The sequence below is a fragment of the Vicia villosa genome, linkage group LG4 (genome assembly GCF_029867415.1).
Source record: "Vicia villosa cultivar HV-30 ecotype Madison, WI linkage group LG4, Vvil1.0, whole genome shotgun sequence".
NCBI classification, from domain to species: Eukaryota; Viridiplantae; Streptophyta; class Magnoliopsida; order Fabales; family Fabaceae; genus Vicia; species Vicia villosa.
This window is the reverse complement of record NC_081183.1, coordinates 420,273-492,361: the sequence shown is the minus strand read 5'-3', so window position 1 is coordinate 492,361 and position 72,089 is coordinate 420,273. Positions and strand designations below refer to the sequence as shown.

Sequence of the window (72,089 nt, the reverse complement as noted above, 5' to 3'; positions counted from 1 at the left end):
GTTCTTGCCTCTTTCTCTTCTCTTGCTCTTTTCACGTGTTCTTCCTTTCTCCCCAAATAGTTCCTTTTTCTTATTTTATGAAAAATAAAATAAAATGAAATATCACAACTTAGTAAAAGGCCTAACCAATTAGCACCCCTCTTTTACTAACATCACACCATAAGCCCAATAGCTCTTACTCCATCATTTTCCAATTAAATCCAATTTAAATTCTAAAATTCCAATTATTTAATTTAAATCCAAATTAAATTAATAAATGAAATTATGGGTGTTACAGGCATAGTGTGAGATAGTAAGGACAAACGAGTCCTTTCAACAAAACCTGCAAGGAAACGAAGGTTAGTAGCAAACACAGGCAAGTCACGCAAGTCACGCAAGTCACACAAGTCACACAATTTTTGGTTTAAGGCTTGCGTGTGGTCTGATCAGGTGTCCTTCCCAAGGGTATTTCTATGGATAAGGAGATTTCACCAACGGGTTCTACAAGTTATCTAGAATTGTCAGCCCTTCTAAAGCACCCTCGGACATGATACATTCGCGTCATGCAATGATACTTTGAGAAAGGACCTACCTGAATTGTAGCATCGGGTAGCGACTAGTTCTCAACATTTGTCAAGAGTAGTCCCCCACTACGTTCCTAAAGACCGGGATGGGTTAAGGGTAACTAAAGGTCCTTGAGCTCCGGCGCACCCAGACCATTAGCATTGAATTTCATTACTTAAGCTTTGAGATATGATTATGTCAATAAGGCTCCATAACACTTGAATTCAAACATGAACATGAAAGTTGTAGATTTTGATCAATTAAACAACTTTGACACTGTTATCATTTCTTTAAAAATTGATTAATTAGAGAGATATTGGATTAAGAAGATTATTTTTTAAAAATTTAAAGAAATTTTATGTGTTTTCATATGGATTCCTTCTAAATTTGTGGCCATTTTTCACCAAGTTTCAAAATAGGAGACTGATCAATAGGAGACTAAGCAAATTAGGGTTTTGAGTCCCACAAAGAAGTTCAAAGGTTCTAATGTGTTCAAAGGATTCTCACGTCAAAATCAAAGCCCAAGGATGGCTGAATTCCAGATTGAGAACTTTCAAATTCATCTAGTGCCCAAATTAGGGTTTTGACCTAATTCACTTGGAGAGTTGACTTTTAATCAAGTCATTGCTCCATGGCTGAAACTATGATTCAAGGGTCTCCAAATCAGCATTCTAATCCATTCATATCATCCATTTGAATGAGAATAGCTTGATTCAATTGAAATCCACGAGATTGCAGTTCATTTGGAAACAGTCAACTATGTCGGTCAACCTTTGACTTTGTCAACTCTCCAAATGAATTAGGTCAAAACCCTAATTTGGGCACCAGATGAGTTTGAAAGTTCTCAATCTGGAATTCAGCCATCCTTGGGCTTTGATTTTGAGGGAGAATCCTTTGAAAACGTGAGAATGTTTGAAATTCTTTTTGGGCCTCAAAACCCTAATTTGCTCAGTCTCCTCTTGATCAATCTCCTATCTTGAAACATGGTGAAAAATCGTCACAAATTTGGAAAGAATCCATACGAAAACACTTCAAATTTCTTTAAGTTTTTTAAACATAAACTTCTTAATCCAATATCTCTCAAGTTAATCAATTTTAAAAGAAATGCTTACATTGTCAAAGTTGTTTATTTGATCAAAATCTACAACTTTCATGTTCATGTTTGAATTCCAGTGTTATGGAGCCATATTGACAAAGTCATATCTCAAAGTTCAAGTAATGAAATTCCATGCTATTGGTTTCTTTGGAAAGCCCTTGCTACATACCTCAATCCATTTGTTAAAAGTTTTCTCAAACTCCTTTTGGATCATGGTAAAAAATAACCATAAAGTTGGAAGAAATCCATGTGAAGACACTTAAAATATCTTTACGTTTTTTGAACATAAACTTCTTAATCCAATATCTCTCAAATTAATCACTTTTTGAAGAAATGCTAATAGTGACAAATTTGTTTATTTGATCCAAATCTACAACTTTCATGTTGGGAGATTTTGGAATTTGTAGTTCCAAAAAATGAGGCATAAATCACTTAAAACCTTAATTTTGACTTTTGTTGACTTTTTGATTTTTTCTTGATTTTCCTTGGTCAAATGACTTTAATAATCATAAGTTGATGATTTTGATCTTCAAAAGTTCATAGTTGATATTTTTCTCAAAAGTCAAAGGTTGACCGACATAGTTGACTGTTTCCAAATGAACTGCAATCTCGTGGATTTCAATTGAATCAAGCTATTCTCATTCAAATGGATGATATGAATGGATTAGAATGCTGATTTGGAGACCCTTGAATCATAGTTTGAGCCATGGAGCAATGACTTGGAGACCCTTGAGTCATAGTTTGAGATATGACTTTGTCAATATGGCTCCATAACACTGGAATTCAAACATGAACATGAAAGTTGTAGATTTTGATCAAATAAACAACTTTGACAATGTAAGCATTTCTTTTAAAATTGATTAACTTGAGAGATATTGGATTAAGAAGTTTATGTTTAAAAAACTTAAAGAAATTTGAAGTGTTTTCGTATGGATTCCTTCCAAATTTGTGACGATTTTTCACCATGTTTCAAGATAGGAGATTGATCAAGAGGAGACTGAGCAAATTAGGGTTTTGAGGCCCAAAAAGAATTTCAAACATTCTCACGTTTTCAAAGGATTCTCCCTCAAAATCAAAGCCCAAGGATGGCTGAATTCCAGATTGAGAACTTTCAAACTCATATGGTGCCCAAATTAGGGTTTTGACCTAATTCATTTGGAGAGTTGACTTTTTATCAAGACATTGCTACATGGCTCAAACTATGATTCAAGGGTCTCCAAATAAACATTCGAATCCATTCATATCATCCATTTGAAGGGAATAGCATGATTCAATTGAAATCTACAAGATTGCAATTCATTTGGAAAGAGTCAACTGTGTGGGTCAACCTATGACTTTTAAGAAAATTGTTCAACTATGAACTTTTAAAGATCAAAATCATCTACCTATTATTATTAAAGTCATTTAACCAAGGAAAATCAAGAAAATCAATCAAAAATAAAAAAGTCAAGAAAAGATAAAATTAAGGTTTTAAGTGATTTTGGCCACATTTTGGGAACTACAAATTCAAAAATCTCCCAACATAAAAGTTATAGATTTTGATCAAATAAACAACTTTGTCACTAATAGCATTTCTTCAAAAAATGATTAATTTGAGAGATATTGGATTAAGAAGTTTATGTTCAAAAAACGTAAAGAAATTTTAAGTGTTTTCACATGGATTTCTTCCAACTTTGTGGCCATTTTTTTCCATGATCCAAAAAGAGTTTGAGAAAACTTTTAACAAGTGGATTGAACTATGTAGCAAGGGACTTCCAAAGAGACCATTAGCATGGAATTTCATTAATTGAGCTTTGAGATATGACTTTGTCAACATGGCTCCATAACACTTGAATTCAAACATGAACATGAAAGTTGTAGATTTTGATCAATTAAACAACTTGTACACTGTAATCAATTCTTTTAAAATTGATTAATTTGAGAGATATTGGATTAATAAGTTTATGTTCAAAAAATTGTAAGTAATTTTAAGTGTTTTCGTATGGATTCCTTCAGAATGTGTGCCCATTTTTCACCATGTTTCAAGATATGAGACCTATCAATAGGAGACTGAGCAAACTAGGGTTTTGAGGCCCACAAAGAATTTTAAACATTCTAATGTTTTCAAAGGATTCTACCGTCAAAATCAAAGCCCAATGATGGCTGAATTCTAGATTGAGAACTATCAAATTCATCTACTGCCCAAATTGGGGTTTTAACCTAATTCATCTGGAGAGTTAACTTTTAATTAAGACATAGCTCCATGGCTGAACTATGATTCAAGGGTCTCTGAATCAGCATTCTAATCCATTCATATCATCCATTTGAAGAGAATAGCTTGATTCAATTGAAATCCACAAGATTGCAGTTCAATTGGAAATAGTCAACTGTGTGGGTCAACCTTTGACTTTTGATAAAATTGTTCAAATATGAATTTTTGAAGATCAAATTCATCTACCTATGATTATTAAATTCAATTGAACAAGGTAAATCATGAAAATAATTAAAAAATCAAAAAGTCAACAAAAGTCAAAGTTAAGGTTTTAAGTGATTTTGGCCTCATTTTTGGAACTACAAATTCATAAATTTCCCAACATGAAAGTTGTAGATTTTGATCAAATAAACAACTTTGTCACTAATAGCATTTCTTCAAAAAGTGATTAATTTGAGAGATATTGGATTAAGAAGTTTATGTTCAAAAAACGTAAAGAAATTTTAAGTGTTTTCATATTGATATCTTCCAACTTTGTGGCAATTTCTCACCATGATCCAAAAAGAGTTTGAGAAAACTTTTAACAAGTGGATTGAAGTATGTAGCAAGGGCTTTCCAAAGAGACCGTTAGCATGGAATTTCATTAATTGAGCTTAGAGATATGACTTTGTCAATATGGCTTCATAACACTTGAATTCAAACATGAACATGAAAGTTGTAGATTTTGATCAAATAAACAACTTTGACACTGTAAGCATTTCTGTAAGAATTAATTAATTTGAGAGATATTGGATTAAGAAGTGTATGTTCAAAAAAATTAAAGAAATTTTAAGCTTTTTCGTATGGATTTCTTCAAATTTGTGGCCATTTTTCACCATGTTTCAAGAAAGGAGATTTATCATGAGGAGACTGAGCAAATTATGGTTTTGAGGCCCACAAAGAAGTTCAAATATTCTTATGTGTTCAAAGGATTCTCCCGTCAAAATCAAAGCCCAAGGATGGCTCGGTTCCAGATTGAGAACTTTCAAATTCATCAGGTACCCAAATTAGGGTTTTTACCTAATTCGTTTGGAGAGTTGACTTTTTATCAAGACATTGCTTCATTTCCTAGACTATGATTCAAGGGTGTCCAAATAAACATTCAGATCCAGTGATATCATCCATTTGAAGAGAATAGCTTGATTCAATTGAAATCCACAAGATTGCAGTTCATTTGGAAAGAGTCGATTGTGTGGGTCAACCTTTGACTTTTTAGAAAATTGTTCAACTATGAACTTTTGAAGATCAAAGTCATCTACCTATGATTATTAAAGTCATTTGACCAACGAAATTCAAGAAAATAAATAAAAAATCAAAAAGTCAACAAAAGTCAAAATTAGGGTTTTAAGTGATTTTGGCCTCATTTTTGGAACTACAAATTCAAAAATCTCCTATCATGAAAGTTGTAGATTTTGATCAAATAAACAACTTTTTCACTAATAGCATTTTTTCGAAAAGTGATTAATTTGAGAGATATTGGATTAAGAAGTTTATGTTAAAAAGCATAAAGAAATTTTAAGTGTTTTCACATGGATTTCTTCCAACTTTGTGGTCATTTTTTACCATGATCCAAATAGAGTTTGAGAAAACGTTTAATAAGTGGATTGAAGTATGTAGCAAGGGCTTTCCAAAGAGACCATTAGCATGGAATTTCATTAATTGAACTTTGAGATATGACTTTGTCAATATGGCTCTATAACATTTGAATTCAAACATGAACATGAAAATTGTAGATTTTGATAAAGAAAAAAACAACTTTGACACTGTAAGCATTTCTTTAAATATTGATTAATTTGAGAGATATTGGATTAAGAAGTTTATGTTCAAAAAACGTAAAGAAATTTTAAGTGTTTTCACATTGAGTTCTTCCAACTTTGTGGCCATTTTTTACCATTATCCAAAAAGTGTTTGATAAAACTTTTAACTAGTGGATTGAAGTATGTAGCAAGGGCTTTCCAAAGAGACCATTAGCATGGAATTTCATTAATTGAGCTTAGAGATATGACTTTGTCAATATGGCTTCATAACACTTGAATTCAAACATGAAAATGAAAGTTGTAGATTTTGATCAAATAAGCAACTTTGATAATGTAAGCCTTTCTCTAAAAATTGATTAATTTGATTGGATTAAGAAGTTTATGTTCAAAAAACTTATAGAAATTTTAAGTGTTTTCATATGGATTCCTTCCAAATTTGTGGACATTTTTCACCATGTTCAAGATAGGAGACTGATCAAGAAGAAACTGAGCAAATTAGGATTTTGAGGCCCGCAAAGAAGTTCAAACATTATCGTGTGTTCAAAGGATTCTCCCGTCAAAATCAAAGCCCAAGGATAGCTGAATTCCAGATTAAGAACTTTCAAACTCATTTGGTGCCCAAATTAGGGTTCTGCCCAAATTCATTTGGAGAATTGACTTTTTTCAAGACATAGCTCCATGGCTCAAACTATGATTCAAGGGTGTCCAAATAAATATTCTATTCCATTCATATCATCCATTTGAAGAGAATAGCTTGATTCAATTGAAATCCACAAGATTGCAGTTCATTTGGAAATAGTCAACTGTGTGAGTCAACATTTGACTTTTGATAAAATTGTTCAACTATGAACTTTTGAAGATCAAAATCATCAACCTATGATTATTAAAGTCAATTGACCAAGGAAAATCAAGAAAATAAATAAAAAATCAAAAAGTCAACAAAAGTCAAAATTAGGGTTTTGAGTGATTTTGCCCTCATTTATTGGAACTACAAATTCAAAAATCTCCCGACATGAAAGTTGTAGATTTTGATCAAATAAACAATTTTGTGACTAATAGCATTTTTTCAAAAAGTGATTAATTTGAGAGATATTGGACCAAGAAGTTTATGTTCAAAAAACGTAAAGAATTTTTAAGTGTTTTCATATGGATTTCTTCCAACTTTGTGGCCATTTTTTACCATGATCCAAAAAGAGTTTGAGAAAACTTTTAACAAGTGGATTGAAGTATGTAGCAAGGGCTTTCCAAAGAGACCACTAGCATGGAATTTCATTAACTGAGCTTTGAGATATGACTTTGTCAATATGGCTCCATAACACTTGAATTCACACATGAACATGAAAGCTGTAGATTTTGATCAAATAAACAACTTTGACACTGTAAGCATTTCTGTAAGAATTGATTAATTTGAGAGATATTGGATTAAGAAGTTTATGTTCAAAAAACTTAAAGAAATTTTAAGCTTTTTCATATGGATTTCTTCCAAATTTCTGGCCATTTTTCACCATGTTTCAAGAAAGGAGACTGATCATGAGGAGACTGAGCAAATTATGGTTTTGAGGCCCGCAAAGAAGTTCAAATATTCTCATGTGTTCAAAGGATTCTCCCGTCAAAATGAAAGCCCAAGGATGGCTCGGTTCCAGATTGAGAACTTTCAAATTCATCAGGTTCCCAAATTAGGAATTTTTACCTAATTCATTTGGAGAGTTGACTTTTTATCAAGACATAGCTCCATGGCTCAAACTATGATTTAAGGGTCTACAAATCAACATTCTAATCCATTCATATCATCCATTTGAAGAGAATAGTTGATTCAATTTAAATCCACAATATTGCAGTTCATTTGGAAAGAGTCAACTGTGTGGGTCAACCTTTGACTTTTGAGAAAATTGTTCAACTATGAACTTTTGAAGATCAATATCATCTATTTATGATTATTAGAGTCATTTGACCAAGGAAAATCAAGAAAATCAATAAAAAGTCAAAAAGTCAAAAGGTCAACAAAAGTCAAAATTAGGGTTTTAAGTGATTTTGGCCTCATTTTTGGAACTACAAATTCAAAAATCTCCCAACATGAAAGTTCTAGATTTTGATCAAATAAACAACTTTGTCACTAATAGTATTTCTTCAAAAAGTGATTAATTTGAGAAATATTGGATTAAGAAGTTTATCTTCAAAAAACTTAAAGAAATTTTAAGTGTTTTCATATGGATTCAATCCAAATTTGTGGCCATTTTTCACCATGTTTCTAGATAGGAGACTTATCAAGAGGATACTGGACAAATTAAGGTTTTGAGGCCCACAAAGAAGTTCAAACATTCTCACATGTTCAAAGGATTCTCCCGTCAAAATCAAATCCCAAGGATGGCTCAGTTCTAGATTGAGAACTTTCAAATTCATCTGGTGCCCAAATTAGGGTTTTTACCTAATTCATTTGGAGAGTTGACTTTTTATCAAGACATAGCTCCATGGCTCAAACTATGATTCAAGGGTCTCCAAGTCAACATTCTAGTCCATTTATATCATCCATTTAAAGAGAATAGCTTGATTCAATTGAAATCCACAAGATTGCAATTCATTTGGAAAGAGTCAACTATGTGGGTCAACCTTTGACTTTTGAGAAAATTGTTCAACTATGAACTTTTGAAGATAAAAATCATCTACCTATGATTATTAAATTCATTTGACCAAGGAAAATCAAGAAAATCAATATAAAATCAAAAAGTCAAAAAAGTCAACATTAGGGTTTTAAGTGATTTTGGCCTCATTTTGGGAACTACAAAATCAAAAATCTCCCTACACAAAAGTTGTAGATTTTGATCCAATAAACAACTTTGTCACTAATAGCATTTCTTCAAAAATTGATTAATTTGAGAGATATTGGATTAAGAAGTTTATTTTCAAAAAACGTAAAATATTTTAAGTGTTTTCGCATGGATTTATTCCAAATTTGTGGCCATTTTTCACCATGATCCAAAACGAATTTGAGAAAAATTTAAACAAGTGGATTGAAGTATGTAGCAAGGGATTTCCAACGAGACCATTAGCATGGAATTTCATTACTTGAGCTTTGAGATATGACTTTGTCAATATGGCTCCATAACACTTGAATTCAAACATGAAAATAAAAGTTGTAGATTTTGATCAATTAAACAACTTTGACACTGTAATCATTTCTTTAAAAATTTATTAATTTTAGAGATATTGGATTAAGAAGTTTATGTTCAAAAAACTTTAAGTAATTTTAAGTGTTTTCGTATGGATTCCATCCAAATTTGTGGCCATTTTTCACCATGTTTCAAGATATGAGACCGATCAAGAGGAGACTGAGCAAATTAGGGTTTGGAGGCCCACAAAGAATTTCAAACATTCTAATGGGTTCAAAGGATTCTCCTGTCAAAATCAAAGCCCAAGGATGGCTGAATTCCAGATTGAGAACTTTCAAATTCATTTGGTGCCCAAATTAGGGTTTTGACCTATTTCATTTGGAGAATTGACATTTTATAAAGACATAGCTCCATGGCTCAATCTATGATTCAAGGGTCTCCAAATCAACATTATAATCCATTCATATCATCCATTTGAAGAGAATAGCTAGATTTAATTGAAATCCACAAGATTGCAGTTCATTTGGAAAGAGTCAACTGTGTGGGTCAACCTTTGACTTTTGAGAAAATTGTTTAACTATGAACTTTTGAAGATCAAAATCATCAACCTATGATTATTAAAGTCACTTGACCAAAGAAAATCAAGAAAATAAATAAAAAGTCAACAAAAGTCAAAATTAGGGTTTTAAGTGATTTTGGCCTCATTTTTGGAATTACAAATTCAAAAATCTCCTAACATGAAAGTTGTAGATTTTGATCAAATAGCATTTCTTCAAAAAGTGATTAGTTTGAGAGATATTGGATTAAGAAGTTTATGTTCAAAAAACGTAAAGAAATTGTAAGTGTTTTCACATGGATTTCTTCCAACTTTGTGGTCATTTTTTACCATGATCCAAAAAGAGTTTGAGAAAACTTTTAACAAGTGGATTGAAGTATGTAGCAAGGGCTTTTCAAAGATACCATTAGCATGGAATTTCATTACTTGAGCTATGAGATATGACTTTGTCAATATGGCTCCATGACACTTGAATTCAAACATGAACATGAAAGTTGTAGATTTTTATCAAATAAACAACTTTGACATTGTAAGCATTTCTGTAAAAATTGATTAATTTGAGAGATATTGGATTAAGAAATTTATGTTCAAAAAACTTTAAGAAATTTTAAGTTTTTTCATATGGATTTCTTCCAAATTTGTGGCCATTTTTCACCATGTTTCAAGAAAGGAGACTGATTAAGAAGAGACTGAGCAAATTATGGTTTTGAGGCCCACAAAGAAGTTTAAATATTCTCATGTGTTCAAAGGATTCTCCCGTCAAAATCAAAGCCCAAGGATGGCTCAGTTCCAGATTGAGAACTTTCAAATTCATCTGGTGCCCAAATAGGGTTTTTACCAATTCATTTGGAGAGTTGACTCTTTATCAAGACATAGCTCCATGACTCAAACTATGATTCAAGGGTCTCCAAATAAACATTCTAATCCATTCATATCATCCATTTGAAGAGAATATCCTGATTCAATTGAAATCCACAATATTGCAGTTCATTTGGAAAGAGTCAACTATGTGGGTCAACCTTTGACTTTTGAGAAAATTGTTTAATTATCAACTTTTGAAGATCAAAATCATCTACCTATGATTATTCGAGACATTTGACCAAGGAAAATCAAGAAAATCAATAAAAAATGAAAAAGTCAATAAAAAAGTAAAAATTAGGGTTATAAGTGATTCTGGCCTCATTTTTTGAACTACAAATTCAAAAATCTCCCTACATGAAAGTTGTAGATTTTAATCAAATAAACAACTTTATCACTAATAGCATTTCTTCAAAAAGTGATTAATTTGAGAGATATTGGATTAAGAAGTTTATGTTCAAAAAACTTAAAGAAATTTTAAGTGTTTTCATATGTATTCCAATCAAATTTGTGGCCTTTTTTCACCATGTTTCAAGATAGGAGACTTATCAAGAGGATACTGAAAAAATTTGGGTTTTAAGGCCCATAAAGAAGTTCAAACATTCTCATATGTTCAAAGTATTCTCCCATCAAAATCAAAGCCCAAGGATGGCTCAGTTCCAGATTGAGAACTTTCAAATTCATTTGGTGCCCAAATTAGGGTTTTTACCTAATTCATTTGGAGAGTTGACTTTTTATCAAGACATAGCTCCATGGCTCAAACTATGATTCAAGGGTCTCAAAATCAACTTTCTAATCCATTCATATCATTCATTTGAAGAGAATAGCTTGATTCAATTGAAATCCACAATATTGCATTTCATTTAGAAAGAGTCAATTGTGTGGGTCAACCTTTGACTTTTGAGAAAATTATTCAACTATGAACTTTTGAAGATCAAAATCATCTACCTATGATTATTAAAGTCATTGACCAAGGAAAATCAAGAAAATCAATAAAAAATCAAAAAGTCAATAAAAGTCAAAATTAGGGTTTTAAGTGATTTTGGCCTCATTTTTGGAACTACAAATTCAAAAATCTCCCAACATGAAAGTTGTAGATTTTTATCAAATAAAAAACTTTGTCAGTAATAGCATTTCTTTAAAAAGTGATTAATTTGAGAGATATTGGATTAAGAAAATTATTTTCAAAAAACTTAAAGAAATTTTAAGTGTTTTCATATGGATTCCATCCAAATTTATGGCCATTTTTCACCATGTTTCAAGATGGGAGACTGGTCAAGAGGATACTGAGCAAATTAGGGTTTTGAGGCCCACAAAGAAGTTCAAACATTCTCATATGTTCAAAGGATTCTCCCGTCAAAATCAAAGCCCAAGGATGGCTCTGTTCCTGATTGAGAACTTTCGAATTCATTTGGTGCCCAAATTTGGTTTTTTACCTAATTCATTTGGAGAGTTAACATTTTATCAAGACATAGCTCCATGGCTCTAACTATGATTCAAGGGTCTCCAAATCAACATTCTTATCCATTCACATCATCCATTTGAAGAGAATAGCTTGATTCAATTGAAATCCACAAGATTGTAGTTCATTTTGAAAGAGTCAACTGTGTGGGTCAACCTTTGACTTTTGAGAAAATTGTGCAATTGTGAAATTTTGAAGATCAAAATCATCCACCTATGATTATTAAAGTCATTTGACCAAGGTAAATCAAGAAAATCATTAAAAAATCAAAAAGTCAACAAAATGTCAAAATTAGGGTTTTAAGTGATTTTGGCCTCATTTTTAGAAGGGTTAATACCATTTTACCCCCCTGCCATATAGGTCATTTCTGGTTTACCCCCCTGTAAAATTTTTTTTTTGAAAAACAACCTTGCCATTTCAAAATACTAACTTTTTAGCCCCTAAAGTCAAAATCCGCAGGAAAATCCGAAAGAAAATCCGCAGGAAACCTGCAGATTTTCCTGCGGATTTTGACTTTAGGGGCTAAAAAGTTAGTATTTTGAACTGGCAAGGTTGTTTTTCAAAAAAAAAAATTTACAGGGGGGTAAACCAGAAATGACCTATATGGCAGGGGGGTAAAATGGTAATAACCCTTTTTAGAACTACAAATTCAAAAATCTCCCAACATGAAAGTTGTAGATTTTGATCAAATAAATAACTTTGTACCTAATAGAATTTCTTCAAAAAGTGATTAATTTGAGATATTTCGATTAAGAAGTTTATGTTCAAAAAACTTAAAGAAATTTGAAGTGTTTTAACATGGATTTCTTCCAACTTTGTGGCCATTTTTCACCATGATCCAAATAGAGTTTGAGAAAAATTTCAACAAGTGGATTGAAATATGTAACAAGGTCTTTCCAAAGATACCATTAGAATGGAATTTCATTACTTGAGCTTTGAGATATGACTTCGTCAATATGGCTCCATAACATTTGAAGTCAAACATGAACATGAAAGTTGTAGATTTTGATCAAATAAACAACTTTGACACTGTAAGAATTTCTTTAAAAATTGATTAATTTGATAGATATTGGATTAAGAATTTTATATTCGAAAAACTTAAAGAAATTTTAAGTATTTTCATATAGATTCCTTCCAAACTTGTGGCCATTTTTCACCATGTTTCAAGATAGGAGACTGATCAAGAGGAGACTGAGTAAATTAAGGTTTTGAGGCCCACAAAGAAGTTAAAACACTCTAATGTGTTCAAAGGATTCTCCCGTCAAAATCAAAGCCCAAGGTTGACTCAGTTCCAGATTGAGTACTTTCAAATTCATCTGGTGCCCAAATTAGGGTTTTGACCTAATTCATTTGGAGAGTTGACTTTTTATCAAGACATAGCTCCATGGCTCAAACTATGATTCAAGGATCTCCAAATCAATATTCTAATCCATTCATATCATCCATTTGAAGAGAATAGCTTGATTCAATTGAAATTCACAAGTTTGCAGTTCATTTGGAAAAAGTCAATTGTGTAGGTCAACCTTTGACTTTTGCGAAAATTGTAAAACTATGAAATTTTGAAGATCAAAATCATCAACCTATGATTATTAAAGACATTTTACCGAGGAATATCAAGAAATTCAATCAAAAATAAAAAAGTCAACAAAAGTCAAAATGTAGGGTTTTAAGTGATTTTTGCCTCATTTTTAGAACTACAAATTCAAAAATCTCTCAACATGAAAGTTGTAAATTTTGATCACATAAACAACTTTATCACTAATAGCATTTCTTCAAAAAGTGATTAAATTGAGAGATATTGGATTAAGAAGTTTATGTTCAAAAAACATACGGAAATTTTAAGTGTTTTCACATGGATTTCTTCCAACTTTGTGGCCATTTTTTTACCATGATCCAAAAGGAGTTTGAGAAATTTTTTAACAAATGGATTGAAGTATGTATCAAGGGCTTTTCAAAAAGACCATTAGCATGGAATTGCATTACTTGAGCTTTGAGATATGATTTTGTTAATATGGCTCCATAACACTTGAATTCAAACATGAACATGAAAGTCGTAGATTTTGATCAATTAAACAACTTTGACACTGTAATCATTTCTTCAAAAATTGATTAATTTAATAGATAATGGATTAAGAAGTTTATGCTCAAAAAACTTAAAGAAATTTTAAGTGTTTTCACATGGTTTTTTTCCAAATTTGTGGCCATTTTTCACCATGCTTCAAGATATTAGACTAATCAAGAGGAGACTGAGCAAATTAGGGTTTTGAGGCGCACAAAGAAGTTCAAACATTCTCATGTGTTTAAAGGAATCTCTCGTCAAAATCAAAGCCCAAGGATGGCTCAGTTCCAAATTGAGAATTTTCAAATTCATTTGGTGCCCAAATTAGCGTTTTGACCTAATTCATCTGGAGAGTTGACTTTTTATCAAGACATAGCTCCAAATCTCAAATTATGATTCAAGGGTCTCAAAATCAACATTCTTATCCATTCATATCATCCATTTGAAGAGAAGAGCTTGATTCAATTGAAATCCACAAGTTTGCAGTTCATCAGGAAAAAAGTCAATTGTGTGGGTCAACCTTTGACTTTTAAGAAAATTGGTCAACTATGAACTTTTGAAGTTCAAAATGATCAACCTATGATTATTAAATCATTTAACCAAGGAAAATCAATCAAAAATCAAAAAGTCAACAAAAGACAAAGTTAGGATTTTAAGTGATTGTGGCCTCGTTTTGGGAACTACAAATTCAAAAATCTCCCAACATGAAAGTTGTAGATTTTGATCAAATAAACAACTTTGTCACAAATATCATTTCTTAAAAAAGTGGTTAATTTGAGAGATACTGGATTAAAAAGTTTATGTTTAAAAAACGTAAAGAAATTTTAAGTGTTTTCACATGGATTTCTTCTAACTTTGTGGCCATTTTTCACCATGATCCAAAAGGAGTTTGAGAAAACTTTTAACAAGTGGATTGAAGTATGTAGCAAGGCTTTCCAAAGAGACCATTAGCAGGGAATTTCATTTCTTTAGCTTTGAGATATGATTTTGTCAATATGGCTCCATAACACTTGAATTCAAACATGAACATGAAAGTTTGAGATTTTGATCAAATAAAAAACTTTTTCACTAATAGCCTTTCTTCAAAAAGTGATTAATTTGAGAGATATTTGATTAAGAAATTTATGTTCAAAAAAAGTAAAGAAATTTTAAGTGTTTTTACATAGATTTCTTCCAACTTTGTGGTCATTTTTCTCCATGTTCCAAGATAGGAGACTGATCAAGAGAAAACTGAGAAAATTAGGGTTTTGATCCCCACAACGAAATTCAAACGTTTTCATGTGTTCAAAGGATTCTCCCATCAAAATCAAAGCCCAAGGATGGCTACGTTCCAGATTGACAACTTTCAAATTCATCTGGTGCCTAAATTTTGTACTATGTGGAGATTCGTGTATTTTTTGCCATGACAGTTTGGGCATTTCGCTATTGTACTTATACATTATCCATTCTGCTGCTTATAATTATGATTTTCGAGTACTATTTAATGTCATATACGTATATCCTAGGAAATGTATGTATGGGGTGTTACAATATTTTAATCCCCCTGATGTATATACATGTATAAAATCAAACATATCTTTCAAACTTTGAACTTATTTGATTAGATGTTTTTAAGAACCAAAGTGTTCATTCTTGACATTCCATTGATACTTTGTTTATCTTTTGTTGATTAATCATACTCTATTTGTTTACTTGTGTATATATTTAAATGATCCACATACTTGTATCATATGCTCTTATTATATACTTTTACCTTGATATTATTGTTGATTAACCACACATACATGAGATATTTGTATGTACTCATCCATTTGATCATTACATCATATGCTATTGAGGTATGTTCTCTTTCATTCTATAACCCTTGTACTCGAGTTGTTTACATAGATATATTTGTTCCCACTTAACTCACTTTGTCTGTATTCATGATACACATAACATGTCTCACCCACCACTTGAGATGCTTATTCTTAATGATTGATTGAGATGTATGATTCCTCATTGTTACTTAAAATCCAAATGAATGAGATAGGATTGACTAAATTTGTCAAGGTACTCACCCAATTTTCCTTCTCTTTTACTTTGTACTCTGTATTGTTAAAGCTTAGCATCTCCTCCTGTTTTAAACCTGGTTTTGTATTGTTAAAGCTTAACCATTTTTAAAATCAACCATGCTTTGTATTGTTAAATCTCAGCATGTCACCCTTGCCTTGTATAGTTAAATCTTGGCTCCTTTTAAAACTTCCTTTGTGTTGTTAAAGCTTAGCATTTTAAAAACTTGTTGAGTATTGTTAAAGCTCGACACCCAAAAATATTTTTGCCACTTTGGCTCTTTTATTTTCCTTTTAAGAGGAACTACAAATACTCTGACTTCCCTATTGCACAAAAAGGGTATATAGACACAAGATGTGATGTCTTGCCGAGCACTGCTGCACCCATAAATTTGCCCTCCTATTTTTTATATAAGTTATGGTAGATGTTTATTTCGTCGTTTGAAAAAGCAAGAGAAAAATAACAAAGATTTCCCACGGTTTCAAGACAGTTTGGTGAAAGTTTGCTTTTACGGTGCAAATGCAAAATTCATAACTTTCAACTGGAAGGTGGTATAGGCTTGGTTCCCGCGAAGCCGAGACTGTTTTGTATTTCTCTATATCTTTCGTGTTCAGGCCAGAAGTCAATTATTTGATGAAGATGTCTGAAAGCACAAATTACCTGAAATTTGGATTTACTATTCCGCTGTCTTTCGGATGTTCAAAAATTCATAACTTCTGACCATAATATTATTTTGAACCGACCCATATGCCAAAAGTTCTGTCACGACATCTACTACAAAATTGTTCCATCTTTGGGATTGAAAATTGTTTCTTTGAGGAAGTCCCCCGGATTCGCAATTTACCTGAGGTTTTATAGTGGTAAAATGTGTTGAACCGCTGTCTTCTGGATGATAAAAAATTCATAACTCTCGCACCGTTTATCCGATCTGGCTGAAAGTTTAACAAAAATTTCGTCTTGATGTCCCCGACATTTCATATGTTGGGGCCTAAGGACATTTCTGCACCAGAAATTCCAGAATATTGCAAAAGCACTGTTATTTTATCGTCGAAATGCGTTTTCGGGCAATGTTTGACAAGATTCAAAATTGTATAACTTCCTCAATTTTTTATCTGATTGAGCGCATTTTGGCGATAATCTTTCACAAATTTGTTAGCTTCAATTTACCTTCTAACCTCGGGCTCGGATTTTGATTAGAAGGTCGAGTCTCATCGAGTTCTTTGAGCGGTACGAACAAAAAATTCTGCACTATTAAGTTTTCCGCCTCATATAACCAGATGACTTTCTCGCTGTTCAAATGCGCATAGCTTCTTCACCATTTATCAAATTGATTTCGTTCCAGCGGCAACGGTTCACAAATTTTGTCATCTTCAATTTGCCTTGGTCCCGATTCCGAATTTCGCACTGAATCGTGTTTCCTAGAAAATTGAGCTTAAAAGGCGTTTGGGAGGGAAATTTGACTTTTGAAATTTGAATCCATTATAAATATCAGTTTCCCTCATTTTTTCCATTTAATCACAAATTCCCTCCAAACTCAAACACTTTCTCTCTCTTCTCTCTTTTCACTCTCTCAAATCAAACTCATCTATTTCCTCAAAAATTGTAACAACTTCATCAAGTTCATGTCAATTCTTCAAGAACACCTCAAGAACAATCTTGAACCAAAGATCAAGAATGCAAGCAATATCACATTTCCTTCCCGATCCATCATCACCGCACCAGTCCCGATCACCTACCTCCGCCGTGACCGAACTTTCTGATGAACATTCTCTGACCGCGCATGAAACCTCTGTTTGGTCGCTGCTTGCTCCATCGTGATCCGGCTTCGCCTCCGACCGCTACCTCACTGGCGGTCTTCTCTTTCTCTCTGTGCGATTCAACTGCGGGCTCTCCCCTCTCCTATTACGTCTCCTTTCAGTTCAAGCTTCACATCGTGTCGGTAAGTGCATTCACATCTTCGATTGCTTGATGTTATGTTAATTGTTGTTAATATATGGATTGATAATGATGTTGGAAATTAGCTTTAGTTGTTGTATGTTGTAAAATTGATTTAATTGTTGGAGATGTTGTTATTATGGATAATTGACAATTGATTTGTCGTTGAGTGCTGGAAATTATAATTGAATTGATAATGTTGTTGATATAGGTGATTGAGTTTGAGTGTGGATGATATAATTGAGTGATGATAATAATTTTGTTTGTTATTAATAATTGATGATGACATATTGTTGTTGATTGAGTTGTTGTGATAAATATTTGTTAAAATTGATGATGAAACTTGTTGCGTAATTGATAAAATTGTTGATATGATGATTGATGGAAGAAATTGTTGTTGAAAATTATGCACTTCGTGTGTTTGTAATAATGTGAGTTAAAGTGTTAATGACATAATTGTTGATTTTGGTTCATGATGCTTGAGTTTAATTGCTTGATTCTTGAGATTTAATTGTTGAGGTTTTGTTGATGATGAATTGAATTTGTTTCTTGATGAGCATTGAATATTTGTTCACGAGGTTTAAATTCAAATGTGTTATTACTAATCCTTAAGGTTGATGATAATTATGTTGTTGCTTGATAATGCACATTATTGTTCATAAAAGTGAATCAAATTATGTTGTGTTGCTTCTGGGAACTTGTTGAGATGTTATCAATCCTTGAATTAAATCATGATCATGCTTGGATATGTGTTTCATGTGGATTTTCTTTAAAAATGCAAAAATGAGCTAACTTCCTAACCGTATCAAGTTTTTAACTTTCTGAATAATATAACTCGAGTTTGTTGATGACTACGGAGTCATTGGTGAACTTTTTAGTCGATCTCGGATAACTTTTTTTCTATTACAAGCCGACGAAATTGGCTTGAAAGTCCCACTTTCGGGCGGAATTAATTCAAATCGAGTTTGTTTTCTAGTCCATTGGCACGTTTGCAATCAACCATGCGATTTTCGTTCAATTCCGAGTCGTTGAATTCTGACGCTTATTTTCCGATTTCGCGGTTTTTGCTTTTGATTGACATGAGTTTTGTGCTTTGACTTTTGTTTGACTTGTATTCTTGTTAGCTTGGTTAATTGTGTACTAATTCTCTTGAGTTTGCTTGATTCAGATCTATTTCATGCATATTTTGTGATTTGACATAACCATTTACCATTTTATGCGCATTTGACTTGATATTCTTTATGTGTTATCTTTTTGCATCATTGTTGCCCCGTACGCTATCTTGCGCTTCCGACGCGTGGTTTTCATTTTCTTTTCCGTTTTTCACTTCTATTTTGCTTCATGATGCAATTGTGCAACTTCGGTTGCGATTCCTTTTGTTTCTACTAATGTGTGCTGTAACGCCCGGAAAAATAATTATTTTCTTAATTTAGTCATTTGTGATGTTTATTGAAAATTTTGCATTTTGTGACGATTTAGTCGGTATTAGTTCGGGATAGCGGATCGATATTTAATCAAAAATTTTAATATTTTTAGTATTAGAAATATTAATGAGTTAATATTTAGCGTTTTGGGAATTTTTCGAGTAATTAAGATTAGACCGGAAATATGAGACATTGTGTTATTAGAGGATTTTATCAGTATTTATTTTATTATTTATTTAATTAATTTGGTGTGTTAATTATTTATTTAATTAATTGGTTGTTAAATGGTAATATAATTGTTTATTTTAATTAATTTGGTGTGTATATTTGTGTCTATTTTATTATTGGTGTTATTTAATTTAGTAACTAAATTAGAAATAATAAATAGACTATATTAGATTGGGCTTATTTATTTGATGTTAGGAGTAAATATGGGGTGTTATAATTAGGCCCATATGGTATAGTTAGTAGGGGTAGTAAGTGAGGTAACACATTTTCTTTCTCTCATTTTCCTTCATCCACGGATAGAGAGAGCAAGGGAAGAAAGAAAGAAAAGGAGAAAAGAGAAAGAGGAAGAACAAAGAAGAGGAACTAGGGTTTGGAGGAGAAATTGAAGAGGTAAGGGGGAGAATCCTTATTATTATGGGTTAGTATGATTGGGTCAATAGGTAGATTAACATGATTTAGGAATTTTGTTCTTCAATTTTTAGGTTTTGACATGTTTAGGGTGAAACCCCTAAATTTCTATGATTTGTGATTATTAAATTTTGATGATAATATTTAATATGTGATGATTAATTGTGTTTGGATGAGTAAAATTGAATGAGTAATTGCCTTGAATTTAATATATGCTACTTGATATTTTACAGAGCACTGTTGTTAAGGTTTTTGCTGTGTAGATGGAGTAATAATAGAGGTCTTTCTATGTGTGTTATAATCTATATAGAGTTATTTTACATACAGTGCATGAAAAAAATTTGCATACACACTGAAGCCTACAATCGAGATGCTTTTGGTTCATAGAATGCTTTTGTTCTAATTTTGGAGTATCTATATTCTCTTATTTGTGACTAGAAGAATTACAAGGAAATTTTCTTAGGTTTGAGCAATAGTTAAAAATAGAATGTGCTAGTTATTTATGTAATCTCTAGTAAGTTAGTAATTATAAAATCAATCAAAATTGGTGCAGACTCAATTTTTCTTTATAACGATGTCAAATATACTACTAAGACTATGTACAATGGAGGTGTTGAAAAACAAATTCAATAGTTGAATCCTTACAATGAGGGTGTTGAATAGGGTGTTTAAAGTGTGGTGTAATAATTGGTGTTGAAAGTTTTCAACATGTTGAATGTGGAAAGAATGGGGTCCACAAAATACTTTGTAAAATTTTATTGGTTGTTTTGAATTTTTAAATTTTTTAGTGTGTTGTGAATGGTGGTGGAATAAGATGTTGAATTTTATTAAACAAAATCATTGTAGTTAGTATAAATTGAATGTGTGTTGAATTATTAGGTGGAAGAAAGAGAAGATGATGTATAGTATAAAAAATGAAAAAGAAGAGTGTTGAATAATAAAACCATTGGACATAGCCTAAGTATAACTATTAACAATAATAATGATTTAATATATTAATATAATATTTTTATTTTAGAGTTTAAGTTAGAGATAAACATTGGGATTATCTAACTAAGTTAATTTTAATTCTGTTAAAGTGGTCAATAGAGTTGTTAGAGTTGTCAACAAAGTTATTAGAGTTGTTTTTAATTATTAAGAGTCCTACTTTTAATTGTTTTGTGTAACTCTGACATGTTTAGAGTTGTCAGTTTAGGATGTCAATGTTTACATTCTCGTTGAAACTTTACAAATTCATAACTTTCAAACCGTGGATCCGTTTTGAGTACCGTTTGAAGCGTTAGAAAGCAAGCGTTACATTCTTTTTAATAAAAATAGTTTTGTTGGTAGTAGGTGATATTAATTGATGATTAATAGTTGTATTAATTGCATTAAGACGATTTGTTTGGATTATGTTCGGACTTGGATCGATTATCCAGTTTATCCGTAAATTGCGGGATTTTGTGAAATGGACCGAATTTATATTTTGGCTTGAATATTTATATTGAGAATAAAATATTGCTATGCCAATTATGTCGTTTTGCGAATGTTCTCTGTGGGTAGTCGTATGACATGAATCCTAGTGATTAGTTGATTGATTGCGAAATGTGTGTATTCATATATGTTTGGCAAATGTGAATTAACATGAGATAGTATGGTTACTAGTGTTAATTGGATTTTGTGAATCATATTTCATTATTTGCCTTTATATATAAATGATATCTATGTGTTGTGAATGTTGTGTACAATTTGATATATAATTCATAGAGTTAAATTATTGTTGATATGCGTAAGTTAAGATTGATGAGATAATCTTAATTGCATAGTTGGTTGGTAATTGTACATTCATTCATGGCATAGTTGGCTTTATTGTGGAAGCGGTGAAACAGTGGGTTCACATGGTAATAGACGGTGATCCTTGAATGGAAATAGACGTAGAATACGTTGATCCTTAATTGGAAACATACGTGGTGGCTTTGATCTTGTCCGATCGGAAGCGTGGCTTGGGTTCTAGATCTTGAATCGGAAAGCGGTGAAACGTTGGGTTCACATTGCGGTACCACATGCATAATGTCACATATCTTGCATTGATTCACATTAGAGTTATGCGATAATTGAATATGTGAAATTGATGTAGTTGTGATATGTGTGTGAGTTTGATAATTGAAATGGGTGATGTTTGGATACATACTTGGTTAAATGTGTGAATATGTGATAATTATGGTTATGTGCATAATTGGAAACATAATATTGAAATTGGAATATTATACTCGTTATACTTGTTGAATGCTTAATATTTGTGAAAATATTGAATAGTATTATTTTACATGATTAGGCATGGTGTAATAAATTCCTATAATTGTTGATTTTAACCATTGTATCTTTTATAATTTCTTCATAATGATTCGTATTCTCACCCTTCTGTTTTAATGTTGCCCTCGTTTGGCGACATGCAGGTTCTGGAGCTTAGTAGCTCGTGCGCGATCTAGCAGGAGTTTCCTTCCGTGTTTATTGGAGATTAGGTAGTGAGTCGATGCTCTGGTCATGTAATACTGGGTAGACTAGTCGTGATGAACTCATGTTTCTATTTGGTTATGTATTATGTTATGACTTGAGAACCTGTTTATTTGGCTAACTTGTTGTTGAGAGGCTTTTAAGCCAAATATTCGGATTATGTTTTATTATTATGTGAAGATAATTATTGAGATATGATCATGGTATGGGACAAGAATCATTTTTATGAAATATAGGAGTATTTTAGTATTTTCCGCTGTGAATGCATATTCTGTGTGAATTGTAATTAAATGTTTAGGTGTTATTTGAAATGACCAGGTGTATTGTATATTGTAGATAAATGCTGTCGGATTTAAAAGCTTTTAGTTTTTGAAAACGTCGATGTGACGCCCTTTTGGAATTATATGCATGCTTATTCTCTAATTCTATGCTTATTTATTTTGGGGTATAAAAGGGATGTTACATGTGCTAGCTTGTGCAAGGAACTTTGAGGATGATTCCGACGGACGCGTGTTGCCCTGTGTTCCGCTTTATTTGCGAGATACGACGATACTTTCTCTATCACGATTTATTAATATTCCCATTGAGACACGATACATTTATGCTTGTTGTTGCTTGTCTGTTGTGATTTTCCTTGTAGGTATATAGTACGCGTGTGTCGACATACACTCCAATTATGACACGCGGTTTACTTTCGCATTGTCGATGCGCTTTTTGATTCTTATGTTGTCGACCAGTTACAACCACGACATCATAACAGATAAAACATTCATCAAAACACATGATAACCATATTTACCACGAATAACATCCATTTGCATAACGAGCAGAAGCAATCACATTATAACAACCCACATCATTACACATATTCAATTATGCAAACAACAAATCATTGCACCTCATCAACTATGCAAAACAATAATAAACCACATTTGGAGAAAACGATACTTTTCAAAATAAAATCAAGTTATTGTTGTTTTCTTTATTTCATATGGTAGAGCATTCAATTTAAGGAACAACGTCCAAAACAGCGTCTAAAACGGACTTACGGTTTGAAAGTTAGAAGCTTTTAAAGTTAAGTGAAAATTAAGAAAAATCTGTAGAACCCGGTTCCTCCCCATCTGGGAACCGGTTCCTGCTGAACAAAATCACCTCGTTTCGGGTTTTTACTATGGGAACCCGGCTCCTCCCACCTGGGAACCGGTTCCTGACACTGCTGAAGCAGAAAAACTCCAATTTTATGACTTTTCTTCATTCCTACTTTCACCACCAACACCAAATACGAACCCATACATTATAGTGACCAATTTTCATCAGTTTTCATAATTCTAACACAACAACAATACAATATAACTATCATCCATCAATTATAACAAACCAATTGCATCATATTCATCAAATTGGGCATGTCAGTGTCAGAATCTCATAAACCTTAACATCCTAAATAGAGGTTTAACTCTTAATCTATTCTACCATCATCAAAACTATAATACTATTTAATAAAGAATAGTCACCCCTTACCTTAATTCACGGTTGGATTCCTAAAGCTCTTGCCATGGCTTCCTGCACTCTCTTCCCTTAGATTTTCCTTCTTCTCTTGCCTCTTCCTCTTGTTTTCACGATCTCTCAAAATAAAACCTATTCTCTCTATTTTTCTTCTTTTATCCAACATACCCTTAAATCATAATACCAACAATGCCCTTATCTAATTAAAATAAATGAAATAATTATTATAATAATATTCATTCTATTATTTTGCTAATAATAATTATTATAAAATAATTATTCTCCAACTACACTTCATATTCTCAACACACCTCAAGTCCAACTAATCTTTCACAAGACCTTAATTATTATAAATCTTAGGGCACCATTCCACACCAAAGTATCTAAATTCATTCCTTAAAAATTCTAAGGCAACTACCCTTATTCCAGGTATCAAAATATCACGAAATCACAGATAACACAAACGCTAACACATAAGCATCACGCTAAAATAATTAAATAAATAATTAGTCTAAAATTTGGGGTGTTACATCTTACCTGTTTCTCTGGTTCGCTTCGACCTTGCTTTTCTTTCCCCCTGGTTTATTCTGTGTTCCCTTTCCCTTCTTGGGATCAATAGACACGGATGACGACTTTATTTCTTGCACCACTTTCGCGTTTGTACTTGGATGAAAATCTCGGGAGCGACAAACATATAGTAAAAATATTTTCTCACCATCCCACCCTATTTTCACAAACACCAATTATAACAATGAACAATAATATATATTTTTAAAGAGGCTCATGTAAAGTACTACAAATGTGAGGGGTGCTAATACCTTCCCCTTGCATAACTAACACCAGTACCTAAGATCTCTATTTATTTTATTAATTTTTAATTTGAAAACTTCTTTGGGTTTTATTTCGCTCGTTTTTCCATTTCCTTTGGAAACAATAAAGCGTGGTGGCGACTTTCACTAAAATACGAGTTGGGTCAATCCAATGCCTCGGTCTCAATTTTCACCGCTACAAGTTCAATGGAAGTTTTCATGGATGATTTTTCTATTTTTGGAGAATCATTCAAGAAATGTCGGGATAACCTGAATATGGTGCTGACCAAATGTGAAAAAAGTAATCTTGTGCTGAATTGATAAACCATGGACACTACTGGATAACTACAGACACTAACTTAACAAGTTACAAATAACATAAATTAACAACAACAAACCCTAGATATTACCAGATGACTATGGACATTTCAACATCTTGATTATGTCATTGACATATCTTGAAATTGTCGCATCAAAACTCAATCGATCCCTTAGTCAGGCTACAATAATTTTTTTCCACATAACCGTTAAATCTTTATTGGTGTTCTACTCCATAAGGTGGTATTTCATACTTTCATCAGCATCAATCCAATATGAACGAAACTCGATCTTAATCACATTTCTGTTATCGATGCTAGGCAGCAAACAATTAAACTTGGATGTTAAGACTGAGAGACATGAAGTGCCCTCCAGAGGCCGAAACTCTACGGGAGGTTTATTCCCATTGAAGTACACTTTATCCTTAAATAAAAATTGAGACATTGTAAGATGTTTTTCTTAACAACACATGACCCCTATTTATACAAGTTTAAATTCATTTTGGACCACTTAAAATAGTCAGTGTAATCACAACCGTACAAAATTGTCGGCAAAATCATAACCGTGGAAAATTTAACCTACCAAAAATTTCATTGTTCTTGAAATTTTTGGTAAGAAAAGAAGAATTTCGAATTACAGGTATGATTTTATAGATATCAGATATTCTATATTTTTTCATATTATTTAATATCGACAATATTAAATTGCACTACCAGAAATTTCAATTTTTACTGGATATTATAACTTAACTACAAAATTTCGTTCGCAATTTTTCACTAAAATTTGTCCATGACAATCAGGGGATTAAAAAAATATGGAGTGTGTCGGGTTTAATTTAAAGGGTGGAAAATTCTAGAGGGAGGGGTGTACCTGCTAAACGAAAATTTAACCTGCCACCCCCCAATTTATACCTCATACCCCCATATTGAATAATTTCATAAATGCCCTTGTATAAAGTAGACAATATTTCTAAACAAAATTTCCGATAATGTTTTTGAAATTTCCGGTATTTGTAAACTACCAAAAATTTCAAATTCACCATAGAATACCAAAAATTTATGTTATACTAAAATTTCCGGTAGTTTTCTCATTTGGAATTTTTCAACGATCAGGATTTTGCCGACATATTTGGATGGTTCTGATTGCATCGATAAATTTGTGTGGTCTAGAATCAATTTTCATTTGTATAAATAAGGGAGTATGTTATAAATAAAGACATCTAAAAAATGCCTCTTCCTGAATTTCTGATTAAGACGGAAATGTATTTCAACAAAAACAACCCTCCTATTGAATTCAAGTGTCTAGATGGTGCAACATCCCTCGCCACTTGACAGACAAGCTGAATGAGTTGGTGCCTGATATCGATAATAGAACGGTGAGAGAGATTGAGTTTCTTGAAGATTGGATTGATAATAATGGAAGGTTGAATTACAACCTGATTGAGTTGAAGACCGACGAAGATGTCAAGGCCATGTGGAAATCGATTCGCTGTAGGACAACTAAAGGTCTGATTGAGTTGGATGCGTAGATAACAAGATCCGTCGACGATATAATGAAGATGTTGAAACATCCAAAATCATCTGGTAGTACCTAGGTTTTCATGTTTAGTGTTTTTTAATTTATGTGTGTTGTACTGTTTTATGTTGTGTTCATCTTTGCATGATGTAATACCCAACACATTATGCAATAAATAAGTATGGTGATAACAAGTCTGTGTCACAAAATATACATATAATACAAACAAAATATGATATGTCTACATGGGCCCCCACGGGATATGTCTGCAAGAAACCTCGCCATTCGAGTTTACCAAACCCATGAGATTATTTGCAAGAAATTGTGCTAACTCTAATCTCATGGGCAGAGCCGATGATGTGGCTCTGAAATCATCTGGCAATCCCACCAGTTGGAGCCTTAAGTACTGGAAGAGGGACGCCCTAAACAAAACCAAACTGTCGCAGACACTTCTCAGGCAGGTGTCTAGCCACGTGGTTCTCCCACCTCATATGCCATGAATACAATGCCGCATCACCTGTCTGCCCTTCCATCCCCTCGCTAGTGGAGCACTCGTTGGGACACGCTGTAGTCTCTTATCACATATGCGGGGGAAATGCTCGTATATCCAGTACTGAACAAATAAAAAAAAGAATGATATGACATCCAACAAATAGGCTCAAGTAATAACGTGAAAATAAAAAAAAAGAAATGTTAGTATACTTGAAATAGGCTCAAGAAACCAATTATCCGTCTGATATCAAGCTGGGAAGCAACTCTAAGTGTCGTGTATAACGCCGCCACCCCAAGCCCATTTAGGAGTGTCTAGGCTACTAAACATACAAAGGTAGCAAACATCTATATAAACTCCAAACTTGTCTGAAAAGAGAGTACATGCCATCAAATGTAGCATGTACACCTTAGCGACAAACTCATACCTCTCTAGCGTCACAAGCTCCTCGTACATGTCACTCATCCAAGACCTCCTAAGGTGCAAGCCTCTGTTAGTGGCAAAATTCTCGAGCATCTTACCCTCATTAACCTCTAGATCCTCTACAACCCGTGCCAACACCGTCCCCTGGTTAATATGGGGAGCAGTGAAGAATGTACTAACAATGGGAATATGAAACAAAGATGAGACATCATCCAATATGATAGTCATCTCCTCAAATGGAAGATGAAAGGATGATGTCTCAGGGTGCTAATGCTCAACAAAAGCTGACAGGAGGAAGACGTCGAGCATGGTAAGTGAGCACTCAGCAAAATCCAGTAGGCTGAAGTTTGTAACGATACACCTGACCTGCTCAGGCATTTCACCCTCTGGGAAGTTCTTCAATTTCTAGCCATGGGATACAACCTTCAGCGTCAAACACTCTTGTAAGAAACAAAATAAAAAAATAATCAACAAACTTTCAGATAGTCAACCGAGACAAAATAATCAATAATGAATAATTCGCAATAAAAAATATGACATATATACCTCGCCCTGCCATATATGGAATCCGACATGGTCATCATATCCTGTGAGCACATACCTCTCAGGCACGTGTCTTGGCGTCTTTACAGTGGATACTGGCTCCTCCACATCGGGCACCACCACAACTGTCTCCTACACATTTGATACATCCACAATCGATACAACCATAATTGACTCCTCTACAGCTACCTGCTCAACCACAAAAGTATCGGATAATTTGAAATTTACGCTACAAAATACCGAAAAATTTATAAATTTTCCGTGAATTTTTACCGGAAATTTTGCAAAATTATCGGAAATACTTACTATTTAGTGAAATTTTCGGCATTTGCCTGTATATTTTATGAAATAGTGAATTTTTCGGTTGAAGTATTTTGGTCTTTTCATATGTTTGGGGGTTGCCAGGTAACACTTGGGGTTGAGAATTTATCTTGCCACCCTCCATTTTATACATGCCACCCCCCAAGTAAGGCGTTTTTACATAATTATCCCTGTAAAATATCAGTTTTTGGAAATTTTCGGCACCGTATCGAAAATTTCATATAAATACCAGAAATTTTGTTGGATTTACCAATTTACCGTGCCTGATGCTACATTCCGAAAATTAAAAAATTCTAGCACCGAATATTTCAAATTTCCGGTATGTAGCAGCAGTTAAAGACACAGGGGCGGAGCCAAGGCCCAACTAGCCCGGGCTTATTTTCTTTGTACTCCCCCAATTTAATAGCTGATTTTTAGACAAAATCAAAGACAAAATTAGGGGCAAAGTTAGTAAAAATAAGGTGTAAAAATTAAAACGGACGAATAATCAATGGTGTAAAGTTTTTGCCTAGGCTGCCTAAAATTCCTGGCTCCGCCACTACTTAAAGTTAATACCAGAAATTTCAAATATCCGGTATATGAAAAATACCGGATATTTCAAATTTCCTGTGTGACTTCAGTTTATAAAATTATCGAAAATTTGAAATTTCCGGTATTAGTTTTTTTCTTCCCAAAAGGTAAATTTTTTGAATAATTAGTATGGGAAAATGTTACGGGAATAATGTAAAATGGAGGTGACATGTATTACTTGGGGGTGTCAACAGGTTAATTTCTCCGGCTAAAATGAGCCCAAAGTGTTGGCCCAATGGTTTACTAATCCGGTTAGTAGTCCATAGTATAATAACTAGTTTTAGTTTTATAATTGTTTGAGAAAGGCAAAGGAATTACAGTAAAATGTTTCTTCGCATATTCAGCCTTAAACGTCAGTCTTCACCATGGAAGCTCCTACTCGCCACCTCTACTCTTCTGGTAATCTCAACTTTTCTGTTTATTATTCATCTCAACCATTGATTCAACCCATGCTTGACTGTTAGATTTTGCTTTCATTTTTTATTTTCGTAAATTATACCAAAAGTTGTTTTAAATGGGTTCGGAAGGGAAAAAGGTGTATCTGTGTCCGTGTCCCTATCAGACACCTTGTGATTACGCTGAATTTATTAATTTTTCTGAAATTGTTAGTGTTGTCCTTCCCAGACACTTTTGATTTTGTTTAATTTATTAATTTTTTAAAAATTATTACCGGTGTCGCCGTGTGTGGGTCGAGGTCGTATTCGGGGTGTTCTGCTTGATAGTTGCTAAGTTTTCCATTTTTGTAAATAAAGGCATTCACTTCTTTGATGCTTGTTATGTTTTTCTTTATCAGTTCTTAGCTGCTACTACATTTGGATCTCCTGCTGAAACTCACAAAAGTGGCAGATCATCCGTGTTCTCACTATTTAACCTCAAAGAAAAGAGTCGATTTTGGAGTGAGGATGTTATACACAATGGTATGTGTACACCATGTTTGTTCAGTTTTCTTTTCTAGTTTGGATTTCTTTTGATTCACTTGGTATGTTGGTTCTTCAGAATTTGATGAATTGAAGTTTACAAGCCATGGAAAAGTAAGCGCATTTAATTACACCAATGCAGGTATGTGTGCATTCTGTCAAACTTCTTCTCAACTTAACTTTGCCTCTTTGCTTTTATGGGATGAAATCAATATGGGTCCCAAACTTTGAAAACAGATCCCACATAAACTGGTAGGATTCACTTGGATTTCATCCGATAAAAGAGAGTGTTAGAAATAAGGTGTTCCTAGCACTCGTCTAATTGTAATTTTATTGACCAATTGCGAGTAAGGGAAAGACATGTAGCTATATGGTGATTCCTCTAAATCAGTAACTATCCTAACTAATTGACATTTTTCAAGTTGGAGTTTCCCTATTTTGCCCCCTTTTCAATCTTTCTGCTTTCCCTTCCTTTCTTTCGTACCTGTTTCACATCACGTCGATTGAAATAGTTAATTGATGGAATTAGCACAAATGACCTTTGTTCAAATCTTTTTCAGTTTTTCTCCTATCATTTGTGTTAATTCTTGTTCGAGTTATATTATTGTTTGTGTTAATTCTGAGTGTTTTAGTCGTTTGCTTCTAGTTTAGCAGCACTAGGCTGTGAACTGGCTGAAGCTTCCCAGTTCATTTTGAAGATTAAGTACATACTATTTTCTAATTTATTGTATTTCAGGTAATATTGCGAACTATCTAAAACTGCAGGAAGTTGATTCCATCTACCTTCCCGTTCCTATCAACTTTATTTTTATAGGATTTGAAGGGAAGGGCAACCAAGGTACATACATAGTTGGAAGACTAACCCATCTTTTCCATGATTATTTTATTATTGTGGATTCCATAGTGCTTTTTATGTCCGACAGAATTCAAGCTTCTTTCAGAAGAAATTGAGCGTTGGTTTACAAAAATTGATCACATCTTTGAACACACGCGAATTCGACATGAAGAAGTTCTTACTGCATTCTACAAAACAAGTGTAGATAAAATGCAATGGCACCCCCATCCTGTTGCCAGTCACATAAATTACAAGTACGACTTATCGGTTAAATCCTGAAATATAATACAAGTAATTCTTTCATTTTATTTTAACATGTTCTTTCTTTTGAAGACTATATATTTCTCATTTTAAAACTAAACCTTCTCATCTTATCTCATTGATAGTCAATTTTGTTCGTGCCTGTTTTTCAGTTGTTAATTCTTTTGGCAATTTATCTTTTTTTTTATATGTTAATTTATTTTATGCTCGACTCATTTTAAAACTAAGCCTTCTGATCTTGTCTCATTGATAGTCAATTCTGATTGTGTCCGTCTTTCAGTCTTTACTTCATTTGACATTTTTATCTTTTATTTTTTAATATAAAATTATTTGAAGAATGCAATTTCTTTTTAATCAGCCAAAATAAGCTAAATCAGATAATTGACTCAAAAGTATTTTTCAACCCATTTGTAAACCCATCAAAAACAATTGGAGAATTTCTCTATTTCTTATTTTGGGCCTTCTTGGTTGAAGGTGTTTGATGTGGCATCTCCAAAGTAAATCTGTATAGAATTCTTTCTTATTTATTTGTTGTTTGAATTTTCTTTAGTGAGAAAGTATATGTTATCATTTCTTACTATGACCGTGGTCTTATCATTTCTTACTATGACTGTGGTGTTCTGGTGCAGCTATTCTGTCCATGCTATTGAAATGGGAGAGAAGGTTACTTCCATATTTGAGCATGCCATAAAGGTCTTTGGTCGCAAGGAAGATCCAGTTGGCAATGGGTAAATTATGTTCAGATTAGTTAATACTTATTAGAAGAACCATTTTAACAATTTTGTTCTCTTTATACATTTATGCTAGCATTTTATTACATTTTTTATTTATTTTCCCATTATGAAAACTAAGTGCATAAGCACAGATTCACAACTTATTAGGACCCAAAACTGAGATAATAAAATTGATTTGTATTTTTTTAATATAGAAAATGCACTATGATCAGTGGTGAGAAAACTCTGTAGCAGCACTTACACAAGAAAATATAGGAAAATAAAGACTGACAGTGGTCGGAGCAAAGCTCATTACAAGACGTAGAAGGAAATTAAAATATGGAAGAGAAATACTATCCCTTATTAGAGAGAGAACCGGCTCTTCTTTTTCGCCTAACTTCCAATGCAACTTACTAAATCTCAGATGCCTCCCTCATTCTGTTACACCCGGATTATACCCATTCTCCACCCTTTATGACTCCCGAGTCCTTCCTCCCAATTACCCTATGCCACCCGTGCTTCTGTTATGCTTGCTTTCTCTCTTCCCTATTCTACTAATTATTTTACCCAAAGGCCTTGATGGTTTTAAGAAGCCTTCTCTTTTCACTCACTTCTTTCTGTCCTCTATGCATGTCAATTAGATAGTATACAGAAAAAATGAGCAGTATATGAGTTTTAATGATTCAATTGCAAGTTAGAGCATAAGAACGGAGTCTAGATTTCACTTAGCCTATTTGTTAAATATCGTTCTGCATTCCCATTCTTGTAACCCGACCTAAATCCCTTGTGGTACAAGTAACCATGCATCAACCAACTTGGCCATGCGGGTTGTGCAGTCACGTTAACTAAACAAACTACTGTAAATGTTGTTCAACATATGAAAGTGGATTCCTGTCCTCTAGCTAAGCTTTTTTATCCTCGACCAAGTGGAAATGGTATTATGAAAAGGATGTAAAAAGATTGCAAATGGGTTTCTAATTCCAAATTTCCAATGATTATTTTTTCTGTTTTTTTTCCCACTACATGTTTAGAAACATAATTTGACTTGTTTTATTTTCTCCTCTTCCAAATTCTATTTGCAGGGATAATGATGGTGATTGGCAAGTAGATGTTGACATGATAGATGGTCTTTTGTCTAGCCTGGTTGAATACCTTCAACTTGAAAGTGCATATAATATTTTTATTTTGAATCCCAAGCGTGGTGAGAGGAGGCATAAATATGGGTATCGGTAAGTATTCTTGTTAAATATAGTCATTTACTATAAACTACTAGAATGCCATCTCTTTTACATGCTAAACATTTGCTGTATATTAACACTTATTTTTAATTGCAATCTAACTTTTTCCATTATTGTGATTGTTAATAATAATGGAAAAAGGTTGCCTCTCAATAGGTTTTGGTTACTATGTGGAGATACAAGAGAATGAGAAACTGTGTATGTGAATAGCACTTTAGAAGGTCTAGAATATAGTGAATTACACAACTAATTATATTAATTACAATTGGAATATGCTACGGAAGATTTACAGATATAAGAAACTTTCTAGGTATCGAAGTGAATCAATCTAATTGTGACATTATTTCTCAAAGGAAGTGTATTTCGGTCTTTCGGACAATATTGAGGAGGCCCCTCACTATCACTCGTCTAGATATTTCTTTTGTTGTTTCAGTGGTCTAGATATTTCCCCAATCTTTGTGATAGTCATTAGGAAGTAGCTCTGGACAAGGTATGCCATATGAACACAAAGGTCATTTCCAAGTGCTTGGGTGCTCAAATGTTGATTAGGTTGGTTCATCTTTTGATAGACGTTCTACCTTAAGATATTGTATTCTTCTTGGAGGTAACTTGTCTCTTGAACAAGTAATAAGTAGGATGTTATAGCTAGATTTAGTGCTGAGGCAGAGTTCCTTGCAATGGCCTTGGTCACATGAGTTTATTTGGATCAAGCAGTGAATTCACGAATTTATGTTTTGCACAAGTCTCTAAGATGAGATTGTTATGTGATAATCAAGCATCTCTTCAAATTGAAATAGATTGTCGTTTCATTAGAAAGTTTTGTATGGTTGTATAGTCACTAATTGCATCTCTGCTTTAATGATCAATTAGTTGATATTCTTACGAAAGTATCTCCGGGGTCCCCAAATTGAGTTTTAGTTGTAACAAGCTTGGTGCATATAATCTACATGCTCAAACTTGATGGGGAATGTTAGAGTACATTAGATATTAGACCAAAGCCCATTAGTCTCTTGTTACAATTAAACTCAATTTGGGGGGCCTCGAAGAGACTTTAGATATATAGACACACATAACTTAGTAACTATTGAGAATGTAAATGAAATACATGTTTACCTCACATTTGTACATGTACTCCCTCTGGTCACTATTATAAAACAAATAATTATTTTTAGGTTCATTGAATAAATGATGTATCTTGTTTACATCTGAGGCAAAATACACCTGGTATTCAATTAGTCTGAAGAATGAATATTTGCCTATGAAGCCCAGGCTCGGATACGGACACGAGGACACCGCTAATGTAATTTATGAGCACACTTTATAAAGAGTCTAAAGTGAAAACTAAAATTTATGTATAATTACACTCAGTACTCTCAATCAACCAAAAAAAGACTGAAATTGAGTACTTTCAATTAAGAAAAAAAAAAGAGTATCGAAAGAAAAAGAGTGAAATACGGGTGGTGGCGACGGTGGAATACTGACGTGTGGCAAAGCGTCATGCGGTAAAGATGAAAACAATCAAAGAAGATGAAAACAAACAGAGAAGATGAAAAAAAAAAAAATTAGAAATACGAGTTGTTTTTATAGTGGAGGAAATGGAATACGAGAGGTAACAAACGTTTTTTATTTTTTAAAATTCGGAGAATTTGAGAGGTTGATGTGTCAGTTATTTGAAATAGTGTGTCGTATCTGTGTCTGTTATATTTTAATTATTTTTTCATTGGAGGCTTTAAAAAAGTGTCTGATACGTGTCGTATGCGTGTCAGTGTCCGATACATGTCCGGTGCGGAGACACGCCTTCAGATTGCATTTTATAATAGTGACCAGATGGAGTGCATTTTATAATTTTAAAAGTGCTAGAAAAGATCTGTTTCATACATATTTTGAGCCAGATCTGTTTAATGTTTTAAATGTAAATGGTAATTAAAGTATAAAAGATTTGATGTGGTCATTTTTTATAATTGTGTCTGTTTATATTGCTTTCTTCCGTTGATTTTTATTTTATACATAATATTTCAGGAGAGGTTTATCCGAATCCGAAATTAACTTGTTAAAGGAGGTATTTGGAACTTTCCGTCTTTTGTCTTTTAAGCTTATCTAAATCTGATATTGGTGATCCATTTGTAAAATGTATCATAGCACGCTTGATGTTTTTCTACTTAATTTATGAGAGTTTTGGATGCTGAACTTCAACTGTTATTTGTTAAATATTTATCTTTTAGGATACCTGAAGTCAAAACTAACAGCCTCCATGTCATGCAGAATAAGAGTTTGCAAGTGAAGCTTCTTCAGTCAGAAGTGGTTCCTGAAGATACTCTTGGTATGAAACTATTCTCCATGTATGTTGAAGGATACATAATGGCTCAAATTAGTGACTCCATCTGGTTTGAAAGTGCATCCAATGTTGTTGTTTTGATTTGCTTTCGTAGTTAGATTTTAGAAATTCCTTTTCACTTCTCCTCATCGGAATATTAGAGAATAATCAAATATTTTATAATTTCATGATATTGTTATATTAGTATCCATAATTATCTCCTAAGGTTAGTTTTTGTATTGTTTAGTTATTATTATCATTTGTTTTCTAATTTTCCTATTTATTGTGTCCCTATAAATAGGGGGTGGTGTTGGTCTTTAGTATCAAGTTGATATCAAATTATTGTCAATAATTTTACCCCATTGTCACCATTAAAGGCCCTTATTATTTGTCTTCTCCTTTTATCCAAAACCCATAATTTCAACATGATGTCAAAGCGGTACCATTCTCTGTGACCTGTTGTTTCATTACTATTCTGCTGCTAAATTTCATTAATTATAAAGAAACTCTAATAATTTGTCAGCCGTAAAATCTGCCATTCTTCTCTTGTCCGATGTGTTCTTTTCCACCGCTTCTGATTTTCCGGTCACTGTATATCACATTTATATTTTATCTTTTAAATGGTATATTTGTAACAAACTTAAACCTTAATAAGATAAACCCACTGCCATTATCCAAAGTCCTTGTAATTTGTCTTCTTCTCTTTTCAAAAACCCATAACTTCAACAGGATCCTCATTTATTACTTACAAATTTTTTGGCAGCGCTTCCAAAGATTCAAAGACCATTATATGCAAAGCATCCAATGACGAAGTTCGCATGGACAAAAACAGAGGACACTGATACTGTAAGTATTTTTTTTTTTATCAAAATAATGAAGCATATGAAACATAGATTCCGACACAGACACCTGATACAACACGAACACTTGACACTGCTAATGTGAATTATATAGGACACGAACAATGATACATATTTAACCATTTATTATAATTAAATAAAATTTGAATATTATTGATAAAACATTTAGATTGAGAATTAAAATTGAGTAAGTTGTTTCATTAAAATGTTCTAAAACAAGTTATGATAGTATTTCACCTTTAGCCATAGTTAGAATTATGTGAACTGTGCAGATTTGATGAATCTTGCTTTAAAACTATTTTGTATTGATTTCTGTAAAGTTTACAAAGAAGAGCAATCTATTTAAAGTGTGTTCTAGTAGGTTAGGATGTGATAACTGACAAACACATGTTAGTCAGTTAGTTACAGAAGTTAGAGTTAGTTACAAGGCAACTTGCCTGCTATGGAAAGTCTACATAAGCTCTGATGAGCTTGAGTTAAGTTATTCCTTTTATATTCATCCATCAACTATCGAATAAGCTAAACTTTTACCCATCATTGATCATTGCTTCAAGACATCTTTAAACTTGTAGATTTCTTTGAGTTGCGTCCAAGGAGTGTCTAAAGTGTGTCGAAGAAGCAAAAAAAACTTTTTCTGGGGACACTTATCTGTTCTAGAGACATGTCGTACGAGTGTCGAACACCGACACATGTTGGACACGCCTAATCCAAGAGCTATTTGTACTTCATTGACATTTCTTTCCCATATGTTTGCGATTGGAATGCAATTATCAAAATATTTAGATTTGTTACTATGGCTAGTATTGAAAAACCATCTCTCATCCAATGTGGGGCTTGATTTATTTTCAATACACCTGTTCAACACTATTAGGATTTATGCGTGGATATAAATGTTGGGCTGTTTGAATCGATAAGCTTTGATAACATATTAGGTTTTTATAAAACCAGTCTATAAATTGAAGATTGCCCCCCACTTATAAATATAAACATATGTTCAGACTATCTCTCTTCCAATGTCGGACTTGGTTTTTTTTTCCTATAGCTAAGAAAATAATAAATAATTTGTGTATGAGAACGGTGGACATAGTATACTGTTGTTGTCTATACTAATGGATATTGGTTTAGATCTCCTTACGATAATAGATCAATCCACTTCAAGATATTGTTTGTTCTCTATCAAGCAATATCTTTTCATGAAAAGCAAGAAATAAAGTGTGGTTCCAAGATCACATGCCAAAGTAGAATATTGATGGTGGCTTTTTACTACAATGGAACTCAGATGCAGTAACTTGTTGATTAGTTAAAATCTTGTGAAGTTGTAACTGTGATACCTGTTTGTGATATTCAGAGTGCTTTATACTTTGCACCTAACTCACTCTTCCATGAACCAACCTACCATAAAGAGATAGTTAATGTGAAGAGTATTAGAAGTCAATTTATCATGGGATTCATTGCATACTCAGGTTTGTTATATCCTAGGGAATTAGAAAAGAATCCAAAATGAAAGTTGGGTCCAAAAGAACAGTGGCGCCACCACGTGTTACACGAGCTTAAGGATTGGAAATTTCTACTAGAACAAATATTGATTTGGATACTCTATAGTCTATAGCAGAGTTGTTAATCCCGGATAGCGGAGCGGAGCGGCCGACCTCCGGGAATGGGAATAGTGGGAATAGCGGTATCCCGGATAGCGGGATAAATTTTTGTATATTAGTAATTATATAGTAATTTATGAAACATGTCATGTAATACTATAAATAATATAATAAATTTATAAAAAATCTAATTAATAAAATAATAATAGATTAAACTGATATATGTTATTATTATTTTTTTATTATTAATGATATTATTTAATTAGAAGTAGTTGTTCTGACTTGGGAACAGGATTCAGTAACTTTGGTTTGGTTATTTATAACTTTGTAACTTTAGTCATTTTTTAGCCTATTTTTGTGAAATTAAAAATTTAAGAAAAAGAAAAATAAAGATGATAGAAAGTTATAGGTGAGAAAAAGAGGGAAAGTCACGTGATTTAGCCATGCGACCTGTGCCTATTAAAGTTCCCTTTTACAGCTGTAAATAGCTGTTGGTGGTACAATATTCAATATATTATTTATTATTTATTTTTATTACTTTTCAACATTTTTTTGGGAAAGTGTGTATCCCTTCTTCGTCTTCTTTCTTTTGCTACCGCTTTCTTTACTTCTTCATCTTGTTTCTTATGTATTTCTTCTCCTCTTCTTATCAAAGTTCAGAAAAAAAAAGTCTAAAAAAACACAGAAAACGGGATAACGCTCCGCCCGCGCGGGAGGGGGCCGCTCCGCTACGGAGCGCCGGGATAGCGGTCGGAGCGGCCGGGAATGACATCTCTGGTCTATAGCAAGTAATTAGCCAAGTTAAAAAATCTAGAGTTAATATAATCATGAGTATAAACGAAGTATCAACCATTGAGTTAATAATAACATTACTTAACATTTTAAATGACTTGTTCAGTTTAGAGGAGGCAGGTCCATGAAATAGAGAATTGAATGGGCTACTATACTGAGCTGGCAGCGAGAGAAGAAAAGGAGGAGGGTGGTTGCATTTTTTGTGGGTTAGTTATTAATACACTAGGTGTAGGGTAGTGAGGGCATCTTTGTAGGATCCTTGCTATGTTGTAGTAGTATAATTTTCTTCTATTGATATGATCTGAGAAGTAAGGAAGAGGGTGAGACAAATATCAATGGCTAAAGTCGAGGCAAAATAGACACAACAGAAACTAACGTCACGATGGCTGTAGCAAATACGCAGATCAAAACGGAGGAAAATCACAAGAATTTGATGGCGATGTTAATAAAACTATAGGTCAAAACGATAATAGGGCTCATTATGATGTTCAATAGGACAAATAAATGGGATACAGTGTTGGAATTTCCCAAAAGAATAAGCTTTTGAAGGAGACTCAGGAATTTCCCAAAAGAGTAAGCTTTTAAAGGAGACTCAGGATCATTCGAAGATAGGACACAAGACTCTTCATGTGGCTAATGCATGGGTAGATGGAAAAAGTAGAGAAGAAGGCGTGAAATCCTCAAATTTTTGGGCCTCAGACTCCTACTCAATGGACTACATGCAGCAGAACTATCAGACACCAATTCACATGCAGTGGTCCCTCCACAATCAGAACTATTAGCCCTCACTTGTGACTGCGTCACTTTGGCATGCACGTTTAAAGATACCATTCTAAAGGAGTAAGATGAAGGGGCAAAATGGTTACTCCGTAACTTGAGTCCAACTCTAAACCTAATTGACCAAGTCCAAATTTATGGACACATGGATTCAAGAAAAAGAGATTTTTTTGACAAAAAAAGGATATTAGGTACACGTGTTTGGGATAAAGGTGTTGGGAATCTTTCAAGAACAAAAGAAATGATTCTAACTATTGTATAGATTGATCAACAGAACAGGGAAAAAGCAGAATTTTTTGAATGTCCTTGTGGCATTAACACTTAAATGAAAACAATAAGAATGAACAAGAAACCAACCTTAGAGGAGCACTCTCCTTTCATGCTAGTTAATTCTCTAGTCACAAAAAACAAAAAAAAGACCCCCTTTCATTATACAAGTAGACTAGCTAAATGACCCCCCTGTCTTAGTTGCAAAGAGAAACTAACGGCATTTCTATCATAGCTGTCTTTTGCGTTTATGTTTTATAGGGCAGTGTAATTTATTTATTTTTTGAAATTTTGCTGATTTTGGCACAACTACGAATTGCAGGTGGAATGGTATAATATTTGGCTTGACACACTAGATAATTATGGGAAGTTGCGGCAAGGGAGTGAGATAGCTAAAACTATCGAGGCCAAAGCTTTACAGGTATATAATCATCAATAAGCCTCTATATTTCTTTGAAAATGTAAGCAATATGTTTAAATAATTATAAATTATAATCATTTTTAACTAGTTGGAATAATCGTAATCGGCCAGTTAGGTTTATATTAGTCACTATTTAAATATATTGATTAGTTCTTTTACTTTACTCTTGTGAAATGAGTTAGAAATATTCTCTATATGATATTTGTTTTGGGAGCCTTGCTTCCACATATACCCTAGCTGCCATTGTTGCAGTTTCTTCTTTATTTACACCTTCATTGCGGTTTCTTGTTCCTTTGCTTCCTTTCTTGCAGCTCTTTGAGATCTTCAGCCTTGCCCGCTGCCTTGTTTTCACTAAACCCACTAATGTTTTAAGTATTATTTTACCAAGATGAAGATGCAGTTTTCGCGACGGTAGTAAGACCATTAGAATTTCCGCGCAGGGATCGGTTCATGCTCCACCGGAGACACCCTTAGGCTCCGACACTGCCGCAAAGCTGTCCTAGCGCATGAAGTCCACGTGACATTCTGCCTTGCTCCGTTCTCCGCTACCTTTTTGCCGTTGTTTTGGTGGTCAATACAATTTTCCGAGTACTTTGTATTTAGATATTTTTAATAGCAATTGCCTTTTTTCCATTGCAACTATTTCCTCAATGACATATTGTGTTGATGAATTCTCCTATGTGGTCCACAAGACTCCTCTTGCTCTAACGGCTGCATCGGCTTTGTTTAATCCTAAAGATCTCAACATGTAACAAGGCTACTGTCTGAATGGCTCAGTTGATGCCCCTCACGCTAAAAGGCCACGATAAACTCGACCATATTGAAGGGAATCATCCTGCGAAAATTGGTGCTGACTTTATCATGCGGGATAAAGAAGATTTTGTCATGATGACTTGGTTGTGGGACTCCATAACTCCTAAAATTAGCATAAATCATACTTTCCTTCCTATTGTCTGAGAAGTTTGGGAATTCTTTGTGAGAGTTACTTCTTGATGCAATGTATTTCCACTTGCTATGATTTGAAGACTAAAATCTTCAACATAAAGCGGAGAGGTCTCTCAGTTACCGATAAATGTTGGAATTTAATGGTCTCTTGCTTGACTTGAATAAGTATACGAATTGAAGATGGAGTGTTGCTAGGATACTACCACCTTGATCACCTTCATTAAGACGGATATGGCCTTTGAGTTCATGTTAAGACTGAAATTGAGTATTCACAGTGAGGAGTTACATCAGCAAACCATCATGCTTGATGAGAATCCTTCTGATGGGTCAACATTAGCAGTAGGGAAAGCAGGGTTCAACATCATCTTCATCCAAGAAGGGTAGGGGCTTCAAATTGTACGGAAAGGAGCAAGTTCTTAGCTGAGTTGGAGGCTTCCTAGGTGTACACTAGAGCTAGGACCATGTTGCCACATTGGCCCGATACTAAAGGCTTCATAAAGAGGGAAATTGACCTCCCATCCTTTATAAAGATGTCTTTTACTGTCTGAAGCCTCTACTTGATTCTCTTAGTAAGCCTTTTGGATTTTGTTCATTGGCACAAGAAATTTGTTAGCTATTTTGGATTAAAATTGTGCAAGAGGATTTGAGATAAAAAGTGTGAAGGCTCTATGAAGTTGTTTGGTAACCATTAGTAGGGGTGATCATGGTTTAGTTCAAGAAGAAAACTGAATCAAACTAAGCTGAACTATAATTAAGGTCACCAATATTGTTTTGAAACATTTTTAAGTTAACCCAACCTCGGTATATGAAGTGTCTTTGATTCATCAGTTGTTCCAACAAGTGAACTATTTTAAGGTCAGACTAGAGCAGTTCATAGATTCGGTTAGGTTCTTATAAAATTTTGAACAGGTTTAATTCTTAATATTATTAATAATCCTATTCAGCATAACAAACAAATTATATGGAAACAAATTCAACCTAAATGTTTCTAGGCATCAACTGACAAATGTGTTAACAAAGAGATTACTAGCCAAGCATTTCAACCATTTTATTTGTGAGGTGGCAATGATAGTTGTTATTAACCACTCGAATAGCCTTTGGGTTTGGGTAGTGTGAAACCCGCACTCGACCCTACCCGTTGCCATCCCTAGTTGTTAAGAAATGTGGTTGGGCCAACTCATCCCTACAAACCGGCTTGTTCAGACTATATATTGTTCGATGTGAGACTCTTAACACACTTCTTCAGGCTCAGGGTTGGACATCTGGAGCGTGGAAATAAATGGTGAGTGGCCCAGTAGTGAAACCTGATAGCAAGCGGCCCACCAAATCTTAAACGAGGTTCTGATACCATGTTAAGAAATGTGGCTGGGCCAACTCATCCCTACAAACCTTGTAGGGTGAGGATTGCCCCCACTTATAAAGACATGTTCAGGCCGTATATTGCCCAATTTGAGATTCTTAACAATAGTTATCTATCCAATATCTTGGGAGGGAGTGTCATAATAATTGTTATTTGCAAATATTTGTAATAATTATATTCAATCTATAAATCAGATCTATTGGGTTTAGAATAATCTCGGTTTAAAAACATTAGTGTTTGTATTTTATTTATACTTTTGAATTTTGAAATATATCAGAAATATTCTCTACACAATAATTTTAGGATATTATTTACCATACATTTCATTAATGCAATTCGTTTTTTGGTATTTCAAGTTACTAAAAGGGAAGGATCAAGATCTAAAGCTCCTATTGGAAAGGGTGTTGAAATCTGGGGACTATAGTGGTCTTCGAGCAGAATGTCTCACGGACACGTGGATTGGAAAAGACAGGTTCTTTTTATCTTGCGTGGCATATGCAAAGACATATACGTTTCTTTCTATTCACATTTCACATTCATTCATGTTTTGTAGCAGATGGGCCTTTATTGATTTAAGTGCTGGCCCTTTTTCATGGGGACCTGCTGTTGGGGGGGAAGGCGTGCGTACGAAAGCAAGCTTGCCCAATGTGGAAAGGACAACTGGTTCAGCCTCAGGTAGTAATGATGTGTTTGATTTTGGGTGTGTGCACGCCAGTTTGATATATAGATAGTGGTAGTAATATTTCGGATAACCATAATTACTAAAATGGCAACAGATTCCACTTTATATCCATATATAAAATATAAATAGGAAAATGATTTGAAAAAAAGGAAAAACACGAAGACAAAATCCGAGTTGTATTTCTTTATTAAAAAATGACATAAACTGTACAACTATATCATCCTTATCGAGTTTGTCCTTATAATAAGGTTAAGATGGACAAGACTTTGATTGTTTTATATCTTCACTACTCTGGAAGTTCCAAAGGAAAAGAAAAAAAGTGTGCAATTATTTTTCAATGTAATTGAGTAATCTGATGTTTGTTAGGGGGTCCAACTAAACTGATTAATTTCTCTTTTCTTTTTTGTAACAATAAACAGATTACTTTCTTAAACAACTTAAACTAGGGTAGGCCCAGAAATATGCACGTTTTCTTGTAAAGTTGAACCTTAATTATTCAGTTCATCTTGCATAGTTTAATTTGAGTTGTCATTGTTTGTTTATGTTATTTTGATTTTCTTGTTGCTGATTCAGAAATTTCAGAAGAGGAAGCTGAAGACCTTCTGCAAGATGCTATTCATGAGAAATTTTCTGTATTTGGTGATGTACGTATCATTCTAATGATCTTATTACCGTGGATTGCATATTATATTTAATGCTTCTAAGAACAAGGTTTCAATGAGTTGTAGCAAATAATGATCACTTGTTAGAATCAATGTTATCAAATAGCGGCGTCTTGGCCGCTATGACGGATATACATGGAGGTTTTTGGGTGCAATGGTAAATATTAGCCGATATTGCAGGCTTTTCCTTAATCTGCTATAACGGCGCTGCAAAGAGGCCGGTTTGGTGGGATTTTGGCTCTCTGCCATGGACCGCCATCCGCCATCGACAACACTGGTTAGAATCCATCCACTGCAGTTGATGCCAAAAATGAAAAGAAGAAAATTAATTTTGTGACTCAACATAAATAATTGATGATTAGAAACTATATGAGATAACATTCAATATTGAGACGAAAGTGAATTGACTGTACTTCCATGCATGTTTTTATACTTTGATGGCTGGCATGTTAATTAGGAGGTTTAGAGGAATTATGGCCTAAGCATGTTTGAGATCCTGTCTCTTTTTTTCAAAAAAATTGTAATAACTAGTAAGTCAGTTTTGATTTCTAATGTTGCAGAAAGACCACCAGGCCATTGACATTCTTCTTGCGGAGATTGATATATATGAGCTTTTTGCTTTTAAACATTGCAAGGGAAGGAAAGTCAGACTTGCTCTTTGTGAAGGTAATCTGTTTAATATTTTTGGGCTTTGTTTTTTAAATTAAACTTGGATAGCGAGCTATGGCTCAAGGGTAAGATTGTTGCATTGTGACCTGGAGGTCATGTCAACTCCTCAAGACACCCCTCTTCACTTGCAGAAATAAGGCTCTTACATCTACTCTTTTCAGACCCTACATAGTGATAGTCTTGTGCACTGTGCTGATTAAAATTGAAGTTTGGCTAATACATTTTTTCCATAAAAAATGTTTCCTTGAGCTTCCCTAACAATATTGTTTTTGTATGTGAGCAGAGAACAAATTTATTCACTTGGCAACTAAAGAGAGATATTTTTGAGGCAAATTGCGTCAGTAATGATCTGGTCATGTTTTGTTTACATGCACTCTGAATAATAAACACAATCTTCTTTTTACAAGAGAAAGTAAATGAGCTAAAAACATTTCCTAATTTGAAAAATGAATAATATATTTTAAATATGAGTAATGTATATGTACTAATATCTTTATATAGACCATTCCAACCTAATTGATTAAAGGTCCGATTACAAGTTTAATATCTATATACTTTATATTTCATACATCCTTAAATTTGTGATAATTTCAGAACTTGACGAGAGGATGCGGGATTTGAAAAATGAGCTACAGTCTTTTGAAGGTGAAGAATACGATGAAAGTCATAAGGCAAAAGCCATAGAAACATTAAAAAGGATGGAGAGTTGGAATTTATTCAGTGACACACATGAGGTCAGCTGATTGATCCGTCTGTGTTGAGGTTCATTTGTCTGACTTTTTATTTTAAAAGTCTATTTAAGAGGTTTTAGGGTTTGCCTCAATGCAGGACTTCCAAAACTACACAGTTGCACGCGATTCGTTTCTTGCACATCTTGGTGCGACACTGTGGGGATCTATGAGACATATTGTATCACCTTCAGTTTCTGATGGGGCCTTCCATTATTATGAGAAGATATCCTTTCAGTTGTTTTTCATGACACAGGAGGTAAGATGTATGTTCCATCATATAGAAAGGCTAGCAGCAGTGGAATATTTATGTTCTTGCTATTATATTTGCAGAAAGTTAGACACATTAAACAACTTCCTGTGGATATGAATGCTATAAAGGAAGGACTCTCTTCATTGATGGCGCCTTCTCAGCAGCCAATGTTCAGTCCGCACATGTATGCAGTCATAAGTTTTTTATTCTGCTCTTTTCTTTTCCAACCTCAATTAGAATATGGCAGATGAAAGTTCTTTGCAGGCACACTGAAAAATGCTTGATTAGGCGCGTTGCCTTAAAATGTGCATTTTTCCTAGGTTTTTTTTATGCTAATGTTACTAAGTTTCAGGTTACCTCTGTCAGATGATCCTGATTTAGCAATGGCCTTCTCTGTTGCACGACGAGCAGCTGCTGTACCCCTGTTACTTGTTAATGGAACGTACCGAAAGACAATCCGCACCTATCTTGATTCTTCCATTCTGCAGTATCAGTTGCAAAGGCTAAATAAACATGGTTCTCTTAAAGGTCTCCTTCTTATGTGCTTCTTTAATTTTTTTGAATGGAATTTGCATAAACCTGGGAACAAATAGAATTGATTGGGCCATCCTCTTGAATTAAAAAATATAAAATAAGGGAAAGTTCCGAAGTAAAAGAATTTTGTCCATTACTGAGTTTTTAGTTAGCACTAGCCTAATATTGTTGCAGTTTGGTTTTTTCTTGTTGAAGCTTTGATATTTTTTGCTTCTGTTTTGAATGGTCAAGGCTCATCTTTTACCTCATCCTACCCTTGATGGTTAGGCTTTAGTAGCTTTTTCTTTATGGTGGTTCAGCATTCTTCATTGGGTTTGGTTTGAAGTTTTGATATCATTGGTTGATTGTGTTATCATTCTTCGCTGGTTTGTCCAAAAGATATTTGTTTGGGCAGTAGCAAAACTAGAAATTTTCCATATTGTGGAAAACAAAATAGGCAAAACATATTCACAAATGAAATACTTCAAACTTTTACAAATAGTAAAAATTATTTGACACTTTAAAGTCAATTTCCCCCCTTTCTAGGAACAATTCCCCCCAAAATGATATGCATGCATACACCAGTGTTTGGGTTTGTTTATTTCATGTGTTATATTTTCTCTTTCAAAAGGTATATTTGTGACAAGTTTAAATCTTAATTCGAGGCGGAGTGTTAGAATATTATAAAATATCTTATAATATCTTTAATATTGTATTAGAGTGTCTTAAGATATTTCCTAGAATTAGTTTATACTTTAGGATTAGATTTTACATTACTTATTATTGTGATTTGTTCTCGGTTATCCATACAAAAAGAGATTAGTGTATAGGCTTTGGTATCATGGTAGTATTGAGCCATTCTAATTAATATTCAAAGTTTTTATTATTTCTTTCCCTCTTTTATCTAAAATCCCACAGGCCACAACTATTGAGTTATTTTTTTTCTTATTTCCTTTTTATTTGAGAAAGTGTTTCTCTTTCGTTACTCAATTAAGGTATATGACTAAGATAATATTCTTTATAAACTAAGCAGGTAGGCATGCAAATTCCAGGGCCATGCTAGAGGTTCCAATCTTTTGGTTCATTCACAGTGAACCATTGTTACTAGACAAACATTTTCAGGCTAAAGCACTATCCGACATGATTATTGTCGTTCAGTCAGAGCCCTCTTCTTGGGAAAGCCATTTACATTGTAATGGGCACTCACTTCTAATGAACTTGAGGTTAGAGCCAGAAACATAAGTTTGAGTTTTAAACTGTCTTTTTCATATAACTTGCAATGTAGGTATAATTTATTGGCTGTATAGAAAATATATTGATGATGGAGTTGAAAGATTCAGGATATTAAGGGATGTCTAATCATATTCATCATAGGGGCCTTGCGTTTTCAACTTTTTGTGAGATTCATGGTTGTCAAAATCGGGATCTCGATAAAGATCGTTAGGGTATAGAAAAAACGTAAATCGTTAATCGTAACACGGATCGTAAGATCTCAACAAATAGACAAAATTATAGAAATAACTAGAAAAAATTACTTTAACATAAAATTCTCATTAATTTAATCATCAATAGCAAATATTTTATCCAAAAAAACATAATAGAAGGATTTGATTTGAATTTATAGAAAAGATAGATGAAGGGAAGAAGTCGATTCATTGTATAATTAATCGATACAAAATTCTCAGAGTTCTCGTACCTTTTGTTTGCGGACAATCCTTATTTTACAACTCTCAAAAGCTCATTTAAAACATTGCAGGTCCCAAAACTCTAAAATATGTGTGCATAACAGTCATGGTTAATTATAGATCAGTTTATGGGACGATTCCAATTGTTTAATGACCTGATCGAAACAGGTCTAAAGCGGGTAAAAACAAAAAATGGATCGTTGGGATCTCAAGATCCCACGATTTAAAGATCTTTCTCTAGGAGTTCACGCTCCAGCCATATCCAAGATCTTTGTGCCACTTAAATTGGTGGCCAGTTGCCGGAGCGTAAGATCGTAGGATTTTGGGAGTTAGAGTGAGATCTCGACAACCATGGCGAGATTATGGTATTTTATTAATTTAATAGGGGAAAGGGAGAAATTTAAATCTCAAGTCATATGATATAATATTATTCAAGATACAGTTTTTCTGAAGATACTCGGCAGTACTTGAACTTTTGTATTGAATAATTGTGATAAGACCTTTATTTATAGAACATAAAGCCACTAATCAATTCTTCCATGGTTTTATCCTTCACCTGGTCTATAAAGGCAGCCTATAAAAGCTACAGTAGCTGCTACTGCTGAGCATCTTGCGGGTTTGCTTCCTCTTCATCTTGTTTATGGTCAAGCCCATGAGACTGCAATGGAGGTATGCTCGTATGTCCAATCTATTCTTATGATGTATGTAGTGTTTTAGGTCTAATTAAATAGATATATTTCATTTGTTGAGCAAGCTCAAGTAATGTGAAATGATTGTTGGTGCGCATACTTTTCTCCCCTCCCCATTTTGGCTATTAATTGGGTGATGTGCATGTTCTCACTTATCGATTCACCCTTCTCCCTAGTAGGCGGTGGACTATTTTTTTTTCATTTTATTCTTAAAGCAGATGCTTAGTTCCTTAATTGCATAGCATTGCTTTATTAATTATCATACTTGTATACTTTATGTCGAGTTTGTTGAATTGTCAGTAATCTAAATATAGCTTCATTATCAAGTATAGTTAAACCGCAATTCCTAAAGATTTGTTTCTGAACATGACAGGACTGGATATGGTCGGTAGGATGCAATCCTTTCTCTGCTACATCACAAGGTTGGCGCATTTCACAGTTCCAGTCTGATTCAATTGCTCGAAGTTATGTTATCACAACTCTTGAAGAATCTATCCAACTGGTTAATTCTGCCATTCATCGCCTACTAATGGAGCGTACTAGTATCCTTCTTGTGTACTATTGCTGCCATTTTATGGCGGAAGAGTTATCACTTTCTAAAGACATCAATCATGGGAACAGAGGATGCCATTTGTTTTCCAGGAACATTTGACTGCATTTATTTTCCTTGTGATGCAAGATGAATTATCTATTTGTGTTCTTAACAAAATTAAGCTCCAAACACTTTCATGATCTTCCAGTCCCAGGAGCACGAGCTTGTAAACAAATACAATTATGTTGTTAGCCTTTGGAGAAGAGTGAGTACTAGTCACTAAATTGCTGCTATAAATTTTAAATATTATTCTTAAGCAGTGGATACCATTATTTTATATGAATATTTTATACAGGCATCAACTGTCACTGGAGAACTGCGATATGCTGATGCACTAAGGCTACTAAACACTTTGGAGGATGCATCCAAAAGGTTAGACAACATAAACTATTCCGCATAAATAAACAAATAGAGCAGTTTTGTTGATGGAGATTATGGATTAAACCACAATTTCATTGGTTCTTTTGCCTCTTAACAAGTAACAAGGCTTTTCATTTCTGCAGATTTGTTGATCAAGTTAATACAACCCTTGCCCTTCTACATCCAATTAACTGTACAAGAGAGAGAAAAATGCAGATGGTGTTTGATGTGACTACTATTCCTGCTTTCTTGATTGTTCTAGGGTGCCTTTATATGGTATTTAGGCCCAGGCGACCAAAACCAAAGATTAATTGAGGTTTCCGGCTATCACTATGACTTTTAATTAGATTGGTACAAGGATTTTTTTTTTTTTTTGTACAAGGGTTTACGGAAAGGATTTACTAGTTTTATACATAAATACTTTGTAGTAGGACTTTAAGATGATTTTTGTTGTCTCTTTGTTGTCTTTATTTATCATCAATTTCAGAGGGCCCCTGCAAACATCTCTTTGTTGTCTTTATTTATCATCATGTTTCTGTTCATATGAGTCGTAGAGGTCAATATTGAATTACATATTGGTTTTGTTAGTGTTTAAATGTAGTATATATATTTGCATTTTATCAATGTAGTTTTTTTAATTTTCAACTTCAACCATGTCAGAAAGATCTTAGCTACAACTAGTTGATGACTGGTTCAAAAAAGTACTTGCTAATTCTAGCATGAAAGATGTTGATTAGACATTGATTATGGTTGTTTTTAACATTCACATAGATGAGTCATGCGCAAATCAGCAACTTCCATCTACCATCTACCAAATAGTAAGATGAGGATCACTTCGTCCCGTGTGTCTTGTGTCTCATTCATCTGTGTCTTATCTGTGGCACATAGCTATCACATGTCAAATTTTAGTGGATAATTTATGAGTTGACTTGCAAGAAGATACAAATGAGTGTCTTACAACTCATGTCTCATGTAAATGCCTCTCATGTAAGATTTAGATAGTTGAAGTTAGAGTATGAAAGACATTTGAACACTTCATTGGCAATAAATGACCAATAAGTTAGAGATCGACATATGGCACGTGATTGGGATACAAATCCTCTATTTGGTTGATGGCACATGTGATATACCTGAAATACTTCAAAAGCTTAGAATCAGTTCACAGTATGCTTGGGTGCAATTTATGATGCCTACATATATGCTCAAATGTGCAAAGTAAGGAGCTGATTTGATCTTTTTTTTTTAAGTAACCTTGTTAATTTGTATAATATCGTATTATGATTGATGGAAAATCATACATAAATACATACTATAAAAGGATCCTCATGAATGACCCTGAATCAAAAGATTAAGTGATTTCCTTTTAAAGTGCAAAACACACTCAATAAAACTAGTAAGGCACACAAACTTGACCGGTTGTAAACACTTCTACGTGAAGGTGAGAAAATACAAGATAGGAGATTAAATTGTGTTAATTTTTTTTTTCTTCTTTTTCTCTTTAAAAACTCTTGCCAGATTCTGAACACAATATTAGAAACTGAGTCAGAGTCCAATGATAGCACCAAAATAAAATTTCAAGATAAAGAAGAAGAATACAAATGATATATTCTGATTCCTTGCACAAAACAGGAGTAGTCCAATCCCTTACACTTCCAAGAGATTTTTACCATAACCAAATTTGATTACAAATGCTCAAGTACATACACTAGAGACTTCTAAATGTTCAAACACAAAAGTAAAAGACTTCACTACTCAAACACACAAGCAAGATACTTCATATGCTCAAGCAACCAGGAAGAGACTTCAAATACTCAAGCAACAAGTAGGAGTTTTCAAATGCTCAAGCAACGAGCAAGAGACTTCAAATGCTCAAGCAACAAGCAAGAGACTTCTAACAACCTATCTTACACATAAAAGATTGTTTTAGATTTACACTTGATATATAATAAGAGGTGTAACCAAAATGTAACAAAAAAACTCTAAGACTTAAGAATTTCTAAAAATTTACAATTGATTAGAAGTTCTAAGTGTAGCTTGTGTAAATAGTTTTGACAGAGTAGTAACTCTTTAATTGTCAAAGCGCAATGTTGTATTTTCTCCAAGATTCTTCAGCTCCTTTTATAGAGGAACATAAAAGAGACGTTGGAGAAGACTTCATGAACAATTATTCTTTGAGATAAGCATCATCAGAGATGTTGGAATGCTTCTTGATATGGTTAATGTCGTTGAGAGACCTTTTGAAATTACTTTGCTACAAGAGGAATTATCAGTTGCAATCCTTCAGTCTTTTGTAGATTTTCGCTAAGTCATCACATGATCATAAGAGGACAATCACAAGAAGACAAAAAGATTTCAGAGTTTGATAGTGACCTATCAGAGTTTCTTGATCTTTGAGCTTTGACTGACTTTAGGTTTTGAGTCTTCAAAAGACATATCTCAACTTTTGATACTTCAGACTCTAAGTCTTTAGAGGTTGACTTAATCTTCAAAAGTTGTATTCTTCAGAGTCTGAGTCTTCAGGTTCTAATCCTTCATAGGTTGACTTTCTTTAGACTTTAGTCTTTAGAATTTAACCTCTTCAGAAGCTAATTCTTCATAGTCTGATCTTCATAATTTGCATCTTAAGGCTTCTCTTTAAATGTTTATTGCAGTGTTAGAACTGACTTTGAATTAAAATTTATTTTAATCAATGTTCCTGCACACTTGAACAAACATCACTATATCCAATTGTTCTTTAAATATTTTGTTATCATAAAAGAGTAATGCTATTCTTACACCCAACACTTACACCAAACACTATTCACCGTATTTATACGGTGAACAGTGTTTTTTAAAATAAAATAATAATATTTATAAAAATTATTTTTTATTTTTAAAATTACGGACGACACTGTTCATGTACGGATGTGCATTAACCAACTTCATTACTGCATTAACCAAGTTTTTACACTGCATTAACAAAGTTTGATGACTGCTAAAAATTATTTTTAATACCTAGATATTACATTAACCAACTTCATTATTGAATTAACCAAGTTTTTACATTATATTAACAAAATTTGATGACTACTGTACAGTACTGTTGATGGGTGTAAAAATAGCATTACTCAAATTTAGTTAATGCAGTGTTCAAATAAGTTATTTTGAGGGTGAAAAATGTAATTAAGTTATTTTGAAATGTATTTGTTAAAATCCATGTAGGGGTAGGGAAGGTTCTGGAAGAGCAAGTAGCAATTGCATTGCACCGCATCAGTGGAAATAGGGGTTTGGTGGGTTGTAGAAGAAGTAGTCGAAAATGTCGTCGGGAGGAGAAGAGAAGAAGCAACCAGAACAAAAACCTTCCTACACTTATTGGGTTAGGAAAATCACGGAAGATGCCGCACCTTTGCCCGTCCATAACAAAATAATTGATGCAACTCCTCCTCCCACTTCTCAATCTCAATCGCAACTTGGTTCTGCTTGGAATCGAGTATGTGATGTTCTTTCTTTCCTCTCTTTACTTATTTACACACATTCATTCATTGATTGTTATTATTACAGGCAGGCACATGGGAAGAGAAGAGTCTTAACTATTGGGCCATTCCAAGAATTAAGGTTTCTCTTGCAATCTCATACATCCACACACACAGATTCATAGTTTTGTTAATAATATGCTTTTTGTTTTTCAGGAGTTGCTCCTTTCAGTGGGCTCCATACCATTCTCCTCCGGCAGTGCACAAGTTGAAGATGTAACTAAATGTGTTGGAGATGTAAGTTTTACCACAACCCTAGCTAGGGCTTTCTGTTTCAACCTAGATAGATCTCTTATTTGCTCTTATTTATCAGGCACTTGTGGTGGTTGTTCGGAACAAGAAACGTGTCAGTTTCACATATGAGTTGTCCTTAAAAGTGAAAGGTCACTCACTACTCATTACCTTACTACTAGTATTCATCTTGCCACTTCAATCTTTCAATTGCTTAACTACTGTTTTGCAATTGGATACAGGGGAATGGATTATACAAGGAAATAACAAGTTGCTTGCGGGGCATATAGATGTTCCTGAGATCTCATTTGGTGAACTCGATGACTTGCAGGTACCTCTTTATTACTGCTTTTCAGACACTGAAATTGAAAATGGCTTACCTAGATCTCAAGCGGTTGATTAGATTTTTTGGGTTTTCTATTTGGTTTGTACCATAATGAAATCGATAATGACACTATGCAAGTATGAGGCCATGTGTTTTCCCAATATGATTTTGTGATAGCTTCATAGCCACACCTATTGTGGAAAAGCTGGTAGAATTATCTTTGCTGATTTGGGCTTATAGAAGAGGGTATCTTTGATTGGGCAAGATCAAGAAAAACCATAGGTCAAACCTCTGGGAAGATTATGGATTTAGATAGTCTTTTATTAGACATGATGATTTACAGTAGAAACCCATTTAATTAATCTCACTGATCGAAACTGGTTTAGACATTTTTTTATGAAGAAAAGTGGGTTGAAAGGGAGGGCACTCATTTTGTGAGAATTAGAGTTGGGACTTGGGAGAGTCTAAACAAACTTACATACTTTCTGCATATTCTTTCTGTAAAAATCCTTATACTATATGTGGTTTTTCCCTACCAATTTTGAATATTGAATTGAATAATTTACTAACTTTCTTTGAATTGAATATATATATATATATATATATATATATATATATATATATATATATATATATATATATATATATATATATATATATATCTTCGTCTAAGATGTAATTTTTGAAACAAAGTGCATAAGCAGTCATCCTTTTTTTCGTGAAGTTTTTTGGTTTTTGCTTGTTTAAATCCTAAACCCATATCATTCTTCTTTTGTGAAGTGACTTTCCAGTCTACAGAAAGGAAGCTTTGTCTTGATCATTTGTTTGCTCATTACGGCAATTTTCATGATGCAGGTGGAAGTGAGACTTAATGAAGCACCAGATATCTCACCTCAAGATAAAATTGAAATACACAACAACTTGAAGTTATTTTTACAGCCTATTCGGGAAAAGTTGCTTCAATTTGAACAGGAACTCAAAGATAGATAATGGCTTCTAGATGTTGTCAATTTGATTTCATTGGGTACTTCTATTTATGGTACAACCTCTTCAGAAATAATTTTTTCCGTTACTTCCGCATTGAAAGCATGGAAATCCTCTTATGTAGACTTAACTTTATCGTACAATTGTTTACTACATGCATATGTTGTGGTTTCGCTTATGAATGAATCAGCATGGAAATCCTCTTATGTAGAGCTAACATTATCAGACATTTGTTTACTCTACATAGATATGGTGTGGTTTTGCTTATGAATGAATCTCATTTCAATAAGCTATCTCCTTTGTGGTAACCCACGCCAGACATTTTTTAAGAGTAAAATAGAAGGGAAGTTATCAATCTTATTCAACTGCAAACTGGTGGCTTTATAAATAACTCCAATTGAAAAGAAATCAATCCTGGTAGGATTTCCTAATTAATAGGAATAGTTAACTATATGATAGAAACAAATTTTAACAACTATGGCCGCTAAGCAAAGCACTTTCAACATTCCATCACTTAAATTATTTGCACTATTGCAATTAGTATTTTTCAAGCATAAAACACATTTCTAGTAGCATTTGCAGTTTCTCAAATGCTTTGATTTAATAGTTTGTCATGATGTCTACGATTTGGTAAGATTAGATTTATTTCGGAAGATCATGCAAATGCTTCAAACTTTGATAGTTTATCTTGATGTTTACTATTTGGTAAGATTAGATTTATTTTCGAAGAAGATCATGTAGGAAGTTGAAGCAAACTTCAACGTGTTTGCTTCAACCATGAAGCACCGAATGAAGAAAAAAATCGAGACCGCTTCAACCATGAAGCACTAGATGAACAAAAAATTCGAGATCAAAGGTTCTTCTCGGATGAAGAAAGATCATCTCCACTTAAAATCTCACAAGAACCTCAGGTCTTCCCACCTTCCTACCTCCTTGACAACCCCTTTCTGTACTTGAGAAATAGAAAAAGAGAATTGGAATTTGTCTTTAAGAGGAGTCCTACCTAGCCAATGATCTTTCGAAAAAAAGTTTGAAAACCTGATCTCACTTTCTTAACAAAACCTAACTCAAACTAATAAGAGGATCATCCTTTTTAAAATCAAGAAGGAAAACCTTTTTTCACCTAGTTGAACAAAAACGAAGATCTCTAAACCCTAAGAGGTAGTTCTACAACATAAAAGTCACGAAGTTCGTTAAACTTGCAAATTTTAATATTTTGGAAAATTTTCGTGTGCTATACTACATACAAATCACGAAGTTCGTTAAACTTGCATACATTGGTATTTTGGAAGATTTTCGTTTGCTATACTACAAAAAAGTCACAAAGTTTGTTAAACTTTCAAAATTTAGTCTTTTGGAAGATTTTCGTGTGCTATAATACTACATAAAAGTCATGAAGTTCGTTAAACTTTCATACATTGGTATTTTTGAAGATCTTCGTGTGCTATACTACATAAAAGTCACGAAGTTCATTAAACTTTCATACATTGGTATATTGGAAGATTTTTGTGTGCTATAATATATAAAAGTCACGAAGTTTATTAAACTTGCAAAATTTGGTATTTTGGAAGATTTTTGTATGCTGTACTACATAAAAATCACGAAGTTTGTAAAACTTGAAAAATTTAGTGTTTTTGATGATTTTCGTGGGCAATACTACATAAAAGTCACAAAGTTCATTAAACTTACATACATTGGTATTTTGGAAGATTTTCGTGTGCTATTCTACATAAAAGTCACAAAATTTATTAAACTTCCAAAACTTGGTATTTAGGAAGATTTTCGTGTGCTATACTACATAAGAGTCACGAAGTTTGTTAAACTTGAAAAATTTGGTCTTTTGGAAGATTTTTGTATGCTATACTACATAAAAGTCACGAAGTTCGTTAAACTTGCAAATTTTAATATTTTGGAAGATTTTCGTGTTCTAATACATAAAAGTCATGAAGTTCATTAAACTTTCATACATTGGTATTTTTGAAGATTTTCGTGTGCTATACTACATAAAAGTCACAAAATTTATTAAACTTGCAAAATTTGGTATTTCGGAATATTTTCGTGTACCCACATAAAAGTCACGAAATTTGTTAAGGTTGCCAGTTTTGGTATTTTGGAAGATTTTCGTGTGCTATATTACATAATGGTCACGAAGTTCGTTAAACTTGAAAAGTTTGGTATTTTGGAAGATTTTGGTGTGCTATACTATATAAAAGTCACGAAGTTCTTTAAACTTGCAAATTTTAATATTTTGGAAGATTTTTGTGTGTTATATTACATAAAAGTCGCGAAGTTCGTTAAACATGCATACATTGGTATTTTGGAAGATTTTCGTGTGCTATACTACATAAAAGTCACGAAGTTCGTTAAACTTACAAATTTTAATATTTTGGAAGATTTTCGTGGCAATACTACATAAAAGTCACGAAGTTCATTAAACTTGCATACATTGGTAATTTGGAAGATTTTCGTGTGCTATACTACATAAAAGTCACGAAGTTTGTTAAACTTGCATACATTGGTATTTTGGAAGATTTTCGTGTGCTATACTACATAAAAGTCATGAAGTTTATTAAACTTTCATACATTGGTATTTTGGAAGATTTTTGTGTGCTATAATATATAAAAGCCACGAAGTTTATTAAACTTGCAAAATTTGGTATTTTGGAAGATTTTTGTATGCTGTACTACATAAAAGTCACGAAATTTGTTAAAGTTGCAAAATTTGGTCTTTTGGGAGATTTTCCTGTGCTACTACATAAAAGTCACAAAGTTCGTTAAACTTGAAAATTTTAATATTTTGGATGATTTTCGTGTGCTATACTACATAAAAGTCACGAAGTTCGTTAAACTTGCATACATTAGTATTTTGGAAGATTTTCGTGTGCTATACTACATAAAAGTCACGAAGTTCGTTATGTGAATACAAGATTACACTCAAAGATGTTTTTGATTCATGGCAAACTCAAATAAGCATTCAAACAACAAGGAGGAATCAGAAAAACAAAGCATTTGATCACTCATGAAAGCACAAGGTGATCCACTATGCATATAAGTCGACTCAACACAAGCTGGACATGAAAAATGCAGAAAATCAGCAGTTAGGTCGACCTACTGTCAACCTAGGTCGACCTAAAATGAAGGAAAATCCATATACCTCTGCTAGGTCGACTCACAGACCATTTAGGTCGACTCAAAATGAAGAAATCTCCATATCAGCCTGCTAGGTCGACCTACATGGCAACTAGGTCGACCTAATCTGTGAAAATGTCCCCAGAATGCATCAGAAGAGGATTCTGGTCGACCTACTCCTTCAACAGGTCGACCTAACTGGGAGCAAAATTCTGCAAGCTCTGTTAGGTCGACCTAAGCACTACAAGTGGTCGACCTAACTGATCAAGAAAGTTCAAAAATCAGTTTTTCTTGGTTCTAACTGTTATGCAATTATATATATTGTGCAAGGGTAATTATTCAAGAAACACCAACGACTGAAAGATACACAAACGCTTCTCATCTTCGTTCTTCATCATCTCCAACACAATTACACATAATCATTCTTGCGTTGCGGGTTAGTGATGAGTTCGATAACGTCCATGGAACGGAATTGAAGATTCCTAGTGGGTGAAGGTTTGTGGGGTTTGTTGGTGAATAAAATCTGCGGGTTTTGTCCTCCACGACGGGTGGTTCTTGGGGGTTTTTATCAAGAGACGTTCATTGAGGATTCGGCTGAGTGTAACGATTGAGGAACGGGGAGTTCAAGGAATCAAGACACTGCAGAAGGGAATCAAAGTGAAGCTCTTGGATAACCTTGATCTGACTCAAGATTAAGGGGGAAGAAGATTCAAAGGATCGACATAATTGGTTTATCGTTTATCGCTTTGTTATCTTCTTTGTATATACTACTTTCAACATTAATGAAAGATTACCCAATTTCAATTTGGAATTGGGGGCAGACGTAGTCGTAGCGAGGACGATCGACGAACTGCCTAAACAAATATCGTGTTCTTGTCGCTTTTACTTTCTCTTTTATTTTCTGTTCACAATTGGTTATAAGTGCAAAATTGATCAACGATTCAAGTGTTAAAATTGTGAATTAAAGTTCTGCACAAACATCACAATTCACCACAACTTGAATCACTATCAAATTGAACCTATCACCAAGTGTTTGTGTTTTTGCTTAATCCAATCTTACTGCATTGAAAATCAAAGTTGTCAATCTAGAAGTTAATTGGATTTCAGTTGTTAAACGTATTGATTAGCTATCATATTACTTCACCATCAATTCCACTTACTCCTTGGTTTTGAAACACATACGACCTTTGCAATAACGGTCCAGAATAGACGCAAGTCGATTCAGAACCGCTTTCGCTCGAGTCTGTAGAAAAATCTGTAAAAACTTAGTGAGATCTATTCACCCCCCTCTAGATCTATAGGCCAGCGTCTAACAAGTGGCATCAAGAGCTCTGGTTTATTCCGTGCTACGTGAAACACTTATTGGAAAGATGGCTTCTGGACCTAAAGGGGCTCATAATAGAGCTCCAGTTTTCAACGGAGAAAACTACGGCTATTGGAAGGATTGTATGTGTGTCCATATCAATGCAATTGATAGGAACATCTGGACAGCTATTGTCAATGGTCCATTTCAGATCACTATGACAAATGCAGCTGGTGCAGTTGTTCCAAAACCAGAAGATACTTGGAATGCTGAAGATGAAAAGAAATATGCATACGATTGGAAAGCGAGAAACATTCTAATCTCAGCTCTAGGAGTTGATGAATACTATCGCGTTTCCCATTGTAGATCAGCTAAAGCTATGTGGGACACATTGCAAGTTGCCCACGAGGGAACGGATGATGTCAAACTAGCTAGGATCAATACGTTAACTCAAGAGTTCGAACTTTTCCACATGGAAGATGGTGAAACCATCGAAAGCATGCAGAAAAGATTCGTTCACCTGAAAAATCGATTAAATTCTCTTGATAGACCTGTTTCCAATGCAGTTGCTACTAACAAAATCTTAAGGTGTTTGAACAGGGAATGGCAGCCCAAAGTTACAGCAATTAAGGAAGCAAATGATCTCAACACTTTAGACATTACCACTCTTTTTGGTAAGCTAGAGGAACATGAACAGCATCTTAAATGCCTTGACATGCATGAGAAGAGGACAAAGAAAGAAAAGAACATGGAGAAAGAGGTAGAGAAGAAGTCAATAGCTCTAAAAGCTTCGAGCTCCAAGACCTCAAAACGAGAGCCAAAGGATAGTGACACAAGTAGTGACGAAGACTCTGATGATGAGGAAATGGGACTGTTTGTGCGAAGATACAACAAATATCTAAAGAAAAATGGAGCAAAACATTCCGACAAAGGATTGATCAACTATAGAAAGCAATCAAACATGTTCAAACAAGATGACGACAACAAAGGAAAGATCAAAGGTCTTTGCTTCAATTGTGGGAAAGCCGGTCACTACAAACCGGATTGTCCATACCTTAAGAAAGAAAATGAGAAGAACCAAAGCAAAAGTCATAACAAATCTAAAAGAGCTTACATAGCATGGGAAAGTGATTCATCTAGTGAAAGCTCGTCAAGCGATGAAGAAGAATCAGCAAACCTATGTTTCATGGCTCATCAAAACAAGAAAAAGAAAGCTGTAAGTCATCTTAAACCTGAACTCGTAGATAAGGTATCTCATTCTCAACTAAAACTTGCTTTTGAAGAATTACATAGAGATGCAATTAAAGCTTTCAAACTTTTGGCCTCAAATAAGAAAATATTTTCATATCTTGAATCAAAAGTTGAGAAAACCGAAAGGGATATGGAAGCTTTAAAACAATCTATGCTAGACATTCAAAAGGACAAAGTTGAAATAGATCCTACATCATGGTTTGGTTGTGAGACATGTCACATTTGGCAAAAAGAAGTGAGAGATCTAAAAGCCAAGTTAGACAAGGCTCTACAACCAAAAGTGACTTTTGCGGTTGATCCAAACAAGTTCAAAAGATCGTATACTCCTTTATATAGTAAATACACTTTTGTACCAAAAGTATCAACTAGCAAAACTCCATATTCTCATCATATTACCTGTCATTATTGTTGCAAAAAGGGACATACCATTGAAAAATGCAAATTTAGGAGAATTTTAGTTCCTAAAGGAGTATTTCAATGGTTGCCTAAGTGCAACAAATTGTGTACTCACTACCAAGGACCCAATGAAAATTGGGGACCTCCCTCTTTAAATTAATCTTGCAGGAAAAGTGTCTTGACATTGCCGAAAGGTTGTGGTTCCTTGATAGCGGATGTTCAAGACACATGACTGGAGACCTATCTCTTTTCGTTGAGTTTCAAGCAAAGAAAAAGGGGTATGTCACCTATGGAGATAACAATCGGGGAGCCATACTTGGTAAAGGAAGTGTAGGTAACCCTTCTACCACTACTATAACTGATGTGCTGCTAGTAGAAGGTCTTAAACATAATCTTTTAAGTATAAGTCAATTGTGCGACAAAGATTTTAAAGTAATGTTTACAAATTCTGAATGCACAATAGAACATACTAAGAAAAGAGACATTATGTTTAAGGGCTTAAGAGTAAACAACATCTACATGCTAAACTTGGATGAGGTATCTAAGTCTAGTACCAAATGTCTAGTTGCTCTAGGCGATGACTCATGGCTTTGGCATAGACGTCTCGCCCACATAAATTTTGACTTACTAAATAAAGTTGTCTCAAAAGATTTAGTAATCGGCTTACCCAAAATGAAGTTTTCAAAAGATCATCTATGTGATGCTTGTCAAAAGGGAAAGCAAACAAAAATCTCTTTTAAATCAAAGAACGTGGTTTCAACATCACGCCCTCTTGAACTACTTCACATGGATCTCTTTGGCCCTTCAAGGACTAAAAGCATAGGTGGAAACACCTATGGTTTTGTCATTGTCGATGATTACTCAAGATTTTGTTGGACAATCTTTTTACCTAGTAAGGATCAAACTTTTTCAGCCTTTACTCAATTTGCAAGATTATGTCAAAACAAAATGAACAACAAAATAGTTGCAATTCGAAGTGATCACGGTGGAGAATTTGAAAACATTCTTTTTGAAAAATACTGTGATAAACATGGAATTGAGCATAACTTTTCAGCTCCTAGAACACCTCAACAAAACGGAGTAGTTGAACGTAAAAATCGAGTTCTAGAGGAGCTGGCAAGAACAATGCTGAATGAGGGTAATCTACCAAAGTATTTCTGGGCTGACGCGATTAGTACAGCATGTTATGTTTTGAATAGGATAACAATACGTCCTATACTGAACAAAACTCCCTATGAATTACTAAAGGGTAGAAAACCAAATGTATCTCATCTCCATGTATTCGGTTGCAAGTGTTTTGTTTTGAACAATGGTAAGGATAATCTTGGCAAATTCGATGCTAAAGCTGATGAGGGCATATTTCTTGGTTACTCACAATCTAGCAAAGCATATCGAATATATAATAAGAGATTACTTATAGTAGAAGAGTCAGTACACGTTTCTTTTGATGAATCTTATGCAAAATATGTCGAGAAAGGTCTTTCATTTAATGATGCAGGCCCATCCACTGAAGACATTGTCAAGGATAAGGAAGATGAGGATGAAAGTATTGTAAAGAAAGATGCTGAGAGAGAGAAAGATGAGTCTCACAATGAAAATGAAAAAGAAAGCATCTCAAACAATGAAGAACTTCCAAAGGCCTGGACAAACGTGAAAGACCATCCAATTGATAATATAATAGGAGACATCTCAAGGGGCGTTACAACACGCTCAAAGATAAGTAACTTCTGCCATCACTTTGCTTTTGTTTCACAAGTTGAGCCGAAAAACGCTAAGGATGCATTACTTGATGAGCATTGGCTAATGGCCATGCAAGAAGAATTAAACCAATTTAAACGGAATGATGTTTGGGACTTAGTCCCTCATCCGGGAGATCATCAAGTAATAGGCACTAGATGGGTTTTTCGTAACAAACTTGATGAAAACGGTGTTATTACTAGAAACAAAGCTAGATTAGTTGCCCAAGGTTACAATCAAGAGGAAGGTATTGATTATGAAGAGACATACGCTCCTGTAGCACGTCTCGAAGCTATTCGCCTCTTACTTGCTTATGCTTGTTCTAAAGACTTCAAACTATTCCAAATGGATGTTAAGAGTGCCTTTCTAAATGGCTATATAAATGAAGAAGTCTATGTTGCTCAGCCACCCGGCTTTGAGAATTACATGTATCCAACTCATGTTTATAAGCTGAAACGTGCTCTATACGGTCTTAAACAAGCCCCTCGGGCTTGGTACGAACGTTTGAGCAAATTTCTCCTTAGTCAAGGGTACTCTAGAGGTAAAGTTGATACTACTCTCTTCATTAAAAGAAAAGATAAGGATATTCTCTTAGTCCAAATTTATGTAGATGATATTATATTTGGGTCCACTAATGCAAAACTTGTCAAAGACTTTTCTAAGCTTATGCAGAGTGAATTTGAGATGAGTCTCATGGGTGAGCTAAATTTCTTCCTTGGCCTACAAATCAAGCAACTCAGTCATGGAACGTTTGTGAATCAAACTAAATATTGTACAGAGCTGCTCAAAAGATTTGGAATGAGTGAAGCAAAGGAAATTGACACACCTATGGCAACAAATACAAATCTAGACAAAGATGAGAAAGGTAAAGAGGTTGACGTGAAATTATACCGAGGTATGATAGGTTCACTATTGTATCTTACTGCCTCAAGACCAGACATCATGTTTAGTGTGTGTATGTGTGCAAGATATCAATCTTGTCCAAAAGAATCTCACTTGAAAGCTGTCAAAAGAATTCTGCGATACTTACGTGGAACTACTACATATGGCCTATGGTATCCAAAAGGAAATGAGTGTCATTTGGTAGGATTCTCCGATTCAGATTTTGCTGGCTGCAAATCCGATAGAAAAAGCACTAGTGGAACGTGTCATCTATTCTCAAACTCATTAATAAGTTGGCATAGTAAGAAACAAGTATCGGTTGCATTATCCACTGCTGAGGCAGAATATGTAGCTGCTGGAAGCTGCTGTGCACAAATATTATGGCTCAAGCAACAACTTCTTGACTTTGGTATTAAGCTTGATCACATACCTATCATGTGCGACAACACAAGCGCCATAAACTTGAGTAAAAATCCTGTCTTACACTCACGTACCAAACACATTGAAATAAGGCATCACTTTCTACGAGATCATGTAGAGAAAGGAGACGTTACTTTTGAACATGTAGAAAGCAAGAAGCAACTAGCTGACATCTTCACCAAACCGCTAGCAACGGAGCAATATTTCAACATTCGTAGGGAATTAGGGATACTCGATATCTCTAATTTGGGCTAATTACGTTTGTTTTCTCTTAACATTATTTCTTTACTTTATGTATATATCTATTTGTCTTGCTAACATTCTTTTAGCATAAAGGTAGTTCATCATCAAGCCAGGCGTCATATTGAAAAAGCGGTAACGTAATTGTTGTTCACTTCCAAAAAATATTATTGATACTATAATATGCTATCAATTAACATGCTTATAGTGACCTCATGCATAAAAACTGCTCCTGCTCACATATGTGTCTCATTCTACCATTAACTACCTTTTACCTACTACACTATACATACTAGCATTATTATCTATGGTTCTCTTGTTACTCTTCTATTCTCCTGTTTTCTCTTTTTGATGTTGACAAAGGGGGAGATAGATGCTGGAGGTACGGGGGAGCTTTGTTGAGAGATTGCCCTGTTGAGAGATAGATGCTGGATGTACGGGGGAGCTCTGCTGAGTCTTTATCATTTACTACCAGAGCTTAGTCGAATGGTTTGCCATCATCAAAAAGGGGGAGTATGTGAATACAAGATTACACTCAAAGATGTTTTTGATTCATGGCAAACTCAAATAAGCATTCAAACAACAAGGAGGAATCAGAAAAACAAAGCATTTGATCACTCATGAAAGCACAAGGTGATCCACTATGCATATAAGTCGACTCAACACAAGCTGGACATGAAAAATGCAGAAAATCAGCAGTTAGGTCGACCTACTGTCAACCTAGGTCGACCTAAAATGAAGGAAAATCCATATACCTCTGCTAGGTCGACTCACAGACCATTTAGGTCGACTCAAAATGAAGAAATCTCCATATCAGCCTGCTAGGTCGACCTACATGGCAACTAGGTCGACCTAATCTGTGAAAATGTCCCCAGAATGCATCAGAAGAGGATTCTGGTCGACCTACTCCTTCAACAGGTCGACCTAACTGGGAGCAAAATTCTGCAAGCTCTGTTAGGTCGACCTAAGCACTACAAGTGGTCGACCTAACTGATCAAGAAAGTTCAAAAATCAGTTTTTCTTGGTTCTAACTGTTATGCAATTATATATATTGTGCAAGGGTAATTATTCAAGAAACACCAACGACTGAAAGATACACAAACGCTTCTCATCTTCGTTCTTCATCATCTCCAACACAATTACACATAATCATTCTTGCGTTGCGGGTTAGTGATGAGTTCGATAACGTCCATGGAACGGAATTGAAGATTCCTAGTGGGTGAAGGTTTGTGGGGTTTGTTGGTGAATAAAATCTGCGGGTTTTGTCCTCCACGACGGGTGGTTCTTGGGGGTTTTTATCAAGAGACGTTCATTGAGGATTCGGCTGAGTGTAACGATTGAGGAACGGGGAGTTCAAGGAATCAAGACACTGCAGAAGGGAATCAAAGTGAAGCTCTTGGATAACCTTGATCTGACTCAAGATTAAGGGGGAAGAAGATTCAAAGGATCGACATAATTGGTTTATCGTTTATCGCTTTGTTATCTTCTTTGTATATACTACTTTCAACATTAATGAAAGATTACCCAATTTCAATTTGGAATTGGGGGCAGACGTAGTCGTAGCGAGGACGATCGACGAACTGCCTAAACAAATATCGTGTTCTTGTCGCTTTTACTTTCTCTTTTATTTTCTGTTCACAATTGGTTATAAGTGCAAAATTGATCAACGATTCAAGTGTTAAAATTGTGAATTAAAGTTCTGCACAAACATCACAATTCACCACAACTTGAATCACTATCAAATTGAACCTATCACCAAGTGTTTGTGTTTTTGCTTAATCCAATCTTACTGCATTGAAAATCAAAGTTGTCAATCTAGAAGTTAATTGGATTTTAGTTGTTAAACGTATTGATTAGCTATCATATTACTTCACCATCAATTCCACTTACTCCTTGGTTTTGAAACACATACGACCTTTGCAATAACGGTCCAGAATAGACGCAAGTAGATTCAGAACCGCTTTCGCTCGAGTCTGTAGAAAAATCTGTAAAAACTTAGTGAGATCTATTCACCCCCCCTATAGATCTATAGGCCAGCGTCTAACACGTTAAACTTGCAAATTTAAATATTTTGGAAGATTTTCGTGTGCTATACTACTTACAAATCACGAAGTTCGTTAAACTTGCATACATTGGAATTTTGGAAAATTTTCGTGTGCTATACTACATAAAAGTCACAAAGTTTGTTAAACTTTTAAAAATTAGTCTTTTGGAAGATTTTCGTGTGCTATACTACATAAAAGTCACGAAGTTCGTTAAACTTGCATACATTGGTGTTTTGGAAGATTTTCGTGTGCTATACTACGTAAAAGTCATGAAGTTCATTAAACTTTCATACATTGGTATATTGAAAGATTTTTGTGTGCTATAATATATAAAAGTCACGAAGTTTATTAAACCTGCAAAATTTGGTATTTTGGAAGATTTTTGTGTGCTGTACTACATAAAAGTCACGGAATTTGTTAAAGTTGCAAAATCTGGTCTTTTGGGAGATTTTCGAGTGCTATACTACATAAAAGTCATGAAGTTTGTAAGACTTGAAAAATTTAGTGTTTTGGAAGATTTTCGTGGGCAGTACTACATAAAAGTCACGAAGTTCATTAAACTTGCGTACATTGGTATTTTGGAAGATTTTCGTGTGCTATACTACATAAAAGTCACAAAGTTTGTTAAACTTGTAAAATTTGGTATTTTGGAAGATATTCGTGTGCTATACTACATAAAAGTCACGACGTTCGTTAAACTTGCAAATTTTAATATTTTGGAAGATTTTCGTGGGTTATACTACATAAAAGTCACGAAGTTCATTAAACTTGCATACATTGGTAATTTGGAAGATTTTCGTGTGCTATACTACATAAAAGTCACGAAGTTCGTTAAACTTGCTTACATTGGTATTTTGGAAGATTTTCGCGTGCTATACTACATAAAAGTCATGAAGTTCATTAAACTTTCATACATTGGTATTTTGGAAGATTTTTGTGTGCTATAATATATAAAAGTCACGAAGTTTATTAAACTTGCAAAATTTGGTATTTTGGAAGATTTTTGTATGCTGTACTACATAAAAGTCACGAAATTTCTTAAAGTTGCAAAATCACGAAGTTCATTAAACTTACATACATTGGTATTTTGGAAGATTTTCGTGTGCTATTCTACATAAAAGTCACAAAATTTATTAAACTTCCAAAACTTGGTATTTAGGAAGATTTTCGTGTGCTATACTACATAAGAGTCACGAAGTTTGTTAAACTTGAAACATTTGGTCTTTTGGAAGATTTTTGTATGCTATACTACATAAAAGTCACGAAGTTCGTTAAACTTGCAAATTTTAATATTTTGGAAGATTTTCGTGTTCTAATACATAAAAGTCATGAAGTTCATTAAACTTTCATACATTGGTATTTTTGAATATTTTCGTGTGCTATACTACATAAAAGTCACAAAATTTATTAAACTTGCAAAATTTGGTATTTCGGAATATTTTCGTGTACCCACATAAAAGTCACGAAATTTGTTAAGGTTGCCAGTTTTGGTATTTTGGAAGATTTTCGTGTGCTATATTACATAATGGTCACGAAGTTCGTTAAACTTGAAAAGTTTGGTATTTTGGAAGATTTTGGTGTGCTATACTATATAAAGTCACGAAGTTCTTTAAACTTGCAAATTTTAATATTTTGGAATATTTTTGTGTGTTATATTACATAAAAGTCGCGAAGTTCGTTAAACATGCATACATTGGTATTTTGGAAGATTTTCGTGTGCTATACTACATAAAAGTCACGTAGTTCGTTAAACTTGTAAATTTTAATATTTTGGAAGATTTTCGTGGCAATACTACATAAAAGTCACGAAGTTCATTAAACTTGCATACATTGGTAATTTGGAAGATTTTCATGTGCTATGCTACATAAAAGTCTCGAAGTTTGTTAAACTTGCATACATTGGTATTTTGGAAGATTTTCGTGTGCTATACTACATAAAAGTCATGAAGTTTATTAAACTTTCATACATTGGTATTTTGGAAGATTTTTGTGTGCTATAATATATAAAAGCCACGAAGTTTATTAAACTTGCAAAATTTGGTATTTTGGAAGATTTTTGTATGCTGTACTACATAAAAGTCACGAAATTTGTTAAAGTTGCAAAATTTGGTCTTCTGGGAGATTTTCCTGTGCTACTACATAAAAGTCACAAAGTTCGTTAAACTTGAAAATTTTAATATTTTGGATGATTTTCGTGTGCTATACTACATAAAAGTCACGAAGTTCGTTAAACTTGCATACATTAGTATTTTGGAAGATTTTCGTGTGCTATACTACATAAAAGTCACGAAGTTCGTTAAACTTGCAAATTTAAATATTTTGGAAGATTTTCGTGTGCTATACTACATACAAATCACGAAGTTCGTTAAACTTGCATACATTGGAATTTTGGAAAATTTTCGTGTGCTATACTACATAAAAGTCACAAAGTTTGTTAAACTTTTAAAATTTAGTCTTTTGGAAGATTTTCGTGTGCTATACTACATAAAAGTCACGAAGTTCGTTAAACTTGCATACATTGGTATTTTGGAAGATTTTCGTGTGCTATACTACATAAAAGTCATGAAGTTCATTAAACTTTCATACATTGGTATATTGAAAGATTTTTGTGTGCTATAATATATAAAAGTCACGAAGTTTATTAAACATGCCAAATTTGGTATTTTGGAAGATTTTTGTGTGCTGTACTACATAAAAGTCACGAAATTTGTTAAAGTTGCAAAATCTGGTCTTTTGGGAGATTTTCGAGTGCTATACTACATAAAAGTCATGAAGTTTGTAAGACTTGAAAAATTTAGTGTTTTGGAAGATTTTCGTGGGCAGTACTACATAAAAGTCACGAAGTTCATTAAACTTGCGTACATTGGTATTTTGGAAGATTTTCGTGTGCTATACTACATAAAAGTCACAAAGTTTGTTAAACTTGTAAAATTTGGTATTTTGGAAGATATTCGTGTGCTATACTACATAAAAGTCACGACGTTCGTTAAACTTGCAAATTTTAATATTTTGGAAGATTTTCGTGGGTTATACTACATAAAAGTCACGAAGTTCATTAAACTTGCATACATTGGTAATTTGGAAGATTTTCGTGTGCTATACTACATAAAAGTCACGAAGTTCGTTAAACTTGCTTACATTGGTATTTTGGAAGATTTTCGTGTGCTATACTACATAAAAGTCATGAAGTTCATTAAACTTTCATACATTGGTATTTTGGAAGATTTTTGTGTGCTATAATATATAAAAGTCACGAAGTTTATTAAACTTGCAAAATTTGGTATTTTGGAAGATTTTTGTATGCTGTACTACATAAAAGTCACGAAATTTCTTAAAGTTGCAAAATCACGAAGTTCATTAAACTTACATACATTGGTATTTTGGAAGATTTTCGTGTGCTGTTCTACATAAAAGTCACAAAATTTATTAAACTTCCAAAACTTGGTATTTAGGAAGATTTTCGTGTGCTATACTACATAAGAGTCACGAAGTTTGTTAAACTTGAAACATTTGGTCTTTTGGAAGATTTTTGTATGCTATACTACATAAAAGTCACGAAGTTCGTTAAACTTGCAAATTTTAATATTTTGGAAGATTTTCGTGTTCTAATACATAAAAGTCATGAAGTTCATTAAACTTTCATACATTGGTATTTTTGAATATTTTCGTGTGCTATACTACATAAAAGTCACAAAATTTATTAAACTTGCAAAATTTGGTATTTCGGAATATTTTCGTGTACCCACATAAAAGTCACGAAATTTGTTAAGGTTGCCAGTTTTGGTATTTTGGAAGATTTTCGTGTGCTATATTACATAATGGTCACGAAGTTCGTTAAACTTGAAAAGTTTGGTATTTTGGAAGATTTTGGTGTGCTATACTATATAAAGTCACGAAGTTCTTTAAACTTGCAAATTTTAATATTTTGGAATATTTTTGTGTGTTATATTACATAAAAGTCGCGAAGTTCGTTAAACATGCATACATTGGTATTTTGGAAGATTTTCGTGTGCTATACTACATAAAAGTCACGAAGTTCGTTAAACTTGTAAATTTTAATATTTTGGAAGATTTTCGTGGCAATACTACATAAAAGTCACGAAGTTCATTAAACTTGCATACATTGGTAATTTGGAAGATTTTCGTGTGCTATGCTACATAAAAGTCTCGAAGTTTGTTAAACTTGCATACATTGGTATTTTGGAAGATTTTCGTGTGCTATACTACATAAAAGTCATGAAGTTTATTAAACTTTCATACATTGGTATTTTGGAAGATTTTTGTGTGCTATAATATATAAAAGCCACGAAGTTTATTAAACTTGCAAAATTTGGTATTTTGGAAGATTTTTGTATGCTGTACTACATAAAAGTCACGAAATTTGTTAAAGTTGCAAAATTTGGTCTTCTGGGAGATTTTCCTGTGCTACTACATAAAAGTCACAAAGTTCGTTAAACTTGAAAATTTTAATATTTTGGATGATTTTCGTGTGCTATACTACATAAAAGTCACGAAGTTCGTTAAACTTGCATACATTAGTATTTTGGAAGATTTTCGTGTGCTATACTACATAAAAGTCACGAAGTTCGTTAAACTTGCAAATTTAAATATTTTGGAAGATTTTCGTGTGCTATAGTACATAGAAATCACGAAGTTCGTTAAACTTGCATACATTGGAATTTTGGAAAATTTTCGTGTGCTATACTACATAAAAGTCACAAAGTTTGTTAAACTTTCAAAATTTAGTCTTTTGGAAGATTTTCGTGTGCTATACTACATAAAAGTCACGAAGTTCGTTAAACTTGCATACATTGGTATTTTGGAAGATTTTCGTGTGCTATACTACATAAAAGTCATGAAGTTCATTAAACTTTCATACATTGGTATTTTGGAAGATTTTTGTGTGCTATAATATATAAAAGTCACGAAGTTTAGTAAACTTGCAAAATTTGGTATTTTGGAAGATTTTTGTATGCTGTACTACATAAAAGTCATGAAATTTCTTAAAGTTGCAAAATCACGAAGTTCATTAAACTTACATACATTGGTATTTTGGAAGATTTTCGTGTGCTATTCTACATAAAAGTCACAAAATTTATTAAACTTCCAAAACTTGGTATTTAGGAAGATTTTCGTGTGCTATACTACATAAGAGTCACGAAGTTTGTTAAACTTGAAAAATTTGGTCTTTTGGAAGATTTTTGTATGCTATACTACATAAAAGTCACGAAGTTCGTTAAACTTGCAAATTTTAATATTTTGGAAGATTTTCGTGTTCTAATACATAAAAGTCATGAAGTTCATTAAACTTTCATACATTGGTATTTTTGAAGATTTTCGTGTGCTATACTACATAAAAGTCACAAAATTTATTAAACTTGCAAAATTTGGTATTTCGGAATTTTTTCGTGTACCTACATAAAAGTCACGAAATTTGTTAAGGTTGCCAGTTTTGGTATTTTGGAAGATTTTCGTGTGCTATACTACATAAAAGTCACAAAGTTTGTTAAACTTGAAAAGTTTGGTATTTTGGAAGATTTTGGTGTGCTATACTATATAAAAGTCACGAAGTTCTTTAAACTTGCAAATTTTAATATTTTGGAAGATTTTTGTGTGTTATATTACATAAAAGTCGCGAAGTTCGTTAAACATGCATACATTGGTATTTTGGAAGATTTTCGTGTGCTATACTACATAAAAGTCACGAAGTTCGTTAAACTTGCAAATTTTAATATTTTGGAAGATTTTCGTGGCAATACTACATAAAATTCACGAAGTTCATTAAACTTGCATACATTGGTAATTTGGAAGATTTTCGTGTGCTATACTACATAAAAGTCACGAAGTTTGTTAAACTTGCATACATTGGTATTTTGGAAGATTTTCGTTTGCTATACTACATAAAATTCATGAAGTTTATTAAACTTTCATACATTGGTATTTCGGAAGATTTTTGTGTGCTATAATATATAAAAGCCACGAAGTTTATTAAAGTTGCAAAATTTGGTATTTTGGAAGATTTTTGTATGCTGTACTACATAGAAGTCACGAAATTTGTTAAAGTTGCAAAATTTGGTCTTTTGGGAGATTTTCCTGTGCTACTACATAAAAGTCACAAAGTTCGTTAAACTTGAAAATTTTAATATTTTGGATGATTTTCGTGTGCTATACTACATAAAAGTCACGAAGTTCGTTATACTTGCATACATTAGTATTTTGGAAGATTTTCGTGTGCTATACTACATAAAAGTCACGAAGTTCGTTAAACTTGCAAATTTAAATATTTTGGAAGATTTTCGTGTGCTATACTACATACAAATCACGAAGTTCGTTAAACTTGCATACATTGGAATTTTGGAAAATTTTCGTGTGCTATACTACATAAAAGTCACAAAGTTTGTTAAACTTTCAAAATTTAGTCTTTTGGAAGATTCTCGTGTGCTATACTACATAAAAGTCTTGAAGTTCGTTAAACTTGCATACATTGGTATTTTGGAAGATTTTCGTGTGCTATACTACATAAAAGTCATGAAGTTCATTAAACTTTTATACATTGGTATATTGGAAGATTTTTGTGTGCTATAATATATAAAAGTCACGAATTTTATTAAACCTGCAAAATTTGGTATTTTGGAAGATATTTTGTGGGCTGTACTACATAAAAGTCACGAAATTTGTTAAAGTTGCAAAATCTGGTCTTTTGGGAGATTTTCGAGTGCTATACTACATAAAAGTCATGAAGTTTGTAAGACTTGAAAAATTGAGTATTTTGGAAGATTTCCGTGGGCAGTACTACATAAAAGT

At 33.6% G+C, this 72,089-nt stretch overlaps 2 protein-coding genes across 3 annotated transcripts; both read left to right on the top strand.

Annotated features, from left to right (window-relative positions):
• The first annotated feature begins 28,950 nt into the window (after positions 1-28,950).
• On the top strand, positions 28,951-49,333 carry LOC131594271 (uncharacterized). 2 transcript variants are annotated; one of them, XM_058866357.1, is made up of 25 exons: positions 28,951-29,101; positions 29,496-29,619; positions 29,699-29,761; positions 30,356-30,457; positions 30,543-30,708; positions 31,345-31,443; positions 32,511-32,657; positions 34,686-34,725; positions 34,929-34,986; positions 35,744-35,826; positions 39,594-39,692; positions 42,354-42,469; positions 42,554-42,672; positions 43,253-43,323; positions 43,902-44,007; positions 44,605-44,744; positions 44,839-44,997; positions 45,072-45,175; positions 45,344-45,519; positions 46,538-46,727; positions 47,759-47,858; positions 48,252-48,420; positions 48,593-48,675; positions 48,766-48,842; positions 48,974-49,333. In XM_058866357.1, exons 1-25 carry the CDS (start codon positions 29,027-29,029, stop codon positions 49,143-49,145), a joined length of 2,838 nt encoding a protein of 945 aa, XP_058722340.1. In that variant the 5' UTR covers positions 28,951-29,026; the 3' UTR covers positions 49,146-49,333. The 2 variants fall into 2 exon arrangements, with proteins under 2 accessions (XP_058722340.1, XP_058722339.1); XM_058866356.1 differs by having other exon boundaries at positions 42,551-42,672.
• Positions 49,334-52,027: 2,694 nt separating this feature from the next.
• LOC131598676 (uncharacterized) lies at positions 52,028-54,171 on the top strand. Its single transcript, XM_058871262.1, has 6 exons — positions 52,028-52,299; positions 52,371-52,424; positions 52,499-52,579; positions 52,656-52,725; positions 52,816-52,904; positions 53,754-54,171. Exons 1-6 carry the CDS (start codon positions 52,126-52,128, stop codon positions 53,886-53,888), a joined length of 603 nt encoding a protein of 200 aa, XP_058727245.1. The 5' UTR covers positions 52,028-52,125; the 3' UTR covers positions 53,889-54,171.
• Positions 54,172-72,089: the final 17,918 nt, after the last annotated feature.

Excerpts from the sequence above, each read along its gene's own strand:
- LOC131594271 (XM_058866356.1), top strand. The coding sequence starts at position 29,027 with ATGTTTCTTCGCATATTCAGCCTTAAACGTCAGTCTTCACCATGGAAG. Across the intron at positions 35,827-39,593 it reads AAACAGAGGACACTGATACT|GTGGAATGGTATAATATTTG; the intron begins GTAAGTATTTTT and ends TACGAATTGCAG. Across the intron at positions 47,859-48,251 it reads CCCATGAGACTGCAATGGAG|GACTGGATATGGTCGGTAGG; the intron begins GTATGCTCGTAT and ends TGAACATGACAG.
- LOC131598676 (XM_058871262.1), top strand. The coding sequence starts at position 52,126 with ATGTCGTCGGGAGGAGAAGAGAAGAAGCAACCAGAACAAAAACCTTCC. Across the intron at positions 52,580-52,655 it reads TAACTAAATGTGTTGGAGAT|GCACTTGTGGTGGTTGTTCG; the intron begins GTAAGTTTTACC and ends CTTATTTATCAG. Across the intron at positions 52,726-52,815 it reads GTTGTCCTTAAAAGTGAAAG|GGGAATGGATTATACAAGGA; the intron begins GTCACTCACTAC and ends AATTGGATACAG.